The 69,763-nt window shown below is 50.2% G+C and overlaps 3 protein-coding genes and 1 long non-coding RNA gene across 8 annotated transcripts in view; 1 reads left to right on the top strand and 3 right to left on the bottom strand.

Annotated features, from left to right (window-relative positions):
* Nucleotides 1–665: 665 nt before the first annotated feature.
* On the bottom strand, nt 666–18,155 carry RBCK1 (RANBP2-type and C3HC4-type zinc finger containing 1). 2 transcript variants are annotated; one of them, XM_072800431.1, is made up of 13 exons: nt 18,101–18,155; nt 17,428–17,517; nt 16,205–16,349; nt 11,037–11,130; nt 10,741–10,939; nt 9,489–9,610; nt 9,181–9,354; nt 7,829–7,989; nt 6,654–6,765; nt 3,604–3,783; nt 2,776–2,874; nt 2,297–2,440; nt 666–1,354 (listed from the first exon to the last, which is right to left on the bottom strand). In XM_072800431.1, the coding sequence occupies exons 2-13, from the start codon at nt 17,447–17,449 to the stop codon at nt 1,274–1,276; spliced, it is 1,533 nt and encodes a 510-aa protein (XP_072656532.1). In that variant the 5' UTR covers nt 17,450–17,517; nt 18,101–18,155; the 3' UTR covers nt 666–1,273. The 2 variants fall into 2 exon arrangements, with proteins under 2 accessions (XP_072656532.1, XP_072656534.1); XM_072800433.1 differs by lacking the exons at nt 7,829–7,989; nt 18,101–18,155 and having other exon boundaries at nt 17,428–17,890.
* A 9,170-nt stretch (nt 18,156–27,325) lies between these two features.
* On the bottom strand, nt 27,326–38,559 carry TRIB3 (tribbles pseudokinase 3). Of its 2 annotated transcripts, none has more exons than XM_072800438.1 (4): nt 38,500–38,559; nt 34,633–34,923; nt 33,158–33,450; nt 27,326–28,538 (listed from the first exon to the last, which is right to left on the bottom strand). In XM_072800438.1, the coding sequence occupies exons 2-4, from the start codon at nt 34,921–34,923 to the stop codon at nt 28,046–28,048; spliced, it is 1,077 nt and encodes a 358-aa protein (XP_072656539.1). In that variant the 5' UTR covers nt 38,500–38,559; the 3' UTR covers nt 27,326–28,045. The 2 variants fall into 2 exon arrangements, with proteins under 2 accessions (XP_072656539.1, XP_072656538.1); XM_072800437.1 differs by lacking the exon at nt 38,500–38,559 and adding an exon at nt 38,311–38,487.
* A 9,833-nt stretch (nt 38,560–48,392) lies between these two features.
* LOC140617864 (uncharacterized) lies at nt 48,393–63,383 on the top strand. 2 transcript variants are annotated; one of them, XR_012018019.1, is made up of 3 exons: nt 48,393–48,506; nt 56,061–56,251; nt 62,749–63,383. It is a non-coding gene; the product is annotated as an uncharacterized lncRNA (long non-coding RNA). The 2 variants fall into 2 exon arrangements; XR_012018018.1 differs by lacking the exon at nt 48,393–48,506 and adding an exon at nt 53,458–53,592.
* Nucleotides 63,384–69,553: 6,170 nt separating this feature from the next.
* Nucleotides 69,554–69,763, bottom strand: part of NRSN2 (neurensin 2) — an 8,015-nt gene continuing 7,805 nt past the window's right edge. For both annotated transcript variants that reach the window (XM_072800439.1, XM_072800440.1), the window contains exon 3: nt 69,554–69,763. This exon is cut by the window's right edge and continues 1,470 nt beyond it. The gene's annotated coding sequence lies outside the window, so the exon portion shown is untranslated.

Genomic DNA, 69,763 nt, shown 5'->3' on the forward strand with positions numbered 1-69,763 from the left:
CCCCCAGCCAAAGCCACATGCCCCAACTCCTAGAGTCTGGAAACCAGCCAGGCCTTGAAGAACAGACACCCTCCACCTGTTGGGATGATCATCCACATCGCAGCTCAGATGATGTGTTCACCATCAAATACCAGATCTCAACAAGGGGGTGCTGGTCTGAGAAGGCAGCAAAACTTCCAGAATGGACACCCAGAACCACATTTTATTCATCTCTGACCAGCACAGAGTGATGACTAATACGCACCAGTACTGTGCCATCTTGCCTGAGATGTTAAAACGAGGACAGTCAATGCCATTCAGCTGCAGTAGCTTCATGTGTTCCTGAAGGATCTCTGTCCTCCCACCCCCGATGGCCACCGAGGGGCCACAAGTGTGCAGCAAGGCTGGCCTAGTGGTCTGTAGCTGCTGCCTTGGCCCCGCCCTCCCCCTGTGGCCCAGGCCGATCTGCAGACCCTGCTTCCTAGACCCTTGACATACTGCAAACTGCCTGTCCAGGTGACTGCTGCCCCTCAGATGGGCACAGAGGTGTCTAGGCCCAGGCAAGGATCCCAGGGGTCAGGCACACCCTTGCTCCACTGTTCCCAGAGGAGGCTCGCCATCCTGCCTGCATGCATGGTCCTAGCCCACGACGCTTGCACTCCCTCTCATGACATCACACTCATCCCTTCCTGGAAAGCCATTTTAATTAGCTTACACAGGCAGCAAAGAGGGAGACATGGAAGCTGACCTGATGGGCTGTGCTTCAGACACTGCCAGGTCTCCCTCTTCCTGGATCCCAACAGGATTAGCAGCAGCTCTCTAAGAGGCCCCAGGCCTCCGACAGCAAAGACAGAGGACAGTCAGCCCCAGAAAGCTGATGGGGAAGTCGTGGGTTATGGGTGCTCAACGTTAAGCGGACGAGGGTGGTGGAAGGGGTGAGTGTGGACTCACACAGGGCTCTCTGAGGCTCCATCCAGCAGGGCTGTGTTTAAGTCTGGGTCAGGCAGAGGAAAGAGCCACAGAGAAAAGCTGAGAGCCCCAGAGGAGGGGCAAAGGCCCTGGGGCAGACAGAGCCATGGACAACACCCACCGCAAGCTTAGGCAAGGCCCCTGCAACACCCCTTGCAAACAAAGCCATCCACACAGTTCAGGGGCCTTGGTCTCTACAAGGCCTGTATCAGCCAAGCGCAAAGGCATCCCCCCAGGCCAGAAATCCAAGCCAAAGCACCAGCCCTGTCCCACAGCAGCATGGGGATGTGGGGCTGAGTCAGCCTGGGGACTGGGCCATCCTCAGCTAGTGGCAGTTCTGACAGCTAGGGTGACAAGGAATCCCATTCACCCGGCAACGGCAGCCCCCAGTGGTGTCTCCTGGACCCTAGAGGACGGAGAGAAGAGAAGGTCACGGCAGTGAAGACAGTGCCCTCCCCGTGCTGCTCCATCACACCCTCAAAGGGCTGCACGCCCCACTCCGGGCGTGCCTCGGGCAGCTCCTCCTGCTACGAACGGCCTTCGTGGCCTCAGCTACCTGATGGAGGCAGTCAGTAAGACCTTCTGGACTCCCACGGCACCCTCAACTACATGGTCTGCCTACGCCCCCCCTAGACCCAGAGCTGGCAAAGGATGTGCCATCCTGGCACCGAGAGGGCAGCTCCCTCTGCCTCTGTCTGTCCTGGTGTCTACCTGGATGAACGATGAGCCCCCGTCTCCAGGAACACGCTCCTAATAAAGACAGCTACCTCTGTGCAGCGCCCACTGACAGGACCCCGCTGAGCACCGCCCCACGTTTTCACGTGACTCTGGGGAGAAGGCTGCCAGAGGCCGGGCTACCATCTCCACCTTACACATGAAGGCTCCGCGGCTCCCAACAGCCCGAGCACGCGGCCAGGGGGCGCCAGTCCCAGGGGCCCTCTGCCTCTGACCCCAGCGCGAATCCCTGGCTGCCTCTAGGGTGGGGGTCGGCAAGCTTCTCCTGTAAAGGGCCAGTCGCTTCAGGGTTCTGGGCTCATCTGGTCTCGGCCCACACGGCGCAAAAGCGGCCGGAGATGGTACACGACGAGTGTACGGGGTTGTGCTCCCAGAACACGCTACTTATGGACAGGACGCTTGGATTGCATAGAATTTTCACAGGTCACAAAATATTCTTTTCTTGGTACTTTTCAACCATTTATAAAAAATGTAAAAAAGCGTTCTTACTTTACAAGCTGGATGAATACGGGCAGTGGTTGGCCTCGCCCCAGGGGCTGTCCCCCACTCTCGGGCAAGGCCCCCGGGCAGTTCCCCCCAGCTCCCGCAGGCCTCTGCTCTCCAGAGGACTCACCCCGGGTCCCCAGCGCGGCCCCTTGGTCACCCAGCAGATCTCGGTGTGGCAGACGGTGCAGCGGATCCAGTCACAGCCGTCCTTCTTCTGCACCACGATCCGGCACTGCGGGCAGTGCATGGCCTCACCCTGCTGCAGCATGGACTGGGGACAGAGCAGGAGCCAGCCTTCAGCCAAGCTGGGGCAGCTCTACCAGGCAACCTCTCCCTGGTCCCTGCGGAGTTCATGGGGGAGTCCTGGGGGTCACTCCCCTACGCTGCTCCACCCAGGCCAGGCTGTGTCCATCCCCATCTTTGTGGACGCTCTCCCTGCTGCTCGCCACCCAACCACTTGTCCTAGCTAAGTGCTGTTTCTGGATGGCAAGAAGGGGGTGAGAGCCTTCAGGGCTATGTGAATCACAGCCCTTTCCGAGAAGCCCCCACCCGCAGACAGTTCCCAGATCTCCAATCCCCAGGCCCTCAGTCCCCACCCTGCCTCACCCTGAGCATCTCGGTTGTCTGTCGGGCGGCCACATCGTTCTGAGCCCGCAGGGCCAGGTCATCCTGGTACTCCTTGCAGTTCATCTGCTCGTGGATGGCCTGCAGAGGGGCGAGGGGCTCAAGGTGAGTTCCTCAAGGAGTTAAGAAGCATGAGGGACACTTACTGCTTCTAGATGATGGCATGGCTTTATAAACTAAGTACCCACTTTATGGAAGGGGACACTGAGGCCGGGGTGGTCCCATATGATAATAATAGCCATGTATGCTAAGTCCTAAGGGCAGAAAAATCCCTACACCACCTCTTCCCCATGGCTATCCCCGCCCCCCCCCCCCCCCCCATCCCTGGCTAGGCTCTGCCCTGATCACAGCCCCAGTTCTCAGAGACAGCTTGCTTGGGCTGTGACGAGGCTCAGACCTGTCTCCTCGAGACCAATCTCTTCAGTGCTGAGACGATGAGAGGAGGGAGTGGCCTGAGGTCAGGGCCCGGCAAGCCTCCGTCTAGGTTTGGGGTCAGGGACAGGGGTTGAGACTCAGTCTGGGGCCAGCGTTGGGGTCAGTTTGTGACTGGGATCGGGGTTCTGTGAGAGGCCAGGGTCAGGGCTCAGTACTGGGCTGAGGCTCAGTCTAGGTTGAGGTTCCATCGAGGGCCAGGGCTTGGTCCAAGGCTTAGGTTCAGATTGGGGCCTGGGCCAGACACTGTCACTGACATGCAGCTGTCCGGCATGACAGGCTAGTGTCACAGCTCCCATCCCAGGGGAACAAGCACCGGATGGCAGTGAGCTGTTGGCAGGACTAGGGGAACTGGGCAGCATGGGTCCCCATCCCCACCTTACAGAGCAGGCAGTTGACGTGGAAGCACACCGGGCAGGTGAACTCATTGACATCATCCTCAAAGAAACACCATCCCTTGCAGTCTGGGGTCTTGCAGTGGTAGCTGAAGGCACTGCGGTTTTCCGCGATGGAGACGCCCAGGTCCAGAAATCGCTGGTAATCCTCGGGAGGCAGCAGCTGCCAAAAGGCCACAACTCACAATCTGGTTTTCTTGGGGTTCAGAACAGCTGACAAGGGCTCTCCTTGCCACCAAATATCCTCCAGGAAGCCCCCAACCCATGAAGTCCAACCTAGCCCCGGCTCTTTGCTTCACACCATCATCCTCAGTGTTTAAAAACTCCATTCAAGGGGATCTCTGGGTGGCTCGGTGGTTTAGTGCCTGACATTGGCTCAGGGTGTGATCCTTGGGTCCCAGGATCGAGTCCCACATCGGTCTCCCTGCATGGAGCCTGCTTCTCCCTCTGCCTGTGTCTCTGCTTCTCTCTCTCTCTCTCTCTCTGTCTCTCATGAATAAATAAAATCTAAAAAAAAAAAAACCTCCATTCAGAAAGTAGATTAAGGGACACCTGGGTGGCTCAGCAGTTGAGCATCTGCCTTCAGCTCAGGGAGTGATCCCGGAATCCTGGGATTGAGTCCTGCACTGGGTTCCCCACAGGGAACCTGCTTCTCCCTCTGCCTGTGTCTCTGCCTCTCTCTGGGTCTCTCATAAATAAATAAAATCTTAAAAAAAAAAAAAAAGTGTATTAAAACTTCTAGAGATGGGTGGTGGTGCTGCTCGCAAAACAACGTGAGTATACTTAATGCTACAGAGCTGTATACTTAAAAATAGTAAAAAACAAAAAAAAGAAAAATGGTAAAAATTATAAGTTTTGTTATGTATAGTCTACAATTTTTTTTAAAAAAGAGAAAATATGAACAAAAGTAATAACTGGTAATACTGGTGAAGAACTAGTAGCTGGTACTTCACACTCTGAGAAGGCAACGTGACAGTTGTTTCAACAAAACTTCTCTGACCCTTTGGGACTCACTCCACTTCTACAAGGCTACCCTAAACAAATAATATGTAAGAAGAGACACCACGCAAAAAGTTCCTTGAAGCATTTTGTTACAAACTGAGAAACTGGAATTATTATGAGAAGAGGTATAAGCAGCATAGATGCCATCTATGGAGACTTATGATAATTCTTAAAATCAAGGCTAAAATCCTAAAATCTAAACGGTGGTGGTTACAAGAATGAGTTTTATCAAAATTCACCCAACTGCATGCTTACAATGGGTGCATCCTATTGTGTGCCAAGTTTGCCTTAGTAAACTTGATTTAAAAAGGAGTAAAATCATTGCCTTAGTAAACTTGATTTAAAAAGGAGTAAAATCATGTCTGCCCGCAGACCTAAGGGAACAGGAGAAAATGCAGTCAGGGATCCCCTGGGATGGCAGGGTTGTGTGGGTGACTTGTCTTTTTGATTTCTCTTCTAGTTCTATGTGGTTTAGGCGTGTGTTTTGTAAAGATAACCTCCAGTGCACTACTCCACTGATCCCTGCCCCTTTCTCCCTCTGCCACACCCGACTTTCTCAGGGTCTTGGGGCAATTCCTGGGGGCTCTGAGGAAGCATGGGCCCTGCAGCCCCTTAGCAGGAACTCTGGTCCCATCAGTGCCCTTGGCAGGGGTAGGCCTCAAGGGAAAACCTGTGGGGGATGACCATGGGAGCCAGGACATACGGAATGAGTGACTATGTCTGGGGACTTTCCAGGCCACAGCAAGAAGGCCTCTGCAGCTGCCCAGAGCCGCTCCTCCGGTGTAGGAGGGAGTTCCCAAGCTCTACCCTTCCTGCCTCCCCCTTCTCAGCTGAAGTAGACCCCCAGGGCTCTGGAAATCCTAGGTGTAGTCAGGCAGGTTCACAGAAGCAGTATCCTAAGGGAGAGGCAGGGGGAACAGAGGTCTTGGGGGTGTGCCTGTGGGGGTCCTCCCATTTGGACCTCAGCCACCTTTGACACTGCCTCATGTTTTGGCCTGGCAATCCCAAGATGCCCAATTCTGAGAAGGCCCTTCCCCAGCAGTTTAAAAACTATGAATCAAGCCCAACGGTCAATTTTCCAGGTGCGGGAATGGAGATTCAGGGAAGGGGAGAACTTGGTAACGATGTTAATAACAGTAACGGCGAACACGCATGCAGACCCGTACAGCCCTGGAGGACTGCTGGAGCGATGGCCCCGATTTCTTCACATCTCCGTGCTTCCACCTGTGAGTGGTCCCCTCTCCCAGGGACTTGGCTTGGGCAACACAGGCAGGGCAGCAAGTGACAGAAGAGCAGAGACTGAGCAAGCTCTCTTGCACTGGAGCCCCCCGCTGGCTGCTCCTGGAACCTAGGGACCACCGCAGGTGAGCAGGCCTGGCCAGCCTGCCCCGGGGCCGGCGAGCAAAGTGGAAAGAGGCCCAGCTGCCGCAGCTGTAACTAAGGCCGGTGTCATAGTCCGGGCCAGCCGACCCACCAGCTAAACCCACCTGGGAGCAGCCAGGCCTAGCAAGAGCTAGAAGAATCAGGAGCTACGAGAATCGTCTGGCTAAGCTCAACCCCAATGACTAACGTGCAGATTCATGAGCTAAATAAACAGTGGTTGTTTGAAGACACTGTGTCCAGACTACCTTGTTATGCAGCATAAGCAAACTGGCACAAGGGCTTACCCACCATGCATCACACGCTACTCTAAAATCTTTACACATGCCCTCTACGATATTCTTCACAACCTTTCAAAAAACTAACTTCAACCCTAACTGATGTGAGAAAAGCAAGGCACGGGTTGAATATCTGACTTGGGGTCACCGAGGCCAGTGGCCCCAGAGTTGCCCCCACTCTTAAGGGCTCTGCTGTCTTTCCTTCACAACACTGGTTTCTATATCAGCTACTTCCCCCGAGTCCCGTCCTCTTCACTGCTCGGCCCCCAGCATCCCCCGCAGAAGGCTCCAGATAAATGTGTGCTGAGACCCAGTCCCAAGCCCATGCCCACCTGCTGGTGCAGGGGGTGCCCCTCCCTCCCCCAGGCCTTACCGCCCGGATCTCCCTCTCCAGCAGCTTGCCCGAGCACGAGTAGGTGTTGTCAATGAAGGGGCAGGAGACCTCTGCCTCCTGGCTGTTGCGGATGGTGCCCTGCAGGCACTCCCTGGAGGGGGAGAGGGGTGGGGGCTGGAGGTTAGCGCCACCTGAACCCCATCCACCCAGACTGCCCCTTTCACGTGGTGGGGCCTGACCCCAGGTAGGCTTTTCTTCAACACCTCCCTTCCTTCCCTCCTGTCCCTCCCACAAACCCATCACCAAGGCCTCCACTTCTATCCACCCCACTGCCACCTCCACTGCTCTGGTCCAGGCCCCCGTCACCCCTCGCCTGGAGGACCACAGGCACATCTTCACTGGGGTCCCTGCATCCACTTCGCTCCTAGAGTCCACTCTCAACACAGTGGCTGCTCCTCCCCAGCAGCCTCCCCTCGGGACCTGCCCAGAACAAACCTGCAGCCCTCACTACGGCTCCCGAGAACCCCGGTGGCCCATCCTCGCTAACACCTCTGTCCACCCTTCTGCTCTGGCCACACTGACACCTGCACCAGACCTTCTGGTCCATTCCCGTGCTACCTCCCTAGGGGCTTCCCTGACCACCCCCTCCTGAGGCAGGGCTCCTGGTTTGTTGTTTTCCCTCACAATTCACTGGAACTTAGCATTTGACACAATTTACAGTGACGCCAGTAATTATTTGATTAACATCAGCCTCTCCACTGGAATGTAAGGTCCGGGAGGCAGGAACTGAGCTGCTCTGCTCACTCCTGGATCTCCAGGACCAGCACAGCCCCCTGGCACCCAGGGGCCACTCAACCAATGTCTGCCGTGGGAAAGGAGGACACGGTCTCCACAGCCCAGGACTGGCCGTCAGCCCGCCAGCCAGCTAGAGCAGGCTTGGCTCAGTCCGCCAGGGATGGGATCCCCATAGGCTTGGACGCCCCTGCGCAGGTAGCGGCAAGGGGCGCAGGCGCTGCAACCTGAACGCCTGAGCGAGTCGCTGGCCTCTCTGCACCTCACACTCCTGGGCAAAAACGGGGCGACAGCGCCTACCTCGCAGGTTTTTGCGGGCATCCAATGAGATGTAAGAGCACGGGCCCACCCACTCTCAGCCCTCCGGTAATTGGCGGCTGCGAGAATCGGGGCATTGCTGGGGGTGGGGTTGGGGGCCGCACCTGCAGAAGGTGTGCAGACACTCACGCAGCACCACGGCATCGCCGGGCGCCAGCACCAAGTAGCACACGGGGCACTCGGTGGGCTCGGTGTTCAGCACCAGGCTCCTCTGATCCAGCTGGACGTGCTGCAGGTAGTTCCCCTCCTGCTGCTGCTGCTTCCGCTGGGCACACGGGGCGGGGCCGCGGGGCAGGTCAGGGTCTCAGGGGAGGGGCCGGCCGGGAAGGGGGCAGGACCAGGGGACCGGGGCGGACTCCGGAGGCGGGGCAGAGGTGGGGCAGAGGTGGGGGAGAGTCAGGATCCCTGGGTGGGGGTGGGGGTGGGGGTGGCCTGGCGGTGGGCAGGAGACGAGATGGCGGGAAGCGTGGGGGCCAGAGGGGCCGGGGGGGGAGGCGGGGTAGCCCTGGGCAGGAGGCGGGCCAGGCTGGGGCCGGCTGGGGCTGCAACCGGGGGCAAGCCACGCGAGGGAGTGATGGCGACAGGGAAAGGAAGGCGGTGAAGTCTGAGGGGGTGGTCTAGGGTAACAGGGCTCACGTCTCTGTCAAGAAGCAGGGCGGGGTTGGGCAGGGGCTGGGGTCGGAGCCGGTCAAGGTCACAGAGTGGGTCAGGGGTATGGAGATGGTGATAAAGCTAGGGAGCAAAGGGGACGGGAAAGAGGACGGGGTCTGGGCCAAGGCTGGAGGTAAGACCACGAATGAGGTCATGGCTGGGATGGGGCAAGGATAGCACTGGATCCAAGGGGAATGCGGGTGGGGGTGGGGGCATCCGATCAGAATGGGGAACACTCAGGATCTGGTATCTGTGTACTCAGGGCTTGTGTCAGAATCGGGGGCAGAGCTATGGGAGGGGCAGGACAGAGGGCGGGGTCAATTTCGCAGGGAGGGGTGAGGGGCTGGGTCCAGCCTCTTAGGAAGTCCGGGGTGAATCACAACGGGGAGGGAGGTCGGGAATTGTAGGGTCCAGGGTGAGGCGATGTCTAAGTGGAGCAAGAGCTAGGTCATAGGCAGATAAGGAGGAGGTATGAGGAGGTGGCCAAAAGCATGGTCGGAGCTAGGGTAGTGGAGTCATAGCCTGGGGCGGTTGTATGAACAGTGGGTGTGTAAGTCAAAGCGGAGTGGGGAGCCACAGCCCAAGTTGGGGCGGGGCATGTGACCACAGCCAGGGAGCAGAGTCTCAGCACCTGAGGCCTCCAGGGGAGGGCGAGTCACAGTCTAGTGCAGGGTCACCACCAGCAGTGGGGTCAGGAGCCGGCAAAGCAGCAACGGGGGAGGAGCGGCAATGCACAGGCGCCTCCCTTTCCGTCCTACGCCCCCCCCCCGCCCCGAGGGTGTCGCCCCGGCACTTCCGCGCCCACCTGCTGGTACTGGCGCAGCGCCTCCTCCTCGCCCGCCAGGCGCGCTCTCTCCTCCTCGTCCGGCTGGTAGGAGGCGGGGACCTGGTAGGCCTCCGGCCGCGCCCGGCAACACATCTCGCAGCCGGGCCTCGTGGGCTTGTTAATGAAGGTGCAGCCGGGGCACTGCCAGCCCACCTGGGGGCAGAGTCGGGGGGCGGGGCTGGAAACGGCGCGGGGCGGCCGGGGACCCCGCGCGGGGAGTCAGGGGGCGGGGCCCGGGAGCGCGGGGCGGCGTCGGGGGCGGGGCTGCGGACGGGGGAGCGGCTTACCGGCGGGGGTTCGGGCGCGGCGTCGGGCTGGCCCCGCCCGGGCTCCTGGGGGACTCCCGGCCTCGTGAGAGCTGGCTCCAGGGGGCCCCGGGGCTGCAGCGTGAGGTCCTTGAAGCCCAGATCTAGGGAGGAGGGTTTCGGGGTGGCAGAGCCATGCAGCGCACTTCGTGCACGCGCCGCGCCAGCCAGGCGCCCTGCGCCCTGCGCCCCGCACCGGTTCCTCCTCCCTCGGGGAGTCTCCGGCTCGGGTCGCCAGGTGAGCAGAGGCCTGGCCCAGTATCCGGCTCCCACAGGGTCAGAGTTCCTCCTCCACCCGTGAATGCTCCTGCTTCCCGACCTAAAAACCGGCTTCCTATGCTCCCGAAGTCCTGCACCTAGAGGCACAATCACTTCTGAGATGCTCGTGCCAAATACTGAATGTGCATCCATTCATGAGGGCACATGGGGCAGAAAAACAAAAACAAAACTGGCTGGACTCTTCGAATATCAGGAACGTCAAAGGAAGACTGTGGATACCAAATACCAAAGGACCCTGAGAGACATGATGTCACTGCCAGGTCTCTCTTGCTGTAAAGGATATTCATGTGACAACTGGTAAAATTTGGGTAAAATCTGTGGATTAAATAATCATTGTTGATTTCCTAAGTTTGGTAGTTGCATGTGGAAATGTTAAGAAAATGACACCTTTTTAAAGAAAATGGACACTGAAATATTTAGGTGAGAAGGGATGTCATGTCTGCACCTTCACAACGGTTCAGGAAAAAGTATTTAGACAAAAATGAGTAATTTTATATAGAGAATGACAAAGCAAAACAATTGTGATGAAATGTTAGGGAATCCATGTAAAAGGTACTTGGAATTTGTTATACAATTTTTTGTACAATTTTGCAACTTTTCTGTAAGTCTGAAATATTTCCAGATAATAAGCCAAAAATGTAGACACTATTATTATCATCACAGCCAATTTACAGATTTAGAAACAGAGGACCAGAGACGAAGGGACTTGCATGAGGTCATACAGCCGATAAATGCTGGAGCCAGGACTGAACTCAGCCCCCCTCCTCCCCTAGACCACCTGCTCTCAGTGTCTTGGAAATGGCTCTCTAGGGGGTGGGGGGGCTGTCCTCTTTTGCCCACTAGGAAGAATGTCGTCCTCCCTGGCGAGAACTCCTGATGGAAAGCCCAAGGGCTCTGCTCCCTCTTGCCCTGTGACCTCAGGTGAGTCCCAAGTCGCTCAGAGGCAGAGCCTCACCTTCCAGCATCCGCAACTGCCTCTCCCGCTGCAGCTCCTGAGGGTTGAGCGAGGTGTTGCAGGCTGACAGCAAGTAGAGGTAGGCAGTGTCCCCATTCCGCCGCACCCCATGGGAGTGCAGGGTCTCCTGGTCCCGGGCCAGCCGCTGCCCGATCACCCACTGCTGCAGCACAGGCGGAAAGCCGTAGTCTAGGAACACCTGACACAGAGAGAGGCAGAGTGCAAAGGGAACAGCAGAGGAAAGAGAGGCAGAAGCAAAATGGGAAGCGACCACCCCCTTCCCCCGGCCAACTCACCATATCCTTGAGGGAAGCCACTGTCATGTCAGGGCGCACTGTGAGCCAGATGGTGACTGTGTGCATCTGAGCATCCTCCACGCTTACCCATAGCCTGTGGAGAAGGTCACAGGTCCAACCTCAGGACCAGCTCGTATAGGTCTGCACACTGGTGGTTGCACATGCATGTCTACGGACACATGGGCACATGCCCACAGCCCCCAGTCTGGGTTAGGGGCCTTTCCTGGATTCCCACAGGCTCGTGCTTCCTTCTTGATCAGAACCCGATGCTTAAGCCCCTGCAGTGGCCCCACACTGCTCTGAGAATCAAATCCCTGCCCATTCTCTGGCCTCCTCTATCATCCTGTCCTTTGCTCCTTAGCCTCGCCACCAACACTTACTATTTATTATATGCCAAGACACTTCAAAGCACTTCTTATGTTTTAGTTCATTTAATCCTCTCCACAAATGCATGAGGCAGATCGTGTTGTCACCACTATTATACAGATGAAACCACGAGGCACAGCCAGGTCACACAGACTAAACAGACTCTACCCAGCAAGCGCTGAATGTCCATGAGAGGCAGGATTTCAACCCAGTATATCATTTCAGAGAAATGATCAGAGAAAGGGTCCTCCTCAAGGACCCTTCAGCATTTCTGGAAGATCAAAAGCATGAAAAGAAAGGGCTAAGATTAAAAAAAAAAAAAAAAGAACAAAAAAAAAACAGAACTGATCCCAACAGAAACAGAAAAATCGGAGTAGAGAACAAGAATGGAAAGCAGTAATCAGTAAATGAGGATGAGCTCCTGGGAACGTAAAAAGATGCTTCTGACTAATCTAACCTTCATATTCAACTACAAGAAAACCTGGAAGTCCTAAATGACATCCCAAGACAGCAATTAATAAATCCAGAATGTGGGAAAATCCTGGAGGTCGGAGACCAGTTTCCTTAAATTAATAGCAGAAAAAGAGAAAGGATTAAAAAAAAAAACAGTATTAAGAAATGCTATGTGTAGATCGCCTTTGGCTTCGACAGGAACAAACTCACTATAAAAACTGTTAATTAGATAATCGGAAATTTTAACAAACAGTATTAGAGGATTTTAAGGAATTATTAATAATTATTAGGTGTGATAACAGTACTGAGGTTCATAAACAAACCATGGAGAGGTAATGTACAGCATGGTGACTACAGTTAACAATACTATGTTATATATTTGAATGTTGCTGAGAATGAATTTTAAAAGCTCTGATTGCAAGAAAAAATAGGGGTGCCTGGCTGGCTAAGTCAGTAGAGCATGAGACCCTTGATCTCAGGGTGGTGAGTTTGAGTCCCATGTTGAGTGTAGAGATTACTTAAAAATAATAATAATATGTAAATACGTGAGGCAATGGATATTAACTTATTGTGGCCATCGCTGCACAATACACACATCTACTAAATCATTATGTTGTACATTTAAAAGGATTCTGAGACTCCATTTTCAACCTGTGGACAGGAAGAGGGGGGCTCCTCACATATCCCCCAACAATTCTCGGGCACCAGCAGGGCATCCTATATTGCAACCAGAGATAGCAGCAGCGTCTGCAGGTCGAGGGCTCAGACCCAGACTGCCCACCCCCCCAATGCCCATCACAAGCCCGGGCTGTCACCTGTGCTGACTCACTGGCTATAGAACTAGGGGTTCCGGGGACGCCTGGGTGGCTCAGTGGTTGAGTGTCTGCCTTTGGCTCAGGGCATGATCCTAGGGTCCAGGATTGAGTCCCATATTAGGCTCTTTGTGGGGGCCCTGCTTCTCCCTCTGCCTGTGTCTCTGCCTCTCTCTCTCTCTCTCTCTCTCATATGAATAAAATCTTAAAAAATAAAAATAAAAATAAAAAAAGAACTGGGGGAATCCAAGAGCCCATTCCTTGGGTTCAATTAATTTGCTAGAGCAGTTCACAAACATTTTACTAACTAGATCACTGGTTTATTATAAAAGGATATAATTCAGGAAAAGCCAGATGAAAGCAATGCATAGAGCAAGGTATGGGGAAGGGGTGAGGAGCTTCCATGCCCTCTTGGACTCTACCATTCTCCCCAAATCTCCATGTGGTCACCAACCCAGAAGCTCTCTTGAACCCTGTCCTTTTCAGTTGTTGTGAAGATTTCATGATGTAGGCATGGCTGATTAAACCACCAACACTGGGGACTCACTCAACCTGTCCCCTCCCAGGAGGTCAGGTAGATGGCACTGGAAAGCTCCAACCCTCTAATCACAGGGTTGGTTCCTCTGGTGGTGCCCAGCCGCTATCCTTAGGTCATCTAGGGACATTCCAGAAGTCACCTCATTCGCCTAGCAAAAGACACCTTTACCACTCTCGTCACTTATGAAGTTCCAAGGAGCTCTGTGGCAGGGAAGGACAAAGACCAAATATATATTCCTTATTATAAATCACACTATCACATCACCTCAAACTAATACAATGTTATATGTCAATGATCCCTCAGTAAAACTGGGAGCAAAGATATGTCCATATGAAAAGCTGGACACATTAGGGACGCCTGGGTGGCTCAGCGGTTGAGGGTCTGCCTTTGGCTCAGGGCATGATCCCAAATCCTGGGATCGAGTCCCATATCAGGCTCCCTGCATGGAGCCTGCTTCTCCCTCTGCCTGTGTCTCTGTCTCTCTCTCTCTGTGTCTCTCATGAATAAATAAATAAAATCTTTAAAAAAAAAAAAGAAAAGAAAAGCTGGACACAAATATTCATAGCAGCAATATTCACATTAGCCAAAAAGTGGAAAAAAACTCCATGTTCATCAAATGACTAACAGATAGGGAAAATGGTATTTTCATACAATGGATTATTATTCAGCAACAAAAAGGAATAGAGTTCTGGGGTGCCTGGGTGGCTCAGTTCGTTAAGCATCCAACTTTTGATCTCAGCTCAAGTCTTTTTTTTTTTTTTTTTTTAACATTTTATTTATTTACTCATGAGAAACAGAGAGAGGGGCAGAGACATAGGCAGAGGGAGAAGCAGGCTTCCCGCTTTGGGAAGCCTGCTGCGGGACTCGATCCCAGGACCTTGAGATTACAACCTGAGCCAGAGGCAGATGCTCAACCACTGAGTCACCCAGGTGCTCCTCAGCTCAGGTCTTGATCTCAGGGTCATGAGTTCAAGCCCCACACTGCGCTCCACGCTTAGGGAAGCCTACTTAAAAATAATAATAATAAATAAAAATAAAAGGAATACAGTTCTGATACACACTACTTAATGGATGAATCGAGAAAACATGATGCTAAGTGAAAGAAGTCAGATACAAAAAACCGCATATTGTACGAGTCCATTTAAATGGAATGTCCAGACCAGGCACATCCCTGGAGATAACGATTAGTGGCTGCCCAAGGCTGGTGTTAAGCAAAGGCAAGGAGATGAGTAGTGACTACTAGTAAGTGCAGACCAGGGTTTTGTACAAAGCGATAAAAACGTTCCATAATTGATGGTGATGATGGTTGCATAGCCCTGAATATACTAAAAGCCTTGAGCCATACACTTTAAATTGTTGAGTTGTATGGTATGTCAACTATATCTCAATAAAACCATTTAAAAAATCAAATGGGATCCACCAGGATCATTGAAAAATCAGGGCAGCCCCGGTGGCTCAGCGGTTTAGCGCCGCCTTCAGGCCAGGGCGTGATCCTGGAGACCCGGGATTGAGTCCCACGTCAGGCTCCCTGCATGGAGCCTGCTTCTCCCTCTGCCTGTGTCTCTGCCTCTCTCTGTGTCTCTAATAAATAAAATCTTTAAAAAAAAAAAAAAGAAAAGAAAAGAAAGAAAGAAAAGAAAAATCAAACTGAAAGTACAGTTTTACTATGCAGCAGGAAAAAAAAACCAGATCAACACCACCATTTATTGAGTGATTAACATGTGCGAGGCACTGTGCTAAGCATCACAACGTCAAGTTTAAGTCTCCTGGGAAAGACTAACCAGTATCCATTCTCCCTTGCTTTTCTGGCTAACAGAGCCCCTGAATTCTACTTGGATGTCTGGTCACATTCCACAGCCTCCCTTCAAACTGAGCTCTGGTCCACAGGAATTCCGTGGAAGAGGTGTGCAACTTTCTGGGCTGTGTGCTCCTAAGTGTGGGAGGGGGTGTCCCCTTCCTTTTTGTAGAGGCTGCTCCTGGGCAGCAAGCTTGAGCAGAGGAGCTGAAATCAAGGCAAAAGGACCCACAGTGACCATCAAAGCTGAATGCAAACATTAAGTGACCCACCTCAGAATACCCAAAGCCCCAGCTGGCCAATGGGTTACTTACACCAAGCACAGTTACCAAAGAAAGGGAAATTCTATCCATTCCACTGTGCCCTTTAACTACAGCCCCCCACCTCACCGCAGACAGTCTTGCTCCCTTGCCATGTATTCAATAAACTTTTGGGTGAATTCTTTCACCGCCTGGGGCCACCAGCTAGGGTGTCCCCACATTTGCCCCTCACCCCCATTTGATTGGGAGAGACACATCTTTCTCCTTCCAGCTGACAAGAATGCTGATGTGATGGCTGGAGCTGGAACAGCCATTTTTGACCAAGAAGCAAACCTCAGAATGGAGTCCATGAACAGCAGAATAACAAGACAGAAGCAGGAGTCTCTGAGGACTGCAGCAAGCACAGCCTCCACATGTAGACTACTGGCCACCAAACTTGTTTATGCCACAGTTATGTTTTTTTTCCTGTCATGTGAGGACTTTCTCATATGCCTTCTAACAACCCTATGAGATAGCTTACTATTATTGCCCCATTTTTTTTAAATTTTTATTTATTTATGATAGTCACACAGAGAGAGAGAGAGAGAGAGGCAGAGACACAGGCAGAGGGAGAAGCAGGCTCCATGCACTGGGAGCCCGATGTGGGATTCAATCCCGGGTCTCCAGGATCGCGCCCTGGGCCAAAGGCAGGCGCCAAACCGCTGCGCCACCCAGGGATCCCTGCCCCATTTTTTAAATTAAAAAAAAACCAAAAACGTGAAACTGAGAAGTGAAGTGACTTGTCATATATCTCACAGTTGATTAGTGACAGAGCTCAGGTTCGAAACTAGGTCTCCTGACACCAGAACCTGCCATTAAGCGTAACTGTTCTATAGGCAAGATTATATTGTGGTCCACTGGGGTTCAGGAAACACTAAGTCTTTAGCCAACCACGCAATCCTCACCTGATGTCCTGTGTTGGGGAGACCTCAGGCTTTAGTTGCACATTCAGGGGCACCCGTTGCTCTGCCAGCCAGATGGCACACTGCACTGCCACCTGTTCATCCCCGCCTGCCACTGCTCGGGTGAGCCTCAGGGCCATCTCCTCGGCTGAAATCCAGCAAGGTGGAAGCAGGTTAGCACACGGTTTTGTTTTGTTTTGTTTTTTTTTCAGGAGCTAGGGGTAAGGGAGGTGGTGATCCCTTGTACATGCTGTTTCCTCTGTCTTCCTGGTGAACTCCTACATATCCTTCAGTACTCAGCTTAAAAGTCCCTTTCTCTGAAGGGTCTCTGATGCTCCCTATTCCCCCTCCCTGTTCATTTGGTTCTATTTTTCCTTCATACTCCCAGGCCCCCTTACTTCCATTCATTTATCTGACAAGCATTTACTGAGCTCCTACCGTGCACCAAACACTGTTCCAGAAACTGAGATTCAGCAGTGAATAAGATAAACATTGTCCCTCTCCTCATGGACCTCCCAGCCCAGTAAGGAGACAAACAATAGAAAAAAAATTGAGATCGTGATCCATGCTGGCAAGGAAATAACAGGGTAAGGAGATCAGGGAAGACCTCCAGGAGGAGGTGGTGCTGAAGCTGAGACCAGAAGTTACATAAGGCCAGACCCAGTTAGGGAAGAGTATTCCAGGTGGAGAGAAATGTAAGGGGTTGGCCTTGAGCAAGAAATGGTTGGGTGAGAACAGAAAGAAGCCAGTGGAGGTCACTGGAATGAACAAGGGGGTGAATGGGGTTAAGACTATGAGGTCAATGATGCCCGAAGGGCCTTGTGGGCTAAGTAAGGACTCTGGCCTTTAAGAACACAGAGGAGCACAGGAGGGTCTTTAAGCAGAGTGATGACAGGACTTGGCATGCTGTATAATGCTGGGGGAAAGAGGAAGAGGGGAGGCATGGACCCCTGGTATTCAGGTCAAGATCCATGTCCCCCCACCAGCCTGGGAGCTCCCCACGCCCTTGGCAGCAGAGCTGGCTTGCGGTGGCCTCAGAGGTATCCCATAGTTGAATGACAAGCCTCTGGAAGCAACCAGGCCCCAAGGAAGGAAACTGCAGGGCAGGTGGGTAGAGGGAGGACCGGTCAAGCTCCCTCGCCCAGGACCTCGGGTTAGGGGAGGCCGGGTCCTGCCTGGGCCCACCTCCTAACGGAAGTCTCCCGGCGCCTCCAGGGGGTGCCCACCTTTCTTGGTCTTCTCGTCCATCCGGCGGGGTTGCGCCCATCCCCCCAGGCGGGGGCAGCAGCTCCGGAGAAACGCTATCCCTGGGTCACCTGGCAGAGGGCGGACGGCCACGGCAACTCAGCCCCGGCCAGAGGCGGCCTCAGGCGCGGCCCGCGCCCTCTTTGTGCCTTGGTGTCCCCAGCGGCAATCGGGTAACATCGCCAGCCCCGGGCACCGGCTGTAGGAAGGGGCTGGGACCCCGCGGCGGAGGGGGGGGGGAGGGAAGGGCAGGCGGCACCGAGCCAAGCCCTCGATGGGCGACAGAGGAAGCGAGACGGGCCTGGCGCGGGGAGGAGAGTGACGCCGACCGCCGGGCGCTGCTGGTCCCCGGGGAGGACCCTCTTCTCGGTGCAGGGAGCGCCCCCCGGCGTCCGGGACGGCAGCCACACTCGCTCCGGGGCGGCCCCGGACCGAGGTGGGGAGGAGAGCCGCTACAGCGGAACGGAAAGTGAAAGTGGAGGCCCCGGAAGTAGGGCAGCAGAGCGTCGGGACATCCGGACGCCGCCCCCCCACCGCCTGCGCGGTCCCCGGCGGTCCCCGCCCCGCTCCGGATCCCGGCGGCCCGGGTGCGCAATGACCTTGGCCGGAGTGGCCCCTGTGGGGCTGGCCCGGGTCTCCCCGACCCTCACTCACCCGCCCAGCCGCGCCCGCAGCGCCGCGGGAAGGGGTGGGGGCGGGGCCCGGGCGGGGAGGGGCGGGGCCCGGGCGGGCGGGGGCGGGGGCGCGGGAGAGGGGGCGGGGCCAGGGCGGGGAGGGGCGGGGCCCGGGCGGGAGGGGGCGGGGCCCGGGCGGAATTGGAGTGGGGCGCAGTTTCCCCGCTCCGCCTCCGCAGACCCACTCCCACGCCTGAGGGTCAGCCCCATCCTCGGCTCGGTTTGCGGCAGACTAACGGAGGTTCTGTCCTCCCTCGGCTCCTTGCTTCTCCTTTTGGCCCGGACAGTCCCATTTTCCACCTGCTACCAGAGGGTCCCTAGAATGTAAATCAAATCATGTCAATCCTTAAAACACTCCCAGACTTCCCAACACTCTCACGGCAAAGTAAAAGCCTAGGTCCTCCCCACGCCCTGAACACTGCCTCCCCTCCTTCTCGGACTACTGTTAAAACTAAAAAATAAAACGGCCAGTTATTTTTCCAGCAAAATGGGTTCATTCAGAAATAGCCAAGAATTGGAATTTGGGACATTCGAGGTCTGAAAAACCACGGGCAAGACTAACAAACAAAGGAAAGGAACACAATTTTACTAAGGAGGAAATTGGGAGGGGTGTTTTGAGCGAAAGTCCATTGCAGAAAAGCAAGAGTTCAGGGTGATAACAGTTTCTCATTGGCAGATTCACAGAGGTAGTGGATTTCTTGTAGGAGATGCAATGCACATCTTTCCCTGTTGGGGCCCATAGTTGATTCCTTCCCCTGGAGGACTCTTTGTTGGGGTGTGAAATGGACAAGTCTTCCTGTACCTGTCAGAGCTCCAGTGGTACCTGTCGGAGCTCCCCTTCCTGGCCTCCCCATTCAATTTTAGTGAGGCCTCCCTTGGTTACTTGGCTCACCCCCACTCAAGCCCATTGGCGACCTAGGTCCTGGAACAAGGCGGACACACTCCCCCTCAGTGTCTTTGCGATTGCCATAACCCAAATATTTTTATGGCTTGCTCTCTCCCTTTAGTTTGGTCTTTACTCAAAAGTCTTCCCGGTCCACTCTATCTGAAATTTCACACACCCACATACAGCCAACATTTCATGTCCTCCTTCCTGGCTGCTGCTGCTGCTGCTGCTGCTGCTTCTTCTTCTTCTTCTTCTTCTTCTTCTTCTTCTTCTTTTTTAAGATTTTATTTATTCAGGGCAGCCTGGGTGGCTCAGCGGTTTAGTGCTGCCTTCAGCCCAGGGCCTGATCCTGGAGACCCAGGATCGAGTCCCATGTCGGCTCCCTGCATGGAGCCTGCTTCTCCCTCTGCCTGTGTCTCTGCCTCTCTCTCTCTCTCTCATAAATAAATAAATAAAATCTTTAAAAAAAAGATTTTATTTATTCATAAGGGACACAGAGAGAGAGAGAGAGAGAGAGAGTAGCAGAGATACAGGCAGAGGGAGAAGCAGGCTCCATGCAAGAAGCCTGATGTGGAATTCAATCCCGGGACTCCAGGATCACACCCTGGGTTGAAGGCAGGCACTAAACTGCTGAGCCACCCAGGGATCCCATTTTTTTTTTTCCTTCTAAAGCATGTATTACTATCTAATGGCATATTTTAATTATTTATTTTGGTTTTTTGTCTGTTTCCCTTTTCCAGAGGCCAGGACTCTGGTCTATTTTGCCAACTGTATAATAGGTGCTCAAGGATTACATCTTAAAATGGATGAAGGCATTTCTGACTTCATCTAGGATCACTTATATTTGTCCAAAATGCATCCCTTAACACAGAGGTTCTCAATCTGGGCTATGCTTTCAAATCGCCTGCAGAGCTTTTAAAAATAGTGCTGTCCAGGCCACATCTTAGTTCAGCTGATTCAGAATCTTGGGCCAGGCCCAGGCATCAGGAACTTACAACACTCTCTACCCTTCTAAGAAGTCAAGTTTGAGAGCCACTATTTTAACATTCCCTATAGGAGTTTTCTTAGTCTTTGTTTGAAGTCTTTAAAAAAAAAAAAGATTTTATTTATTTATTCATGAGAGACACACAGAGAGAGGTAGAGACACAGGCAGAAGGAGAAGCAGGCTCCCTGTGGGGAGCCTGATGTGGGACTCGATCCCAGGAGCCCCAGATCACACCCTCAGCCTAAGGCAGATGCTCCAGCACTGAGCCACCCAGGCATCCCTGTTTGAAATCTTAATTAGACCTCAGTCTTGATAGATATTTTCTTTTTTAAAAATATTTTATTTATTTATTCATGAGAGACACAGGCAGAGACACAGGCAGTGGGAGAAGCAGGCTCCATGCATGAAGCCCGATGTGGGACTCGATCCTGGGACCCTGGGATCACGCCCTGAGCCAAAGGCGTCCCATTGATAGACATTTTCACTGGGAGTATTCCAGCTGGCATCTCAGCACCTTGACAATAGCCCTCCATTGTCTTCTGGCTTCCATGGCTGCTACTGAGACATCACCACCTGTCAGTCTAACAGCTGTTCTTTCTTTCAACAGCCTTATTGACATACAATTGATATACTATAAGAGCCACCTATTTAAAGTGTACAATTTAATGGTTTTTAGTACATTTACAGACTTCTATATACAACCATGGCCGCAATCTAATTTTAGAACATTTTAATCACCCCTAGAGAAACCTTGTACCCATTAGCAGACACCCTGCCACCTGGTATCCTCCAACCCCTCAGCATTAATCTACTTTTGATCTCTGTAGGTTTTCCTATTCCTATATTAATTAAATCTTACAATATGTGGTCGTTAGTAACTGGCTTCTTTGACGTGGCATTATGTTTTTGAGCTTCATCCATGTACTACTATTCTTTAGAAAGTAAACTGTTTTTTTTTCCTCTGAGTACTTCTAAGATTTTTTTTTTGTCTTTTTGCATTTTCACTACAATATGTTTATGTGTGAAAATTTATAGAGTCTCTCTCTCTCTCTCTCTAAGTAATCTCTATGCCCAATGTGGGGCTCAAACTCATGACTCTGATATCAAGAGTCACATGCTCTATCAACTGAGCCAGCCAGGCACCCCTAGAGAGTCTGTTGGATGTGTGGTTGATGTTAGATTTCTTTTTTTTTTTTTTTAAGATTTTTATTTATTTGGGAATTCCTGGGTGGCTCAGTGGCTTAGTGCGTGCCTTTGACCCAGAGCATGATCCTGGAGTCCCAGGATCGAGTCCCATGTCGGGCTTCTGTGTGGAGCCTGCTTCTCCCTCTGCCTGTGTCTCTGCCTCTCTCTCTCTCTCTCTCTCTCTCTCTCTCTCTCTGTGTGTGTGTGTCTCTCATGAATAAACAAATAAAATCTTTAAAAAAATATTTTTATTTATTTATTCATGAGAGACAGAGAGAGAGAGAGAGGCAGAGGCACAGGCAGAGGGAGAAGCAGACTCCTCGCAGGGAGCCCTATGCGGGACTCAATCCCTGGACCCGGAATCACGCCCTGAGCCCAAGGCAGAGGCTCAACCGCTGAACCACCCAGGCGTCCCTGATGTTAGATTTCTAGCTCACTATTCCCTCTTTTGTCACATCTGGTCTGTAGTTTAAGCCAACTTTTGAATTTGTTTTAATGTTTATTTTTTAAGATATTTTATTTATTTATTTGAGAGAGTGAGAAGAGAGATCACAGAGGGAAAGGGAGAAGAAGACTCCCCAATGAGCAGAGAGCCTGATGCAGGGCTCCATCCCAGGACCCCAAGACCACCATCCAAGCAGAAGGCAGACAACCAACTGAGCCACCCAGGCACCCCTTAGCTTTTGAATTTTTAATTTTTGTTATTGTATTTTTTGTTTTAGAAGTTCTGTTGGGTTTTCAAATCTGTTGTCACTTGTATAAGTTCCTATACTTTGGCCACAGTTTCAAGCTTGTTATTTATTTCAGGGCAGCACACATTTTTCTTTTATAATCTGTGTCTGATAATATTGCCATCCGAACTCTGAGTGTTTCTGCTGGTTTTCTCTTCTGTTGCCTTGTTTTCCTCTGGTGGCCCTGACGGTTTATGATGGTCATGGTCCTGTCAGCCCTGAGGTTACCTGCACAAATGTGTATTGAGGGCAGATTTTTTTTTCAGGTGTTCTGGTTCTGTCCTTAGCCCTTCAAGGGCAGAGCTGGCACTCACTTCGGACATCCTTCATCCCAGTGGGTAGACTCTTCAGGCATCCAAACCCGGGTTCAGTCCCACTGTTCACTATCTGTGTGCCCTGGACAAGATTTCCCCTCTCTGGACCTTAGCTTCCCCTTCTGTATAATGGTAATCATGATGGTCCCTCCCTCCTGGGGCTCTTTTGAGGATCTAGTCAGTTATTGTTTATTGATATCTACTGAGTTACCTTAAAATTTAATGGCTTAGAACAATAAACATGTAGATCTCACACAGTTTCTGGGGGTTAGGAATTTGGGAGCAGCTTCTGAAGTGGTTTTGGCTCAAAGTCTCAGAGGTTGTGGTGAAGATGTTGGCTGAGGCTTCAGTCATCTGAAGGCTTGACTGGGGTGGAGGATCTGCTTTCAAGAAAGCTGCTCATACACCTGGTTGGTGCTGGTTTGCAGGATGTCTAAGTTCCTTGTCACATGTATCTGTCCATAGGTCTACTTGAGTGTCCTTGAAACATGGCAGCTAGCTTTCCCAAGAGCAGATGATCCAGGTGAGCAAGGCAGGAGCCATGATCTATTTTATGGCCAAGCCTTACTCCTTCCAATGGGCAGCAGTTCCCATGACTGGGGAGGGCAAGGTGACCCCTGTATGGGAGGGAGGCACTACCACAACCCTGGGCCGCGAGCTTCAGAATCTAACATGGATGCAACATGGGACCACATACAGCTCTGTGGTCCTTCAAGCATCGCACCTTCCTGCACACTACAGCAAGGGCATCCCCAGTGTACAGTGCCACACTGGGGTGTGCATCTTTGGCATTGTGCCACCAATTGTAGTGTTTTATCTTATCTATACATGGAGGGCCTAGGGGTTCAAGAAATCCAAGAGGAAGAATTCAGCTACTTATGAAAATGACAAATGGGCCACTCATCTGGGTAATGGCTCCCTGGGTCTGAAAGATCCTTCTCTGGGAGAAGAGTCAATATTATTGTGTCTTAAAGACATAATACACTTCTTATGGACTGCAAAAAAAAAAAAGTCATATTCTTTCATTTTCACAATATCCTATTTGTCTTACGCATCAACCCAGCTCAGGATGAGAGGAACTACACAAGGCCATGAATGCCTCATGTTAAGGATGGGTGGGGGGGAGGGGGTCATCTTAGAGGCTGGCTATCACATGTGAAATGAGATAGGGCATATAAAGTATTCAGAGCCATGCCTGGCATGTGATGTATCCTCAGTAAACATTAACCATCCCTAACAAGTGTCCTGCTTTGTTCTAGCCATGTAGGATCTGCATAGCAACCACTTTCATTTAACCATTTGACAGATATTTAATTGAGGAGCTCAGTGTGCCAAACACTGTTCTAGGAGCTGGAGAGACAGTTACGAACAAAGTATAGCCCCTGGCCTTATGTAACTCACACACACAACAGAGATAGAATGTCACTCCTTGGTGACTCAGATGTGACCCCTGATAGAGCCCTCTCATACCTGTGAGCCCATCCTGGCATCATAGGCAGGTGGAACTTAGACCTATTTTATTCCTGGGTTGGGGTCAAACAAGCTGAAATAAGCTCTGAGTCCCCAAGGAGTCAGTATTTCTCCAAATACAGAAGTTCTCCAAATCAGATGCTCAGTAGCATCACCCAGGGAGCTTGTTAAAATACACAACCCAAGGTGGCCTGACTCACAGGTCAGGAGAGTTTAGAGATCTGCCTTGTAAACAAGCACCCCAAGCCTTGCAAACTGGCCAACCCCATCTGAGACTCTGTTCTGCAGGCTTCAGAGGTACAGGGGAGGGCTGGCCCACTCTTACAAAGTCTCCAAGTCCAGTCTCAAAAGCAAGGCAAGGCTTAGTTACATGGAGAGGAGAGGAACAGGCTGGGGCCCAGAGACACCAAGCAATTTGTCCAGGAACACACAACCTACAGGGTCAGTTTTATGTACACAGTGGTCAACTTCTTTAATCAAGTATATCTCGTGTTGTCTATTAAAATAAATAAGTGAATAAAAAGGCATAAATCACTTTCAGCTCCTTCCATCAAGAGGGAGAATCTGTTTTCCCACCCCCTGAATCTGGCTGTGTGACATGCTTTGGCCAATGGGACATTTGGTGGTGTAACACCAGCACAGCTCGCACATTGGCATCTGTCTTCTCTTGTGGCTTTTTTTTTTTTTCTCTTGTGGCTTTTTGAAAAAAAAGACCAAGACCCAAGACCACCCAAGACCACCATGTGAAGGGGCAGGGGTTAAGCCTCTTGGAGGCCGAGACCTTTTGGAACAGAGCTGAGGCCCTGAGCCCATCCTTAGAGCCTGCTGCCTGACAGACAGACGACACACAGCCGGCAGCAAGCCTGGGCACCGACCTGGCTGCGGCTGCCCGTGACCCTGGGAGTGAGCCCGCGGCACCCAGCCCACTCGGCCCACCCCGAGAATCAGGGACCATGAAGTTTTGGTGTTTGTCATGCAGCAAAGACTGCTACAGCCTCGTCACCGGAAGAGAGAAGTTTCCTCCTCTCACTTAGGGCAAATTTTCCTAAGTCGTGGTAATTAACACTACCTGCCCAACAGGACAAACTCCAAATTGCAAAACCTCACCCAGGGAGCTTCACGTCTTGCTCAGTAAAATCCAGTGTGGAGGGATCCCTGGGTGGCGCAGCAGATTAGCGCCTGCCTTTGGCCCAGGGCACGATCCTGGAGACCCGGGATCGAATCCCACGTCGGGCTCCCGGTGCATGGAGCCTGCTTCTCCCTCTGCCTGTGTCTCTCTCTCTCTCTCTCTGTGTGACTGTCATAAATAAATAAATAAACTGCTTTAGTCTACATTAAAATAAAATACCTTTATAAAAAAAAAAAAAAATCCAGTGTGGAGGGCACCTGGGTGGCTCCGTAGTTGATCATCTCCCTTCGGCTCAGGGCGTGATCCCGGGGTCCTGGGATCGAGTCCTGCATCAGGCTCCCCGCAGGAAGCCTGCTTCTCCCTCTGCCTATGTCTCTGCCTCTCTCTGTGTGTCTCTCATGAATAAATAAATAAAATCTTAAAAACAAAACAAAACAAAACAAAACAAAAAAAACCAGTGTGAATCTGTCGGTCCTCTTCTATCTCATAGCTAAGGCTCCTAGCTAAAGGAACCAGGGCCTCAAGGTGCCTGTGTTAGGGCTGAGAGGGGTGGAGGGTCCCCAGGTCTCTGAGGCCCCAGCCCAGAAGGGATCTCCCGCAGAGGCACTCCTGCACACACTCCATTGGTCAGAACTACTCATGTGACTGTACAGGAGGGCCGAGCAGGTAGGGGAGGACCTGGAATATTTGATGACGCCCACTTTAGCCTTGAAGAACTTACCACAGATGTAATTAGTTTCTTCAGTTGTGTGGTTACCTGTTCAACGTCTGGCTCAGCTATTGGACTGAGACCTTGAACAGAGGCATCACGTCTGTGTCCATCTGGCACGACGCCCAGCCCGCAGCCATCATTCATAAAAGGGGTAGAATTGCTAAAATAAGTAAATAATTGGGCAGGCCACAATATTATCTTTTGTGTTTAGGTACCAGTTATACAGAAAACTGCCAATTAAATCTCCTATAGTCCCTCACTTGCAGTAATATGTATTACATTTAATATTGTAAAACTTTTATGATGATCATTATATGAATATAAAGAGAACATGAAAGGTCCCACTAATTGCATCAGGGATGTGGCCACAGGCATTACTTGGTCGAGAATGGATTTTGCATTTTTATGTGCCAGTTTTCATTTTTTAAAGATTTTATTTATTATTTATTGATTTATTTGCAAGCACAAGCAGAGTGAGTGGCAGAGGGAGAGGGAGAAGCAGACTCCTTGCTGGGCAGGGAACCCAATTCGGGGCTCCATCCCAGGACCCTGGGATCATAACCTGAGCCAAAGGCAGCAACTTATCAGACTGAGCCACGCAGGTGCCCCTTATATGCCAGTTTTCATGAGGCAGCCTCTGAGCAGCCCTATCAGAAGTCCCCACTTCAAGGCAAAACCAGGTGAGCCTTTTTCTCTGTTGTGTGGTCTTGGATGAGCCTTCTCTCTAAACCACATTTTTCTTACCTGTAAAATGACAACCGCATTCATAGGGTTAGTGTGAGAATTAAATGCGTTCCTCTGTGTAATGTAGATAAAAGGTTGGCACAGTACCTGCCACTTGGCACCCCCATTTTTTAAAAGATTTTATTTATTCATGAGAGGAACAGAGAGAGAGAGAGAGAGAGAGAGAGGCAGAGACACAGGCAGAGGGAGAAGCAGGTTCCATGCAAGGAGCCCGACATGGGACTCGATCCCGGGTCTCCAGGATCACACCCTGGGCTGAAGGCGGTGCTAAACCGCTGAGCCACCTGGGCTGCCTGGCACCCCCATTTTATATGAGTTTGTCTCCCTTCCCTGTACTCTGCTGGTACTGGGGAGGACACTCAGCTTGTGAGGAATGGCACCTGTTAATTTGTGTGGTTCCAACTGTCTGTTGAAAGCTGAGAGGGAAAAGAAGAAAACTTGAGGCCCTGTCCCCGGCAATCTTGGGTGCATAGAGAGAAGGCTGACTTGTCCCTATCAGTTAGCTTTTGCTGTGTAACAAAACACCCCAAAACTCACTAGCTTAAAACAAGATCACTTTACTTAGCTCATGGTCCTGTGTCAAGTCTTCTGGTTGTGGCCAGCCTGGCTGATCTGTGCATTTGCAGACTGGTGGCTGGATGGTCTAGCATGGTCTCCCTCATGTGTCTGCAGCCAGCAGGTTATTGATCAGGACACTTCAGTTCTTCCTGGGCTTTCTACCACTGCCTCCTCCCAGAATTTGACTTTGCTCAGGTGACTGCCCCTTCTACATGGAGCATGAGCCTCAAGAGGGCCACACCCACCTGCGGCTGGAGGGTTGGCATGGCTAATTAGGGTTTCTGTTACTTGCAGCCAAACCCTAACAGAAACACTACTGCCTCCAGAAGGAACAGAGGGAGCACGCAAGACCCCCCGGGCTGCAGGGAATCTGTTCTCGCGAACTACTCAGCGGAGGTGGAGACATAAGCCTCTGGCCTCACCACGGGGCAGGGAAAACTAAGAAGATATGGGGAGGAGAGACTAGAAGAAATGTCCAAGAGACATTAAAATATCTCATAATTCCTTTATTAGGCACAAGGTAAAAATATATTCTTATGGCAAAAAAACCCTATAGTGTTGATCCAAAACCCAGAATAGAGCTTGGGACTTTCCAGGAGGTCAGGGGGAAGACCCTGCCTCCTCTGTCCCCCAACTATGGTGCTCAGGCTAGAGGTGGAGAGCCATGGAGCCTCCTCCCAAATCACTCCTTGAGTTAGATGAGGACCAGCCTCATAGTTTGAACTGGTGAGCTGCCAGCCTGAATCCTTGGCTTGGGCCTGAACAGAGAAGACAGAGCTGCTGGGAGCACGATTCCTAGACCTGGGCACTGGAGAACTGACCTGAGTTGCAAGGGGGAGGCCTGGAGCCTTTGGCACAGGGATTGTGAGAGGGACCATCCCAGGTCAGAAGTCATGACCTGGGATGCATGGAAAGGTGTTGTGAACTCTGTGAGCAGTTTTCTCTTCCGTTCACTGTGTTCTCAGTACCCAGAACACAGTTTGGCACCCAATGAGCTCCCTAGAAGGGGTTTGTTAAATGCAGAAGCCTGTGTATACAGGTGTGAGGAACCACACAGGTGTGCATGCAGCACACTCCACACATGCTTCTTCCTTTCTCCCTTCTAGAAGGCACTAAGGTTTGGCTCAGTGCAAAAAACAAAAAAAGGCAGGAGAGAGCTTGGAGATACCCCAAACTCGGTCCACTGTTTGCGGCCGAGAGTCTAGGCCTACCTAGCCATATAGACCCGCTTCTCCTTCTCCCTCCTCTTCCTCGGCCTCCTCTAACCCTGGCCCTTCGGGGACCACCTGGTCAGCCTCCCAGAGGTGGGATCGGGGTGGAGCTGAGGGGATCGGGTCCTCTCGCAGCCAAGGGTGCAGCAGGATGCCCGCGGCTGTGAGCCGCTCAGCTGGCTCCCGTCGCAGGAGGCAGCGGACCAGGCAGCGCGCGGGAGCGGAGAGGCCCTCAGGCAGGGCAAAGGCACCGCGGCGGATCTTGCCAAAGAGCAGGACAGGCTCTGAGTCCTGGAAGGGGTAGTGGCCCGCCAGCATGGTGAAGAGCGCCACGCCCAGGCTCCAGACATCGGCGGCCTTGCCCGAGTACGAGGCCCTGGAGCTGAGGATCTCGGGCCCCACGTAGGCTGGGCACGCGTGCTTGTCCCACAGGGAGTCGTCGGGCCCGGTCAGCACACAGGCGTCCTCCAGGTTCTCCAGCACCAGCTTTGTCCTGTGGCAGGTGGAGACAGAGGGGTCAGCTCTCATGGGGACTCCCCTGCCGCCACCCCTCACTATCACCCCCTTTAAAAAATATATTTTAGGGATCCCTGGGTGGCGCAGCGGTTTGGCGCCTGCCTTTGGCCCAGGGCGCGATCCCGGAGACCCGGGATCGAATCCCATGTCGGGCTCCCGGTGCATGGAGCCTGCTTCTCCCTCTGCCTGTGTCTCTGCCTCTCTCTCTCTCTCTGTGACTATCATAAATAAATAAAAATTAAAAAAAAAATTAAAAAAAATAAATAAAAAATATATTTTATTTATTTATTCATGAGGGACACAGAGAGAGGCGGAGACACAGGCAGAGGGAGAAGCAGGCTCCCCGCAGGGAACCCGATGCAGGACTCGATCCCGGGACCCTGAGATCACGGCCTGAGCCGAAGGCAGGTGCTCAACCAGAGACACCCGGGTGTCCCCACACTATCACCCTTAATGGCACCCAGTTTCTGAGCGCTGGCTGGCATTTGGCAGAATTGAGTGGTTGATTAATCACATTTTACCCATTTTACCAGGCTCAGAGGTATTAAGTCATTTCTCAAGGCCACAGAGCAATTCAGTTTGAACTAGGACTCTGAGAGGAGCCCATTTCCAATAGTCCCTTGGGGAGGGGACGAGCGGGCCAAGAACACTAAGCCTCTCCTTAACCAGAGGCAAACAGGATCCAAGCAGGTAATAAAGTGAGAGAAATAGAAGTGGAGACCATGCCAAACACCTCAACACAAACCCTGCCTGAAAGGGCACGGCTCACAACATTACAGTGGATATTATGGGGTGTCCCCTGGGCACCTGACCCAGAGCCAAACTCATTACCTGGTGTGTCTAATTTCGTCCTCACAGTCCGTCTCACAGCCCCAGCTCTCACCTACTAAGCGCCATGGCTGTGAACCTCTCACCGTTCCCAAAGTGGCCCCACGTTCCCATTTTTCCCCAAGAGAAGCCAGAAATCAGATTTTTCTGATTGAAAATCCCACTTTTCAAACGTTGGCAGCCAATTTCAATCAAAAACAAATGAACAGGGCAGCCAAGGCGGCTCAGCGGTTTAGCGCCACCTACAGCCCAAGGCGTGATCCTGGGGACCTGGGATCGGGTCCTGGGTCGGGCTCCCTGCATGGAGCCTGCTTCAACCTCGGCCTGTATTTCTGCCTCTCTCGCTTTCTCTCATGAATAAATGAATAAAATCTTTAAAAAAAACCCACCAACAACAAATGAACATGTAAATGAGGCAAGAAAAAAAAAAGTGTGTGTAACCCACTTGCAACTTCCACTTTAAACAATTTCCACAGAGCACTCTGAGTTACTTTATTTATTTATTTATTTATTTATTTTTAAATTTTTATTTATTTACGATAGTCACAGAGAGAGAGAGAGAGAGAGAGGCAGAGACACAGGCAGAGGGAGAAGCAGGCTCCATGCACCGGGAGCCCAACATGGGACTCGATCCCGGTTCTCCAGGATCGCGCCCTGGGCCAAAGGCAGGCGCCAAACCACTGCGCCACCCAGGGATCCCCTCTGGGTTACTTTAATAATAAACATTGTTACCAATGCCACTTTTTAAAAAATTACCACTGCTATTAAGATTATTCTATGACACCATTTCCTGGGTGTCCGCTGGCATTTCACAAACATTGACCAGTCCTGTGAATCATAGCTCTGGGTGGTGCTTGGCCCATTTTACAGATGAAAAAAATCAAGGCTCAGGCAGGTGAAGCCATTGTTCAAGACCAAAGAGCAGATAAAAATGTAGAACCAAGATTCAAAGCCAGGTCTGACTCCACCAGCCCTCTTCTATAAACAGTGCTTCGCAAACTATTGCCTTAAAAAGACAAAGAAGCACTTTTTCACCTTGGCAGGCCTGTGGGTGATGAAACTTGCCCTAAGTTCAAAATTATTTGAAGCTGTGTATTAGCTTAAAAATCATTACAAAATTTACATTCTACTTCTTACTAAAGGATGTTCCTTATAGAATAAAATGTAGAAGGAAATAGAAAATCACCCTTAGGTAAGCATTACAGTAGTAACTGCTACAGGCAAGGTGGATGCCCTGTGAAATCCGTGGGTAAGTTTGAGGAGAAACAGTATTTATACTCATGGCCTTGAAGTACCTGCCCAAGGTATGTATGTGTGTATGTATGTATTTTTAAAAATTTTAAAAAAGATTTTATTTAGTTTGACAGAGAGAGAGAGAGACCACAAGCAGGGGGAGTAGCAGGCAGAGGGAGAGGGAGAAGCAGTCTCCCTGCTGAACAGGGAGCCAGATGTGGGGCTTAATCCTAGGACCCTGTGATCATGACCAGAGCCTAAGGCAGATGCTTAACTGACTGAGCCACTCAGGCGCCCCAAAAGGTAAATACTTTTTATTTATTTATTAAAGATTTTACTTACTTATTCATGAAAGACACAGAGAGAGAGGCAGAGACATAGGCAGAGGGAGAAGCAAGCCCCATTGCAGGGAGCCCAATGTGGGACTCGATCCCGGGATGGGGTGATCACGTTCTGAGCCAAAGGCAGATGCTCAACCACTGAGCCACCCAAACGTCCCAATACCTTTTAATTACAAAGGGTAGGGACACCTGGGTGGCTCGGCGGTTGAGTGCCTGCCTGCCTGGGATGGCTCAGGGCGTGGTCCTGGGATCAGGGATCAAGTCCCACATCAGGTTCCTGCGTGGAGCCTGCTTCTTCCTCTGCCTGTGTCTCTGCCTCTCTCTCTCTCTCTGTGTGTCTCTCATTGAATAAATAAATAAAATCTTTTAAAAATTTAAATATTAAATATTTAATTGATTAATTAATTAATTTTTATTCATTAAAATTAATTGAAGTTAATTAATTTAATTAATATTAAAATATTAAATGATCAATGACTCGATCCAGGGTCTCCAAGATCATGCCCTGGGCTGAAGGAGGCACTAAACCACTGAGCCACCCAGGCTGCCCAAATAAAATCTTTTTAAAAAAATTACAAAGGGTAGGGATCCCTGGGTGGCGCAGCGGTTTGGCGCCTGCCTTTGGCCCAGGGCGGGATCCTGGAGACCCGGGATCGAGTCCCATGTCAGGCTCCCGGTGCATGGAGCCTGCTTCTCCCTCTGCCTGTGTCTCTGCCTCTCTCTCTCTCTCTCTCTCTGTGACTATCATAAGTAAATAAATAAAAAAAATTAAAAAAAAAAAATTACAAAGGGTAAATTAGGAATGTTACAGTAGAGAAACATGGCAGAAACCACCTTAACCAAATGACTGAGGTTAACATCACAGTACTATGTATCACCACGTGTCTCCCGACAAGGCGTGCTGAGAGGGGCCTATCACTCTTGTAGTACTCTTCTTTTTTTTTTTTTTTTTTAAGATTTTATTTATTTGAGAGAGAGAGCGCATGTGTGAGTGGGGGCAGGGAGAGGGACAGAATCTCAAGCAGACTCAGCCCTGAGCACAGAGCCCCACATAGGGCTCCATGCAGGACTCGATCTCATGACCCTGAGATCATAACCTGAGCTGAAACCAAGAGTCGGATGCTTAACCAACTGAGCCACCCAGGTGCCCCAATTTCTTAGTTTTGATAGTTGTTCTGTGGCTATGTGAGAAGGTAACATTAAGGGAAGCAGGTGAAGGAGATATGGAAACTCTTTGCACTATTTTTGAAACTTTTCTGAAAGTCTAAAAGTATTTCAAAAAGTTTAAAATGTGCAATGGGGGGTGGTGCCTGGCTGGCTCAGTTGGAAGAGCATGCGACTCTTGATCCCGAGGTCATAAGTTTGAGCCTGATTATTGGGGGTAGAGATTACTTAAAAAAAAAAAAATCCATTAAAAAATGTGCAATGGGGTTGCCCTCCTTCCCCCACACAAAAAATCTTGAAATGCAACCCATGCTCCTGATGGACATTCATGTGGACCTGATAGGCTAGCTGTGCTCCCTGATGCCCCCTGCACACCCCCAGGGTGTGGGGGAGGGGAAAGAACACCAGCTCTCCTTCTGCTCTCTCCCTCCAAAAATCACTGATTGTTTCACAGAAAAAGTTCCCAGGTGAGGAACCTTAAGGCCTGTGGTGGCTTGTTGTCTGTGACCATGACATCCTGAAAACATCTTGACAATGCAGCCCTTGGCCTTACCAATGGGGAAACAGGTCCAGAGACCCTAGGTCACCCAGAGTCAGCAGGTAAGTCCAGCCAGGCCTCCCACTTCTTAGGGTGGATCAGGACCTCTCTGGAGTCACATCTGGGCTCTGCTATTTATTTAGCTGTGGAATCTTGGGTGTTGCTTGATGCTCTGGGCCTGTTTCCTCACCTGGCCTATGGGAACAATAATAGTGCCTCCCTTATATTTGTAAGGATCTTGGCAGAGTCAGACACTGTAGCCAAGCTCTTCATCACTGTCAGCTACTATGACTGTCACAAAGGCCATGCTCCAGCCCGGGGGCTTTCATTAGGCGGGAGCCAACCTGTCCCTGGGTACCAGGCAGAGGTGCTAGTCCCGGCTTCTCCGTTCTGTGTGTATGTAAGTCACTTTGCCTTCGTGGGCCTCAGTTTCCCCATCATGGCCCATCTCCTCAGGATGTCTGTGATGAGGGTCTCTGGGACCACACTCACCTCTGGTGGTCGGTGAAGACGAAGCGCCGCAGCTTGAGATCGCGCAGGACCAGCCCGTGCTGGTGGCAGTGCGCCAGGGCCGCGGCCATCTGGCGGAAGAGCGCGGCGGCTTCGGGCTCCGGGAGGCGGCGGCGGCGGCGCACCAGGCTGTGCATGTCCCCGTGGGGCCGCGGGAAAAAGGTGTAGAGGTGGCGGGGACCCGCCACGACGTCGGCGGGCCGGGCCACGTGTCCTTGCGGGGGCAGTCGGGAGTAGGGCTCCAGCACGGCCAGGGCCTCGCCGACCGGGTACACCTGTGGGCGGGGCACGGCGTGAGCGCAGGTGCTGACAGGTGACAGGTGGCAGGTGGAGGCCGGGCTGGCCTGGGAACCAGTGGCAGCCAAGGGCTTAGGCCCTACTGCTGCGGGGCCCTCCAGCAGCCAGCCACTCCACCCCAGCGGGGCTGAGAGGCCAGGCAGCCAGGCAGTGGCAGGCTCACGCCCGACTCCATGCTCCATTGTCTGCGCTCTCCCCTGCAACCTCACATGGCCTTAACCTTCAGATAACTGGGAAATAGTAGGCAACGCAAACGAAAATAACCCCCAAGGCCGGGGCAATCCAGGAGAGCAGAGAGCGCACAAGTCACTTTATCACGGTCCTCACAGCTCCCATTCTCTGGGATTCACTGCCTGCCCGCCCTCTCATTCACTGTACACGCAGGCACTGCACGGCGGCCTGGGCCAGCGCCAGGGATCCAACCGGACTGCCAGCCATGGTCCCTGCCCTCCTGATGTCCAGAGTCCCATACAGTCTTGCAAAGGAAGCAAGACTTCCCCTTGCTCTCCCCTCTTGGCTCTCCCCTCTTGACCTCAGTCTTTCCATCTGCCAGATGGTCACAGGGTAGGCCCAATGACCTCCAGGGTCCCAGGCATTCTGATGTCTACTCCACCTCACCCTTACCTAGTGTGAATATCTTCAGGGGCTCCCCGCAGTCCAGTGTGAGCTCCTCTCTCATGCTTTCACAACCAGTGGCTGCCAGCCCTCATCTCCTGCCCCTCTCTGCTCTGGCCATGGTGAAGTCCTTTGAATCCTCTGATGCCCCATACTCTTGCTCCTCCAGGCTGCCTCCCCTGCCCGGACCTCCATTCCCCTACTTCTCCCTGGCTAACTCCTGCTCATCCTTTTCTAACATCCCCCTTGAATACATTGGAGGCTCCTGCTCTGTGCTCCCCTGGCCCCTAAGCACCACCCCTGGGGCATGTGTCATACTCTAGGGCCTAAGCTGTGAACTCCTCCAGGGCTGGTAATGTTGGGTTTACCTCTCTGGTCTCAGCCTAGCCCAGGGCCTGGCAGAGAGCTGGGGGCTCACTGGCTGCTTCCTCAATAAACACAGGAACAAAGTAACTTACGGACCCCTCGGCCCTGACAATCTTCTGGAGCCATGGCCCATTCCAGGCCACTGGGATACTAGGGGAGAGCGACCGCAGGGGACTTACCTTGCAGGTGTACTCAGTGCCTGTGGGGCAGTGCAAGGCCCGGTAGGCACGGCCACCTTCCTCGGGCTCCAGGAGGATGTAGGGCCCAAGCCGGGAGGCAGTGGTCACGGGGAGGGCCCGGGCCGGAGCAGGTGGAGGGCTCAGGGGTGGCGGGCAGGGGGGCAGCTTGGACTGGGGCCCACTTCCAGCTGGTTTCCGGGTGGGACACTCAGTGTCTAGCTCATTGTCCAACTTGAACCGCTTTCTCCTGGAGGGGGCACCCGCAGCAGCAGCCAGGGGGGTGGCTCGCATCTACAAAAAAGGGGAAAAAGCACTGAAGGGAAGCTGTTTGGTGGCCCTACTCTTCCCTCGCTGTCATGGGGGGTGACTTGGCAGTGTGCATTAAACCAACAAATGCACTCCTTGACTGAGTTTCCCAGGTCTGGGAATTTATCCTCCAATTAAAATGCTCACCAAAAAAATTAAACACCCAAAAGGCTGTTCAGGAGAGTCTTATATCTTATAGCAAAAGGCGGGAAACACCCCCAAGTGGCCAGCAGTAGGGGGCTGGTAAAATATGGTATAGCCACACGACAGACTACTATACAGCTCTGGAAGGGGACAGGAAGCTCTGTACACACCCATATAATGATGCAGGCCTAGTCACCCCGGGCCCACATGATACAATCAACTGAACATCCATCATTAGGGAACTGGTTAAATAAATTACATGTTTCATCCGTTATATGAAACAATTGTACCATTTAAGATTGAGAAGACTTTTATTTATTTATTTATTTAATAATCTTTATACTCAACATGGGGCTCGAACTCACGACCCCAAGATCAAGTCATGTGCTCCTCCAACTGAGCCAGCTAGGCACTCCAAAATTGAGACAACTCTTCGGGAGCACCTCTCTGGCTCGAGCATAGGATTCTTGATCCCAGGGCTGGGAGTTCAAGCCCCATGCTGGGTATACTTAAAAAAAGAGAGAAAAAGAAAAACTCTTTATGTGCTAACTGGAAAGATCTCCTAAGTGAACTGTTAAATGAAAACAAAAACAACAAAAAAGAAGAAACAAAGTGGAGAGATGGACTTAGTGGTGGTGAGAGGGAAGAAGAGGGACTTTGCACTCCAGCAAAGCGTCACACAAAGGCAGGCCCGGTGGCTTGGCAGCTTAGCGGTTTGGCGCCACCTTCAGTCCAGGGTGTGATCCTAGAGGCCCGGGATCAAGTCCCTATATGGAGCCTGTGTCTCTCTGTCTCTCTCTTTTCCTCTCTCTGTTTCTAATGAATAAATAAAATCTTAAAAAAAAAAAAAAAAAGTGTCACAAGGACACTTGCTCCTAGTGCAAGGAGCTAGGACCTGTGACTGGGAGGGAGGGAGAGAGGGATGATGAATGAATGACATATGTACTGAATGTATATATAAATGTAAGCTCTAGAATGAATATATTGTCCAAAGAACAAAGCAAACTGCTAAACAATATACCTGGAGATGATCTTATTCTTGTAAAAAAAAAAACCCACCAGCATTAAAAAAAAAAATCTTCATATTTGCATGTATGTAGATATGTAAATGTACAGGACAAATTCTGGAATGACCCAGACTAAACTGGCCACAGTAGCTCCTGGCCTTCTGGGAGGACTCCAACAGAGGAAAGGATTTGGTAGGGAGGCAAGGGAATTTTCAGTTTCAGTAGTTTCAAATAAAGATTCTGCATTAATTTATTGCTGAGTATTTCAAAAAAGAGTGTATTTTTTTTTTTCAAATGTGAATTTTACTATTGCCTGATGGCCCAAGAGTGATCAGAATCACAGGTCAATGTGCAGAGTTAGTCCATAGACAGCTAGGTTTCACCATCAGGTAAGAAGTAAGGCAAGCAGGGGGAGGCCTCTCAAAGGCCCCAATTCATTCAACTACGGCGGAAGCCATCAGCAGGGCAGCTGTGTAACTGTGTATGCGGTGGATGGAGGAGACTGCAATGGCAGTCAGGGCAGAGAAGTTCTCTCTAGGACCCATCTGCCTACCCATTCAGGATCCAGATGAGGGACAAGGAGCCCAGGTATAAGACATTAGCAGGATATAGACTTCAGCCCAGTTAAAGACTTTCCCAAAGGTCGGGGGCAGAAAACATCTCTCAGAGACCATTCTCAAACTGAGGGCCACGTACTCCCAAAATCCCAAAAGCATGGGATGCCTTGGGAAGGATACTCCACATTGAGTGAAAGGCCATAATCCCAATGTGGTAAGAATGAAACAGCAGGTGGCTGTAGTCAGATATTCTTGTAGTCAGATATTCCTAATCCTGGCTCAGACTTTTCCCAGCTGGGTAGCTCTGGGCAAGTCCTGCAGTCTTCCCCAGCCTCAGTGCCCTCATCTGTAAAGAGGGAGCAGGATGCAAAGTCCATATGATTTTTTGCGATGATGAAATAAAAGCACAAATAATTTAGTGACCCTGTTGCAGGGTGGGTGTCAGTAAATGATCACCACTGTCAGCCCATTGCTACTACTATTCATAGCCGGAGGTCCTTCAGTGCTCTCCTTCGGACTGTGGCTGGGGCGGCTCTCCTGTGGCCACATCAGCACACCAGGCTGCTTGGCCATATCCATGCCTCAGAGGTGGGTGGGGCTTGGGATAAGCTCCATGGGGCAGGTGGAGTTACTGTAACTGAGCAAGGGACTTTGCAGACCACACTGCAGGACTAGAATCTCCACTGTAGGATGGAGCAGCCCCCAATATCTACCTCTTGCTGTTTCCTGACACCTCTAGGGGAACCAGGGCAGGTCATACCAAGCACACACTCACAGAACCCAGAGCAGACAGGTGTACACACACCTCTCAAACGCACAGGTTGTCCAAGCCAGCCAGCTGAGACACCACATTAAGGGCAGAGGGGAGCATGCACATCGTTAAGGACACGCATCTCGTCCTCTGTGGACAAGCGTGCAGGCATACACACACACTCGCCGCGCACGGCGGACAGCAGTAAGGTCACAGGCAAGGTCTGACACGCGCCCCATCCCCCCACGGGCCCTCGCCCCGCCCTCCCCAGCCCGGCTCCTCCCGTGGGAGCGGAAGCGGCGGGCAGCGGGTGTCCTGAGGCCGAGGATTCAGCGGAAACGGAGCGGCGAGAGGCGAGAGGCGGAGAGGCTACGGAGGGAGGCCGGCCCCGGGGCTGCGAGAAGGGGCGGACCTGGGCCCCAGCCCCGCACACCCGGGGTCCGCAGGCGCGAACCGCACACGCGCGCAGCACAACCCGCAACCCGCGGCCGCAGCGCCAGGTGCGCACCTGCGGCCGACGCTCCGTGCGCTCCGGGGTCCCGCACCCGCGCGCGGCGGCCTCGCTCCACTCGCCCTGCACCCACCCCAGGACACCCCAGCGCGGCCCCAGCGTGTCCCCCGCTCAGCGGACACCTGCCACCAGGTGCGCAGCCCTCCCCACCGCCCGCACCGTCCGCCGGGACACATCCCCCCAACCCCGCAGGCTCACTCTACAGTGACACAGACCCTGCAGAGTCCCCAGCGACGCCCACGGGCCCCTCACACACGCCTTCCCCCGCCCCACACTCGCCTTTCGGGGCGACACTCCCACGTCTCCGCCCCGCCACCCTCAGCCCCCGGGAGACCGCCGCCGCCACCCTTGCGGGTGCGCCCCTCCCGCCCGCTCCCGGCCCCTCTCGGGCCCCCTGGGTACCTCTACCGGGCGTGCGGCGGGGTCCGGGGCCGCCCGGGCTCTCCCACGTGGCGGGGGGCCCGCTGCGACGCGACTGAGCTCGGGCCCCCGGCCCCCGGCAGCCGGACACGTGCGGAGCCGCCCGCGCTTCCGCTGCCAGTGTCTCCCGGCGCCCGCGACGGCCCCGGCCCCGGCCCGGGTGATGCAAACCTGGGCTAATCGGCCGCCGCCTGATGCGCTCAGGCCCGGGATTGCACCATCCCCGGGAGCCCCGCCCCCGCGCGCCCCGCCCCGCCCCGCCCCTCTCGCCTCACCCGGCCTCCAGGGGTGCCTGGGCTCCGCCTCCTCCCCCACCGGCCCCGCGCAGACCACCCCCGCTGCCTCTCCCTATCGCTTTGGAAAGAGCTTTTCTGAGCCTCAGTTTACCCGTACGTGAAATGAGGGAGAACATCCTTCCATCTCAGGATGCAGAGGAGAAAAAGAGCAAACTGTGACAGTTCCCGGGTGCTTTCCTGTTTATAAAGAACCTTCCCACCATTGCTTGATTAACCTTTAGGAGGACCCTGGGCAGGCAGAAAGCTCTGCTCCCCCCATCCTACAGTGAGGCCCAGCGCTGGGAAAGCAGCCCTGGAGCTTTGCAAAGACTGCAGACTTAGGAGCTGACTCAGGACTCAGAAGAACTAGTGTGGTCCCTTGGGGAGAAGACCTGAGCTGGGGCAGGCCTCACAAGGTTCTTTGGAGAGAGGCGGTGCAGCCTCATGGTAAAGAGCCAGTGCCCTAGAACCAGCCTGCCTAAGAGTGCACCCCTAGCTTTCCACAGATGCACTGTGCAACCAACCTCAGGAAAGCTACTTCAAACCCTGTTGGAGCTGAAGTTCCTCCTCTGTAAAATGGGTTTATAGGAGTATTCACTTCATAAGGTTTTCACTGGGAGAAAATGCTTAGAACTATGTGGTAGGCACGTCCTAAGTGCTCAATGAATAGAATGAGGCTCAGAGGGGAAGGCACCCATAACAGGATTTGCACCCTAAGCCAAGGAGGCGCTGGGGCCACTTACTGTTTGGCAAGCCAAATCCTTGTGCAGCCCCAGAGTCCAGCACCTTTCTTGGAAATCCCTTTTAGGTCTTGATGTCTGAATGTACCAGTGTAAAAAAATACTCCTCCAGGCAGAGACTGGATGAATGGTGGGTGGAGTTACCTTTGTTTCTCAGGTTCCAGAACCCCAGGGATCAGCTCACCTGTGTCTAAGGACCTTCAGGGTGCACCAGGGTGTTCTGGGATCTCATTTAACCCTGGAGACTCCCCTGCCAGGGAGGGACTAATGAAATCATTTTCTATGCCAGGACACCTAGAGTCAAGTGGAAAATCCCACAGCAGTAAGGGACAAAGAAAGGTGGAGTTGGTTATTTTTTGAGCTTCTCTATGAAGCCAGCACTGTACCGGGTTTGCTCATACATTCATAACTTTGTTCATGCTGTGTCAGACCCTGTTCTAAATGCTGGGGACTCTAAATGCAGTGACAAGATTGGCCAATCTCTGCCCTCACAGATTTTTTTTTTAAGATTTTATTTATTTATTCATGAGAGACACTTACACAGAGAGAGAGAGAGAGGCAGAGACATAGGCAGAGGGAGAGGCAGACTCCTCACAGGGAGTCTGATGCAGGACCAGATTCGGGACCCCGGGATCAAGCTCTGAGCTGAAGGCAGACCCTCAACCACTGAACCACCCAGGCATCCCTTAGCCCTCACAGATCTTATAAATCAGTGGGAAGACAGACCATTATGAAGAAAACAAAATAAATAACCCAGATCACTTAAAATTGATGTCATGTAGTTTCTTGAATAAAGAAATAGGACAGGTTTGAATAGGATAGATTTGCCCTCTCTCAGATATGACTGAGGAGTGTCTGTTTTCATGAGGGTTCATCAGAAAGGTGATGTTTAAACTTAAATCTTAAGGAAGAGATGGGTGAAAAGTGCAAAGATCTGAGGGGACAGAGAAAAAGTAAGTGCAAAGGCCCGAGGCACTTAAGGAACAATGAGATAGGCACTATGACCTCTGTTCTACAGATGAGTGAATGGAAGGGGCTTACCCAAAAGCACCCAGCTTGTAGTATGAAGCAGATCTGAGATTTGTTGGGGCAGCTAACTCCAGCAGCTGCGCTGTCCAGGGACATTTTACAATCTTTGCAACCCAGCAGCCTTCACCCAGACGAGTGGATATGACCTCTGGAAGGAACTGCACCCAGGGCAGGGCCCTCCAGGTTTGGGAGGGACATTGTTGCAGCTGAGGATGTCAAATCCCAGTTCTCTAGACCAACAGAATATAAAATATAAGCTGCACATGTAGCTTCAAATTTTCTAGTCATGCATTAAAGAAAAACAAAAAAATTAATTTTTTTAAAGATTTCTTTATTTGAAAGAGAGAATGCATCCATGCATGAGGCGGGAGGGGGAGAGGGAGAGGGAGAGAGAAAAATCTCAAGCAGACTTCCCCACTGAGCCTGGAGCCCAACAGGGGGCTCCTATCTCATGACCCTGAGATCATGACCTGATCCGAAATCAAGAGTCGGACACTCAACTGACTGAGCTACCAGGCACCAGCAGGTTAAATTAATTTTAATAATATATTCTATCTAATCCAATATATCTAACATATTATCACTTCAACAAATAACAAAAAATTGTTAATGAGAGGATTTAATTTTTTTCAAACTAATGTATTCAAAATCTGGTATTTTATACTTAGTTTGTAAAGAAATCAGCATGGGAGCTACATTGTCTACGCTTAAAGTGAAATGTTGTTCTATCAAAACAATTAAATTGTGTTTAATGGATAAAATATTTTACCTGCTTAAAAATTCAAGTTCAATCGCATGAAAAAATTCAGTTTCCAGTCATACTAGCCATATTTTAAATGCTCCATAGCTTCATGTATTAAATGGTTACTAAATCGAGTAGCACAACCCCAGACCAAGAATTCCTGGCATGTGATCCAGGATGTATAGCACAGAAGTGAAAAGCCTGTTGGGTTTACAGCATAGATGCTAAATAGCCTTGAGCCTCGGTTTATGCATCCATAAAATGGGATTAATTATACCCTTCCTTGCACTTTAGTCCTAAGGATTAAATGCATTAAGGCATCCTTGAGGGCAGCCCCGGTGGCGCAGCGGTTTAGCGCCGCCTGCAGCCCAGGGCCTGATCCTGGAGACCCTGGATCAAGTCCTATGTCGGGCTCCCTGCATGGAGCCTGCTTCTCCCTGTGTCTCTGCCTCTCTGTCTCTATAAATAAATAAATAAAATCTTAAAAAAAAAAAAAAAGGCATCCTTGAGTCAGATCACTTTTCTTGGGTTCAAATCTTACCGCTTCCAAGTGATGAGATTTTAGGAATATCCCTTAAGCTCTCTGTGCCTCAGTTTCCTCACTGTACAATGGAGATAATCATAGTGCCTACTCCATTGGTTTGTCCTGAGGATCCAATGGCTTAATATTTGTGAAGTACCTGGAATATAAATGCTATATAAATATTTGTTAAGAAGTAAAAAAATAAATGATGACCAACTCCCCTCTCCAATTAAACATAAAAATGTGCACTTTTCTTAGAGAGAGAATTTGGTTTTCATGAATTTCCTTCTCTCCAGGCTTAGAACATTCCACTAACTTGGTTTCTGAGCCAAGCAGTCTATGTTTCTATTTGCTGTGGTTCTGCTGGCCCTCAGCACTAGGGGAGGAACTCAGGCTGTGCTCCCAGGAAGGAGAGGCACGAGGGTCCGAGGACCAATGACAGCAGCTGCTTGTCTCCTTCCTTTCTCCCTGGCCTCACTGGTCCTGCCACACGCCTGAGTTTCCACTACTGGTGTCCTTCATCTTTCTACGTACTCCCCCACAGAAGTCGAACCATGCCTTGGAAAGAATTCTGGTTGGATTCCAGGTCTGGTTAAAGCCATCAGTTCTGGGATTCCTGGGTGGCGCAGCAGTTTGGCGCCTGCCTTTGGCCCAGGGCGCGATCCTGGAGACCCGGGATCAAGTCCCATGTCGGGCTCCCGGTGTATGGAGCCTGATTCTCCCTCTGCCTGTGTCTCTGCCTCTCTCCCTCTCTCTCTCTCTCTCTCTCTCTCTCTCTCTCTCTCTCTGTGACTATCGTAAATAAATAAATAAATAACTTAAAAAAAAAAAAGCCATCAGTCCTGTGAGATGGTCGGCAAGTCACCTCCCCTTTGGGAGCCCTACTGTTCTTCCCTGTAAAATAGGAAGAGAGAGTTGGATTAGGTCGGCGTTTTCCTAAATATAAAATGTACACCCATGGTAGGATGCCAGGTGGTTTGAAGGTCTCAAGACTATTAAATAATATTGAATCAGATCCTATTCCTCCAATTACTAGTAAGAAAATCTCATTTAATAGCTTCTATGTCTTTTTTTAAAAAGATTATTTATTATTTGAGAGAGAGGTGGGCCAGGAGGAGGGAGGAAAGGCAGACGGAGAGGGAGAGAGCTCTAAGAAAACTCTTCAGCGAACCCAGAGCCTGACACAGGACTAGACCTCACAACCCTGAGGTCAGAACCCAGAGATCACCACCCGAGCTGAAACCAAGGGGTGCTTAACGATTGTGCCACTCAGGTGCCCTAGCTTCTATGTCTTTAACACCTCACTTGATAAGGAGGAGAGAGCAGACTCAGCCCAGTGCCTTCAGCAAGAGATAGGATTTAGCTAGAATCTAAGAATCTTGTTTGGTCTCATTGTATTCAATGACTTGACTCCCCACTGAACAGCTGGGCTTGATCCCAAGACAAGGGGATCATGACCTGAGCTGAAGGCAGATGCTTAAACACTAAACCACCTAGGTGCCCCATATTTCCCTAATTTTTTTTAAAAAGATTTTATTTATTTATTCATGAGAGACACAGAGAGAGAGACAGAGACACAGGCAGAGGGAGAATCAGGCTCCATGCAGGGACCCCAATGTGGGACTCGATCCCGAGACTCCAGGATCAGGCCCTGAGCCAAAGGCAGGCGCCAAACCGCTGAGCCACCCAGCGATCCCCAAATTTCCCTGATTTTAAAAAAATGAACTGATTGAGGGATCCCTGTGTGGCTCAGTGGTTTAACGCCTGCCTTCAGCCCAGGGTGTGATCCTGGAGACCCCGGATCGAGTCCTACGTCAGGCTGCCTGCATGGAGCCTGCTTCTCCCTCTGCCTGTGTCTCTGCCTCTCTATCTCTGTCTCTCTGTGTCTCTCATAAATACATAAATAAAATCTTTTTTTAAAAAATGAGCTGATTGAAGGAAAAATACTACAGAACTAATAGGACAATTGGGTAAACAGATTTGGGCCAATGGATCTGGGAATGATAGTGGGTGATTCAAGAGTTACAGCCCTCGGCTCCAGCTCCTCTTGGGGAGCCCTTATGAGGCAACTGGGCACCTCCTTCTTCTCTGGGGCCTTCCAAGAGCTTTGCAGAAATCCTTCATCATCTGAATCTGGCTCAGGCTGGGCCCCAGGAGAGGCAGGAAGGACAGTGTCCGGGGACAACATAGCCCAGGGGTGGCCCAGTGGCAGTCGCAGCCTTGCTGGGTGATCCAGCTCTGTCCTCTGAGTGTGGGAATGTGATTCTTTGCCCATGGATGGAGCATGGCCCTGTGTGGGTGCTTCCCTTACTTCATCATACTGTATCCTCAAACTTCCCCAAGTCCCTGTTCTCATGCTTGGAGGCAGATGAGGGAACAGGCTCGGACAATGACATCACTGGCTTAAGGAGTAAATGGGGACAGTGAGATTAGGAACCAGGCAGTCTGGCTCAAAGTCCAGGTGGTCTTTGTCTACTGCTCTGTGCCACCTCCTTGGCCTGTACCAGTTGTCTGACCCCGGGGTGGGGTGTGTGTGTGTCACTTAGTTAGTCTGAGACCCAGAACCCTCATGTATAAAATGGAATTGACATAGTATCCTCCAGACAGGATAGAGTATTGAATATGGCACATCCCTACTGGGAACTGTTACTGGAGCAAATGGAGGGTTAACTGAGTTAATACAAAGTGCTCAGAGGAGTTCCTGGCATAGGATAAGCACTTGATGGTAAGTGGCTGACAGTTTCCACAAAGCTGAGGGTGTCACTGTTCCACCCCTTCCCACTGCAACATGCACCCTTGCTTGCTGAGAGGGTTGGAGAGGTAGGGGCACATTTCCTGGGCATCCCCCATGTGGCAGGCTGGGCCGTGTCCCTTTCAGTTGCTTTCATCTGCAACCCTGACCAGTGAATTAAAGAGTGAATTTAGGCTCTTTCTCAACAAGTAAAAAAACCAGATGTCAAAGAGGAGAAGTAACCTGCCCAGAATCACACAGCAAGCCAGAGGGCTTTGAACCCAGGTCTGTGTGGTTCCAAAGCCCATGTCATTGGCTGTTTCAGAATCCTCCACTAGATGGATTGGAAGTTCCTGGGGAAGTCCCACGCCCTCCTCAAGGATGAGGGGTCCTCTCCCCAGCCTGTGGCGGGAGGACCCAGGGACCATTGGAGGAGAGCTGATTTCAGTTCTCACCTTGCTTTGCTGGCTCACAACTGGGTGACCTTGGGCAGCCACCAGTCCTCATAATTACTGGTTTGTGTGTGTTGAAGGTGGGGCTCTGCAAGCTTCCAGGGATTCTGATTCTCTCCCTTGCCTTCCCTCTGGGAGGAGGAGGAAGCCCTAGATCGGCCTGCTCCAATAATGGAGCTGTTGCTGAGTCATTGGATCCCTGCTCTGCCTGCCTGTCTGTCAGCCTGGCTCCTGCTGCTCCCAAAGCCATCAGGGCCCTGGAAGGAGAGGGATTATGTGTGTTTGATTCAGGCCACTGCCCAGCCCTTCTGTTTCTGGGAAAAGCTTGAGGAGTGGGGTGAAGAGTAGGAGGGGGTACTGAGGTGTTCAGCCAGCAGCCAGTTGCATCAGAAAGCCTTACGCAAGGTGCCCTCTTGAGTCAGGCACAGAGTCCTGCCCCAGAGCCCCTACCCCCACTCTGGTCCCCTGGGTGCCAGAACAAGGACTGCTAGGCTTTGTGGGGGACACTGAGCCAGGCCTGGGCCTCAGGGTCTGACCCAGGGAGGGTGAGGGGAAGGAGGAGAGGGTTTGGCACAGGTGCTACTTGTCTGTGTGGATGATGGAACTTTAGGCTAAAAGGGGTCCAGAGACAACCCACCCACCCTGTCCATCCCTGGAGAAAAAGAAGACTAGACCAGTGCCCTGGACATTGACTGAGCCCTGATCCTTGACTCTGGTCATACACTGAGCCTTATTCCAGACTTTGGGCTCTTAAGCTGAAAACTTGGACATAACCTGAGCCCCCATCACTGCTCATAGCTGGAGCTAAATCCTGACTCCAGCCCAAACCAAGCACTGCCTTGGTCACTGACTAGGCACCCACCTTTTCCCATTCTGACCCTTGACCTAAATTCCAATTCCAGCTCATGATTAAGTTACAATCCTGCAGACAGATTTGGCTCTAATCCTTTATTCCTGACCCCAGGCCCCAGAGCGACTCCAACTGGAGCCCTAGGCCTGGTCTCTCAAGGATGGAGAGAGTCGTCCTGAGGCATAGATATCATTGCTTGGCACTTGCTGGCCTCCCTCCTGGCAATCTTACCCTGTCCCGGGTTGCAGATGGCCAAAGGGCTGGATGGAGCTGGAAACCCCATGGAGCTATCCTCAGAGTGGCCCAAGACTATGACTCAGCAGGGTGGGGCAGGACATGGAGTCAGGCAGGGCCACTGGGGATGGGCTGGGGCAGGTGCGGTGTCAGTACAGGAAGAGAGGACAGTCTCCCTGAGGTTAGAGCTACAGGTGGGGTGTGGGGAGAATCCTGGGTCTGGAAATGGATGGTGCATGGGGCCAGCCAGGACCACTGAAGTAAAGCAGCCCAGCCCAAGTCTTGTCTACCTCCATCTACTCATTTATTGTCTTTTTCCATCCCTCATCCATTTCATTCTCTCAGAGCATCCTTTTTTCCCTTCATAACACACATTATAATTTGGAATTATGTATGTATTTAATTATATGTAATCATATATTAATATTAAATATATTAATTCTATATAATTGCATATATATTACATATCTACATCTGTCTCTCCCATGAAACCATAAGCTCCTTTAGGACAGGCACTTGCTGGTTTGGCTCACCAGTGTATGGTAAGTGCTCGGTAAATAGCAGCTGAATGGGTTAAATCCCTCCATCAATATAGTCATCCCTCATCCATCCATCTACACTTCACTTATAACCCATTCCCCACCACCTACCCCTTCGAAGATGTAGATCTGGTGCCATGGGCATGAGACTGGCTGAGATGTGGGGGACTGGGTCCTGGGCCACTTGAGCAGGAAGGAGCAAGGACAGCCTGCAGAGTATGGAGTTCCAGATGCCAGATGAAGAGAGAAGGTGTAACAGGGAGCAGAGAGAGGCCAACTTTGGCAAAATCTACTGATCAGTTGATAGATGAAGACCGAGAATTGAGTGTTGAATTTTGAGACAAGATGACCTTGACAACGGCAGTTTCAGTGGGTGTGGGATGGGGGGGGGGGTGCAGGTAGAAGTGTGATTGGAGTAGATTTAAGAGAGAAGAGGAATTAGAGACAGTGAGTATAGACACTCTTTCAAAGACCTTTGCTGCAAAAAAAGGGAGTACAAAAACAATCAAAAAAATAGGCGGTAGCCATGAGGAGGGCTGTAGGATTGAGCAAAGTCCATGGTCTTAAAGATCCATCCACCCATGAATCTGTTTAGCTGCCTTCTTCTGTCTACCTGTCCATCCATATTCACCTTGCATCCGCCTGAATAGCCATTCCTCATTTGTAAGCTAAGAAGTCTATCCTAAATTCCTGTGGTGTACTAACTCCCATGCCAGGCACCAGGGTTGGGGGCTTGTAGGGCAAGAAATGGAGACGAACCTGGCACATGGGAGGTACTCAGTTTAGGTAAATCGGATGAATCAAGAAGCAAGGAGCAAAAAAAAAAAAAAAAAAAAAAGAAGCAAGGAGCCATTGTGCCTACCCTCTGGCTCTAGCCATTGTGCTTGGTCTACCAGGAGGACATAGAATGCCAGAGCTGGGGGCATTGTTTGGGTGTCGTATAATACGAACCGGAGAGGGAAAGCATTTTGCCCAAGGTCGCATTGTGGGTCAGTGATGGAAGTAGAATTTACACTCAGGCCTCTTGTCTTTTTTTTCTCTTCCAGAATGTTTTGTCCAAGGAGACAAGGAGCTTGCTGAGGGCAAGGAGTGTGTAGGAATGTGGCACTTTCAGGAGGATAGATTTTTTAATATTTGTATTTATTCAAATTTTGACTCAAAGTTCAAAAGGTACAATGGGTAATACTTGAAGTCTCCCTTTCTTTCCTGTTTCCAGCCCCCTAGTTCCTCTTTCTGGGGGCAACCAATTTTCTTATGTTTCCTTAAAGACATAGTGATGACTATCATTCACTTTACACACAGGTGGGAGCATATACACGGTCCTTCAGATTGCTTTTTTTCTTCCTACTTAGCGATTTGTCTTGGGGATCATTCTACATCCCTTCAAAAAGAACTTTCTGATTTTTTACAGCTTTGTAGTATTCCATTGTAGGGATGTACTGGTGTATTGAAATCATCCCTTGTCAATGAACACTTCGTTATTTCCAGTCTGACTAGTACAAACAATGCTGCAGTATTTGTAAGTGGAGGAGTAGAGAGCAACTCTGAGCTAATTTCCTAGAAATAGAATGGCTAAGTCAAAAGTTTGGGCATTTGCACTTTTTTTTTTTTTTTTAAGCAGGTTCCATGCCCAGCATGGAGCCCAGTGTGGAGCTTGAACTCACAACCCTGAGATCAAGCAGGACCTGAGCTGAGATCAAGTCAGATGCATAGCCGACTGAGCCACTCAGGAGCCCCTGGGCACCTGCACTTATAAGGGAAATTTCTGGATGGACCATCCATTGAGATTGTGCCAATTCCTCCTAGCAGAGCCTATGACTGCTTATTTCCCCACAACTTCGAGGGAACAGTGCCTTATCAAAGTTTTCCATCTCTACCAATCCGATTCAGAAAAACGGAAGTGCCTTCATGCGGCTTCCGTATGTTTCTCATTCTAACAGATGAGTCTTTTCACATTTTACAGCCACAAAGCAGATGGTGAAGAGGAAGTTATCAAAGTCAGCCCCTCCCAGGCTACCTCGGTGAGCAGTGAGCACCCTATCTGGGGAGGTGACCCAGCAAAGGTAAGAGGAAGCCAGGTGTTGGCCTGGCAGGGACTATGCTTCCAAGAACGTTTCAACTCCCTCTGCTGCCTCCGTTCTCGCCTCCATTCTCACCTCCTTCCCCTGCCCAGAAGAGCCCATAGTCTGGGCTGTCACTTCTCTATCATCTCCCCCCATGTCTGCATCCCGCCCCAAAGTTCCCACTCACTCTGTCTTCCTGTCATTTGATCCTCTTTTGGCCCAGAACTTCTGGAATGCTGGCCAAAGGTGACATCTAGCCCTCCTACTTGGCCCCACAAGCCAGGGAAAAATATCAGAAATATTTGGCTCCTAGGCTCTCTGCTCCTCTGACACTTAGTGACAGTTGAGCCTGCAGCCCCTCACTGTGGGCCAGCGTGCAGAGTGTGTGTAGTGTGCACGTGTGTGCCAACATGCGTATATTACTGGGTAGTGCACAGATGTGTGTCTCTGCAGCAGTCCACAGTGAAGGAAAAACATGCTTGGATCTAGAGCCAGGTTGGACCTAGGTTTGTATCTTTGCTTAGGCTCTAACCAGTACTGGAACGTCAGGCCAGTCGCTTGCCCTCTACCAGCAGTAGCTCCCTGTCTGTAAAGTTGGAATGACCATTGAGGAGCTGGCCCAGGCCAGCCTGGCCTGCCTCCTCCACCCCCACCTTGTTCAGTCAGCTCCAAACGTGCTCCTTTTTTTCTAGTCCTTGTACAAACCAAATTCGTCCTGCCTTGGGCCCCTGGTCCTAGCCCTGTCTTAATTTACTCACAGTACTTGCCAAAGTTTGAAATGATCTCACTTGTGTATTAAATTATTTATCATCTGTCCCTCCCAAACCCACCAGAAAGAACCTACAGGGCAGCAATGCCACATTCTTACGTCTAGCACAGAGCCAGCTCCTTCTGGGTGGTCAATGAATTGTCAAAAGAATGAATGTAAAGTGCTCAGCGCAATGCCCCACATATAATAAAAGCTCAGAATTGCTGAGTATTATTTTTTAAGATTTTATTTATTTATTCATGAGAGACACAGAGAGAGAGAGAGGCAGAGACACAGGCAGAGGGAGAAGCAGGCTCTACGCAGGGAGCCTGACATGGGACTTGATTCCTGGTCCCCAGGCTCAGGCCCTGGGTTGAAGGCGGCGCTAAGCCGCTGAGCCACCCGGGCTGCCCAGCTGGGTATTTTTATTAAGTAGGTGCAAATGGCTGTCATTACCTGTAGGGAATGAACAGCTCTGCTCAACAGTTCTTTTCTTTTTTTTAAGACTTTATTTATTTATTTATTTATTCATGAGAGAAACACAAAGAGAGGCAGAGACACAGGCAGTGGGAGACGCAAGCCCTCTGTGGGGAGCCCGATGTGGGACTCGATCCCAGGACCCTGGGATCATGACTTGAACAGAAGGCAGATGCTCAACCACTGAGCCACCCAGGCACCTCTGCTCAACAATTCTTATAGCAAGTATTTATTTGATCCTATGTGATGATGAGTCATGAGAGAAACAGGAATATGAAGCCCAGGGCCTGCTGTTAAGGAGCACATGGGATCCCTGGGAAGACAAAGACTTGGGGAAAATAATAAGACTGTTGGGATCATGGCTCACTGCATTACTCTAACAAGACTGGAAGTGAGTATCGCTACTCCATTTTTTAGATTAGAAGCCAGGGCTCTGACAGGCCGACATGCCTAAGGTCACTCACCCTGTCTGAAGCACTGAGCACAGTGCCTATGCCCACAGTGGGGACTCAGTGGCCAAGGACATCACACCTCTGTGGGACTCCCCAGAAGCACTTCCAGTACCTTCAACGCAGGACACGTACCTGGGCACATCCCACATGCCTGGGCACCCAGGCAGTGGCCCGGGGCTGCTCATGTGCCTCACTACTCAGGGCTCCTGGTAGAGAGGTCTATGTGAGGGACACCAGGGGTCTATTTTCTGGGAGGCCTTTACCCCTGAGCTCCAGAGTCTGGGCTGAGGGGGAACTTTTGTCCTATGATTGGAAGGGACTGGATGGGGTCAGGGGGAGACCTAGGAGGGGGAGGAATGAGGCCATGCTTGTGCTCACAGGACATACGTGGACAGCAGGCTGTACGGGTGCTTGTGTGTGTATACATACACTATTGCACACTCTTGCATACTCTTCTCCCTACGGACACATTGATGACTCCTCCCACTGGCTGGGTCCTCCCAGTTCCCCGGTCCGATGGGTGCCATTTGAGCTCTCTGAGCTCTGCAACAGCAGGACTCAGTGCCCCCTGCCCACCCCACACCCACAGTGCCCAGCCCAGGACAGGCACTCAAGATCTGTAGAGAAGATGAATTCACCTCTTTCCTCTTTCCGTGTTCTATTACTTACCCCCTCCCTCCTGTTTCTCTCCTCCCTCCCCCAGGGCCTCCGGGATCTGGCAACAGTGTGGCCCTGACCCCTCCCAGTGCACCCTCCGCATCCCTCACACAGCAAGCATCCTGCTGAGTGTGCATTAGATGCCACAGCCTGGCAGCCAACCCCCCCCACCGCCCCCGCCAGCCAAACCCGGCCAGCGGGCCTACCCGGAGCCACACACACCCGGTGGACATCCTGTTTTCCTCCCTCCCTCTCCCTGCCTTGACCGCAGGTCTGGAGCCAGATGCTTATGAAATCCTATGAGGATTTCCTATGAAATCCATCACCAGGCTCCTGATGGCCTGGTGCCCAGGGCCTGGCTTTGAGTTGTGTGCTTTAGGGCTTGGCAAGGCTGGGACAGGAAGCTCGCAGTCCTTGGTGATGCCAGCCCAGCCTGAGACTGGGAGGGGGGCCAGAGTCACCAGCCCCACCACCACTCTGAGCAAGGGAGCACACCTGTGAACAAGCACGCGGGGATGTGGCCTGTAACAGGACACAATGGTCCAAGTTTACATGGAATGTCAATGGGAACATCCAACTATGGCGCTGTTCGCTTTTGAACATGCCCGGTAGTGGAGACAGACACCACTGCCCAATATTGCAGGACCAGGGTTTGAATCCCAGCCATTTCCTAGCTGTTTGAGCTTGGGCAAGCCACTTCACTTCTCCGAGCCTTAGCTTTACTTACACATAGTAGATGCTCAATAAATGTAACTGCAAACAAACAAAAAAAAATCAGTGTAAGTGCAAATACATACTGAGTGCATCGGCATGCCCACACACATACCATTCTAATAATTCACACACCAAACGTGTAGCAGGTTTATTCAAGGGGCCCACCGATTCATAGATGGAAGTGTGTGTCTGTGAGTTCATTTGCACTGATTACATTTTTCCCAACAATGTACACCATTGTCAGAGTGGTTTTCCAGAGGATTTTCTGAGCACTTGTCATAGGCAGGATAAACCAGTGTGTTTGTCTGTGGAAACATGATGCCTGGGTACCTACCGTATACTTTGGTGCTTGCGTGTGTCTGTGTAGACCCTCATGGGCGGCTACGAGTATGACCTCATTCCCTCTAAGGTTGATCAATTGGCAGAATCTGGTCATTTCTGCTGCATCTGTCGGTGCCAGAGTTATGGGGCACTCTGGACCTGGTCCATTTGGGCTCAGATGTCACCTCTGTAGCCTTGGGCAAGAGGCTTACACATTGTGTTCAGGTTCCTTTATTGTGATTTGAAGAAATGATTACCACATTACGGTGGGATGAGGACAAAAAGTGCGTTTATGCAAAGTACTGAGTACACAGCATGGCACAGACAAGCACTGTGTGTGTTGCCCTCTGAATGTCCTGGCACTTGTCCTCTGTGATAGGACATTACCTCGTCCTTCAGCTGCAGCCCTGACTCTGTTATATTGCCACTGTTGGCCCGCAGGGTCCAAGGGCAGGACCACGTCTGAGTCATCCATAATTATAACTTGTGTGAAGCCTGCTAATTTGAACCCCAGATGTCTCCTCTGGCACGAGGACGAGCTGGCATTTATGGAGCACTCCTACATGCCAAACACTGTGTGTAGCCCACAGGTCTTCAAACTGTCTCAAGAGACTGGCATTCTCATTGGCCCTATTTTTGTTATTTTTTAAAAAGATTTTATTTATTATTCATGAGAGACACACAGAGAGACAGAGACATAGGCAGAGGGAGAAGCAGGCTCCCTGTGGGGAGCCCCATGCCAAGTCAATTCCCCGGGACCTGGGATCACGCCCTGAGCCAAAGGCAGATGCTCAACCCAGGTGCCCTCGTTGGCCCTATTTTATTTTATTTATTTATTTATTATTATTTTTTTTTATGATAGGCACATAGTGAGAGAGAGAGAGAGAGAGAGGCAGAGACACAGGCAGAGGGAGAAGCAGGCTCCATGCACCGGGAGCCTGACGTGGGATTCAATCCTGGGTCTCCAGGATCGCGCCCTGGGCCAAAGGCAGGCGCCAAACCGCTGCGCCACCCAGGGATCCCCGTTGGCCCTATTTTAGACGGAAAAAAAAAAACAAGCCACAGAGAGGTTAGGGATCACCAGACTCACACAGTGACTTGCACCCTGGATTGCTCCCCTCTCAGCCTGCTCTCTACACAAGATTTGGGACGAAGAGTTGGGGCATGAATGTTGCTGGTCGTCTCCCCAGGGCGGGCGCTCTCACCCCATACCTCCCACTGATGCCTTCCCCATCCCTACCGATATTGCTCTGCTCCTCGGTCTCACCCTGGGGGCATCTCCGCTCCCCGCCCCGGCACAGCCTCCGAGAGCCCAGGCAGTGGCCTCGGGTCTCGTCTTCCTTGACCCAGTTGGGGGTGAGGCGAAGGAGCTCCTCCGAAGCTGGCTTGAGAAATCACCTGGCCCCTTGGGTCAGCAGGGATGGGGAGGGCACGCAAGGCTCCGCAGCCGGGAGGGGCAGCCCCTGGGGGGAGGGGCCTGGGTTGGGTGCTCAGGCTCGGGGAAAGGAAGGGGTGGAGCCGAAGGGGAACCTGGCCCCCCCCCGCCCAAGCCCGTCAGCCCTTCCCACTCTCCCCGACCTCCCCCCACCTCTGAGAGGTGGGATCGCCGGCTAAAGGAAACAGCTGCCCCCGGCGGTGAAGAGGGCAGCCGGCTGAGCTGCCACCACCTTGCAGGAACACCAGAGGGCGCCCGAGGCCGCTACGGGCTCGCTGTCCAGTGAGTTCAGAGCCTCCAGGTGCCCCTCGGGTCTCCGGGAGCCACCTGGGCCCAAGGCCTTGTGCATTCTGCTGTTGCGGGATGCAGCCCCCTGTACATGTCAGTTAGGTTGGATGATGGTGTCGGCTAAACCTCCCCGTACTGATACCTTAACTGATTTTCTGTCTACTTGTTTCCTCGTTTATTGAGAGTATTAAAATCTCCACAACAGCCTGGAAGCTCCCAGAGAAGTCAGTTGGGGCCACTGTGGGGCTCCTCTCACTCACCAGGTTCCTGGTTGATCCTTTTTTTTTTTTTTTCAGTTGGGAGGGCGAACCTGATTCCTGTTACTCCATCTTGACCAAAACAGTTGTATTATTATCTTTTTTTTAAAAAAAGATTTTATTTATTTATTTATTTATTTATTTATTTATTTATTTATTTATTTATTTATTTATTTATGAGAGAGGCAGAGACACAGGCAGAGGGAGAAGCAGGCTCCCTGTAGGAGCCCCGGGACCCTGGAATCACGACCTGAGCCAAAGGCAGACGCTCAACCTCTGAGCCACCCAGGCGCCCCTTATTTTATTTTAAACCAGAACATTTATTGTGTGACTAATCATTGAAATCCTTCAGATGGACTGGGTGCCCTCCTGGGCTGAGGTGTCGTTCCTTCACAGAACCCAGGCCTGAATCTGTGGTGGACAATTTTTAGGTGCCTTATTCAACCGGTCTCAGTGGTGGTTCACCTTTTAGCCTTGGCACTCCAGTTATACTTTGTCTTCCGCTTGGCAGGGTAGCCACGTTTGCCACGGGTAGACTTCTGAAGGTGGTAGGCCTGAGAGCCGCAGCGGCAGCATGATTTGTGCATCTTACTGCGACGCCTTCCAAATGATGACATCCCCTTTGTCATCTCGCTTCTGTGCTCCAGACCAAAGAGCGCAAAAGTAATGAGAGATTTGTAGAAGAGTTGCAAAGATAATAGAGGGGGTTTCTATATACCATGTCTGCTCACTGTCCTCCACTCAGTGACAGTTTCCTGGTCTTTCCTTGTCTTTTGTGACCTTGGCACTTTTGAAGAGTGCTGGTCAGATATTTTGCAGCACGTCCTTCAGCTAGCTTTCCCAAGGTCAGGCTGCAGTTATGGAAGTTGGGAAGAAGAATGCCACAGGATGAAGTACGCTTCTCATCACATCATTTTAGGGTGCCATGCTATCTCAAGACTTGTTACTGGGGATGCTAATCTGACTGTTTGGTTCAGGCGGCACCTGACAGATTTCTCCACTGTCAAGTCTTTATTTTTCCCCTTTCCACATTCTATCTGTTGGAAGCTAAGTCTAACTCACACTCCAGGGGAGGGGAACCAAGCTTCACAGCCTGGGGAGGAGGGCATCAGAGAACGTGTGGACACATGTTAAAGCCACCACAGAAATGATACCTATTTGAAGGGGAGGTAGTTGCAAATATCCTTTTTCACCTTAAAGTTTCACCCACTAATTTGAATGTTTATAGGTGGATTTGGCCTACAGCAATTACTACTGTGGTGTGCAAGGGGGGATTGTTCTAATCCTGTCAATACTGTATCTATTAACTGGAATTCTCCTGTAAGGAGGATTTGTCCCTTCTCCCTCATACCAGATTTTGAATACATTAGTTTGAAAAAAATTAAATCCTCTCATTAACAATTTTTTGGTTAGTTGTTGAAGTGATAATATGTTAGATATATTGGATTAGATACAATACATTATTAAAATTAATTTCACCTGCCGGTGCCTGGGTAGCTCAGTCAGTTGAGTGTCCAATTCTTGATTTTAGATCAGGTCATGATCTCAGGGTCATGAGATAGGAGCCTCCTGTTGGGCTCCAGGCTCAGTGGGGAAGTCTGCTTGAGATTTTTCTCTCTCCCTCTCCCTCTCCCCCCCCCACTTCATGCGTGCATGCATCCTCTCTCTCAAATAAAGTGAATTATTGTTAAAAACGTAATACATTTTACATGGTTCAAAATTCAAAAAGGGTGAAAGACTATGTGGTGTTGAGTTAGGGACAGATGGGGCTAGGCAGGGAAAGATAAGGGAAAGGCCCAGAGTCAGGCTTCCATAAATCTCTGGGCTCCCATAAATCCCAAGGACACTGAAAGGCCCAGAGGCAGGCTCCTACTCTCCCAAGTAAACAGAGATAAGGCAGCAGAAACAGAGACAAAAATGTAAATCTGGCCCCTCACTCCAAAGTGTTAAGGAGTGAGTATCTTCCTTTGATGGTTACCAAGCAACCACAGAAACTGCTCAGACCCCAAAACAGCCATATGTCATTCTCTCCAGACAGCACAAAGAGACCTCATGGCTGTGGGCTCCCTGGTTAGGTTCTCAATAAAAGGCCAGCCAAAAAGCCTTCAGCAGCAACCTTGTCAGGACCCCTCTCACTTCTGAGAGCTTTCTCTATACCTTTGCTTAATAAACTTCCTTTGCTATCCTCTCTCCTTGGTCCTCGAGGTTCATTCTTCGACGCCGTGAGATGAGAACAAGCTCTCCGGCTTCATTTTGGTGCTGACACCCGGGATCGGTCACACGGAAGGCTGAGTAAATGCGGACTCTTTCCTTTTCTTTCCTGGGAGATGTCTCTCCCTTGGATAACCTCTTCTCATAACAAACAGCAAAACCGGACACGTGTCAGCCAGTTAAAGGTGAGTAACATGACTGCCAGTCTGAAGACTCAGGTGACAAGCTTCTGGGGAAAGGTTTGGTCGATCTTCCTTCCCCAAAGGAAGGGCATGTTGGCCTACCCCTAACTAGTTCTGCTTTCAGTCTTCTGGCTTGCTTTTATTTATTTATTTATTTATTTATTTATTTATTTATTTATTTATTTATTTATGATAGTCACAGACAGAGAGAGAGAGAGAGAGAGAGAGAGAGGCAGAGAGAGAGGCAGGCTCCATGCACCGGGAGCCCGACGTGGGACTCGATCCCGGGTGTCCAGGATCGCGCCCTGGGCCAAAGGCAGGCGCTAAACCACTGCGCCACCCAGGGATCCCTCTTCTGGCTTTCTTAATTGGTTTTTCCCCACCTCAGAGACTTTGCTTACTGTGGGGTCATGCTTGCAAATGGGACCTCATGTATATGAACAGAAAAGCACCAAGTGTGAGGTAAGGAAACTTATTTGGAATTGGCTTATAAGTGGTCTGACTGATCATGGGGCTAAGAATGCAAGCAAATTTACATGACCAGACAATGAGGGCTCATGCAAGAGAGCTCTGAAGAATAAGTCATTTGTAGGATTCCAGGCTAGTCTAAGGTTCATTGCAGGGTGCACTGGCAATTCAGCGCTCTGAGCCTGCCCTCGATTACCTTTGGTGGCCTTGGGGTCTCCAAGACACATAAAAGAATGGAGACTGGCCCTGGGGGGTCACACCTCCAGGGAAGCCTTATCCACAAGTAGCATACGCCTCCCCCTGAGAGACCCTATATGTTTCGCTTGCTTCCTCAACCTTCTAAAAGGAATATCATAGTTTAAACTATTAACCTAAAACAAACAAACAAACAAACAAAAAAAAAACTATTAACCTCGCTAAACTCTATGATTAGGCCAAACTTTTTCGGGGAGATCCACAGGAGACCAGGAAGATTAGGTGAAGGATCGGTAAGAGTGGCTACTCCCACCAGCCTGATCCCACCTCATCCCAAGATGTTAGGCTACTCTTTCACCTTGGGTAGGTGAACCAAGGGACGCCTTGGTTTAGTTGAGAGCTGATTTGTAGGGAGGCCTTCATAGTCACCTCTCTATAACAGGTACGCAGTAAGAGACTCCTACCAAGATCACGAGATGGGAAACAAACCATCCTTGGTGGAGACACCTCTGGATTGCATTCTGAAAAATTGTGGAAAATTTGACCCACTGACGCTTAAAAGAAAGTGTATGAAGTTTTTTTGTTCCCAGGCTTGGCCTCAATATCGCCTGGAGGATGGAGAGACCTGGCCTCCTGAGGGAAGTATTGAATACAATACTATCTTACAGTTAGATCTATATTGTAAAAGGGAGGGTAAATGGTCAGAAGTTCCTTTTGTGCAAGCTTTCTTTGCCTTAGGAGAGCAGATAGACTTATGTAAATCTAGTAAGGCAAACACCTCCCCCCTGGCCTCTGTAAAATATCAGGAGAAGGGAATGTATAATAATCTGCCCCCTGAGGCTCCTTCCCAGGAAAAGCCTGCCCCTTAAACCCTCCTGCCCGCCTAATCTGGAGTTGCCTCAAACTGAGAACCCTCCCAGTAAGAAAAAGGCGCACTGGCTATATCCGATACCTGAAATGCCTAGTGAATTTGGTCCCAGGAAAGTAAATGTGCCATTCTCTCTCCAAGACTTTAAACAGATCAAGAGTGACTTGGGCAAGTTCACAGATAACCCTGACCAATATATTGAAGTCTTGCAAAATATAACCCAAATTTGAATTGTTTGAATTAGATTGGAGAAATGTAATGTTGATTCTTCTCAGACTTTGACCGCTGTAGAAAGGCAGGCTGCCTTGCAGGCTGCTGAAACCTTTGGGGACGAATATATGTGGCCTTTGGGGAAGAAGTACAGATTGGGGAAGAGGCTTTCCCCACGGGTAAACAGGCGGTTCCTCTAGGTGACCCCTAATGGGACTATGATAGTTCTGTGGGAGTTTGGAAACAGAAACATTTTCAGGCATGTATTCTGAAAGGATTGAGGAGAACTAGGAAAAAGGCTTTAAACTATTCCACGCTGGCCCCAGTAATTCAGGGACGCTTTAGAGCCCCCTTCTACCTTCTTAGAGAGACTAAGAGAGACTTTATATAGCATACCTCTCTGACCCCGGATACTCCAGAAGGGGAAATAATACTAAAAAATAAGTTTATAACTCAATCAGCTCCTGATATTCAGAGAAAGTTACAAAAGATGGCTATAGGTTGGGACAACTCCCTAAACACCCTCCTGAAGATGGCTAATTCCATCTTTTTCAATAGAGATCAGCAGGAGGCCCGAGAAAAAGAAAGGAAAGATCAAAAGAAAGCTGTTTTTCTAGTGGCAGCCCTAAAAGGACAAGACTTTCAGTCCACCTGAGAAGCTCCTGGTGCCTGTTATAAATGTGGACAGATTGGGCACTTCAAAAAGGAATGCCCCGGAAAGCCACCACGGCCCTCTCCTAGATGCAAAGGAGACCACTGGAAGGTTGACCACCCTCACGGAGTCTGGAGGCCCACCCGTCCCTTTCTCGAGGGATCTAGCAGGATTGATGGGGCCCGGGGGGCTCTATGTCTCTGCCCCTGTCACTTGACACAGGAGCCTCGGGTTATCCTGGACATAGAGGGAAATAAAATCAATTTCCTTCTGGATAAGGGGTCGCTTATTCTGTCCTCCTTTCCAATCCTGGCAGCCTCACTACTCATAAGGTTACTGTAAGGGGTGTCTCGGGAGAAACCTGACCAAGTACTTTTCAGAGCCCCTCTGCTGTGTCTGGGGAGAAATAATGTTCACTCGTTCATTTCTAGTCATGCCTGAAAGCCCAACTCCTTTGTTAGGAAGAGACATCTTAGCTCAAATGACAACCATAGTATTAGTGGGGCCAGGACAACTTTTATGTCTCCCTCTAACAGACATGAAGGTCAACCCTCTGGAGGAAAAACAGGACAGGCTAAAACTGCCTCCCTAGTTGTGATCCGCCTAAAGGATCCTTCCTCCGTTCTCCACCAAAAGCAATTTCCCCTAAAATCTGGGACTAAAAGGGGATTAGAAAGCATCATAAATAACTTAAAGGCACAGGGACTTTTAAAGCCCTACAACACCCCTGTAACTCTCCCATTTGGGGAATATACAAGCCTAATGGTGAATGGAGGTTAGTTCAAGACCTCCGCCTGATTAACAAAGCAGTCATCCCACTCCACCCTGTTGTCCCCACCCTTATACTCTGCTGGCACAGATACCCAGTGACACTACATGGGTTTCAATACTAGATCTTTTTTTTTTTAAGATTTTATTTATTTATTCATAGACACAGAGAGAGAGGCAGAGACACAGGCAGAGGGAGAGGGAGAGGGAGAGGGAGAAGCAGGCTCCATGCAGGGAGCCCAATGTGGGACTCGATCCCGGGTCTCCAGGATCATACCCCAGGCTGCAGGCGGTGCCAAACCGCTGTGCCACCGGGCGCTGCCCTCAATACTAGATATTAAGGATACCTTTTTCTGTATCCCTGTCCACCCTGACTCTCAATATCTCTTTTCTTTCGAAGATCCGACAGGACAAAATACACAGCTTACTTGGACTGTTTTGCCCCTGGGATTTCGGGACAGTCCACATTTATTTGGTCAGGCCCTAGCAAAAGATCTTTTGGAGTTTAATTATTCTCAGGTTAAGGTTTTTGCATTATGTGGATGACATTCTTATTTGTGCTCCCACCAACCTGATTTCTCAAGAAGGAACAACTGCTTTACTTAACTTTTTAGCCTCTTGAGGATATAAGATGTCAAGGAAAAAGGCCCGACTATCCCAGACCTCTATAAAATACTTAGGCCTAATACCATCAGAAAGCATGAGGGCTCTAGGAGAAGAAAGGACTAAGCCTATCTTTAAAAAAAAAATTATTTATTCGTGAGAGACCCACATAGAGAGAGAGAGGCAGAGACACAGGCAGAGGGAGAAAGAGGCCCCACGCAGGGAGCCCCACTATCCCAGGTCTCCAAGATCACGCCCTGGGCCGAAGGTGGTGCTAAACCGCTGAGCCAACCCAGGCTGCCCAGATTAAGCCTCTCTTGTCTCTCCCTCTCGCTTGCACCCTTAAACAGCTGCAAGGTTTTTGGAAATTATAGGATACTGCAGGTTATGAATACCAGGGTTTGGAGAAATAGCCCACCCACTATATCACTAAATAAAGGAAACTTAATCTAATGGAACCTATATCCTACCATGGGAGCTAAAGACCTGACAGGCCTTTTGCAACTTAAATAAGCTTTATTAAAAGTTCCAGCTCTAAGTCTTTCTGTGGGAAAGGATTTCAACTTGTGTATCACGGAAAGGAACGGAATAGCTCTTGGAGTTGTGACCCAGACTAGAGGATCAACTCAACAACTGATAGGATACTTAAACAAGGAATTAGACATAATGGCAAGTGAGTGGCTGGCATGTTTATGGGCTGTAGCAGCTGTTGCCCTCCTGATACCTGAAGTCGTTAAGATAACCTTGGAGGCAGATATAACTGTTTATGCCCCTCATAATATAACAGGACTATTGGAATCAAAAGGAGGCTTCTGGCTGATAGTCACCTCTTAAGATATCAAGCCTTACTCCTAGAAGGACCTGCTATTTGCATTAAGACTTGTACATCTTGGGACCTCTGGGTGGCTCAGTGGTTGAGCGCCTGCCTTCAGCCCAGGGCGTGATCCTGGAGACCCGGGATTCCAGTCCTGTATCAGCCTCCCTGCATGGAGCCTGCTTCTCCCTCTGCCTGTGTTTCTGCCTCTCTCTCTCTCTGTGCCTTTCATAAATAAATAAATAAATAAATAAATAAATAAATAAATAAATCTTTAAAAACAAAAAACTTATACATCTTTAAATCCTGCAACTTTCCTACCGGAGGAGGAGGATAAACTCGAACATGATTGTGAACAAATTATTATGCAGTTTTCTTTTTTTTTTTAAGATTTTATTTTCTCATGAGAGACACAGAGAGAGAGAGAGACATAGGCAGAGAGAGAATCAGGGACCCTGATGTGGGATTCGATCTCAGGACTCCAGGACCACACTCTGGGCTGAAGGCAGATGCTCAACCTCAACTGCTGAGCCACCCAAGAATCCCCAAATTGTAATGTAAAATTATTCTGCCAGACAGGATCTGCAAGAAACTCCACTAGACAATCCAGATTGGATCCTATATACTGATGGCAGCTCCTTTACAGAACAGGGAATAAGGAAGGCCAGATATGCTGTAGATAATTGAAAAGTAAAAAAAAAAAAGAAAAGTAATTACCTTCCGAGGTAATTGAAAGCAAGCCCCTTTCTCCTGGCTCTAGAGCTCTGCTAGCTGAATTAATAGCCTTGATCTGAATGTTAGAACTAAGCAAAAATAAGCAGGATAATATCTATACAGGCCTTCTTAGTCTTACATGCCCATGCAGGAAAGAGTGACATTTCCTGACAGTAAATGGGTTCCCTATAAAATATCACCAGGAAATATATAACCTTTTAAAATCTGGGCTTTTTTTTAAAGATTTTATTTATTCATTCATGAGAGACAGAGAGAGAGAGAGAGAGAGAGGCAGAGATACAGGCAGAGGGAGAAGCAGGCCCCTGCAAGAAGTCCTTGTGGGACTCGAGTCCGGTCCTGGATCCTGGGATCACGCCCTGAGCCAAAGGCAGATGCTCAACCACTGAGCCACCCAGGTGTCCCTTAAAATCTGTTTTTCTGCTCCTAGAGGTAGCAATTATACATTGCAGGGGACATGCAAAAGGGACTGACCAAGCAACTATGGGCAATGCTTTTGCTTTACCCATATGCCAAAGTCAAAAAGTTTCCAGTATTTGTTAGTATGGGTTGATACTTTTATCAACTGGGTAGAGGCCTTTCCATGTGACTGAAAAGGCACAGGAAGTTATCAGGGTTTTGCTTTATGAAATAATACCTAGATCTGGCTTGCCTAAAAGTTTGTAAAATGACAATGATCCCTCTTTTAAGGCCACTATCACCCAGGGAAGATCAAAGGCCCTGGGCATAGACTATCACTTACATTGTGCTTGGAAACCTCAGTCCTCAGGAAAGGTGGGAAAAATAAATGAGATCCTAAAAAGGCACCTAAGGAAATTATTTCAGAATAATTTTGGAGCCCCAGCTCTCCTGGACGTCAGCCCTTCCCATAGTGTTAATTAGAATAAGGAATACTCCAAAAATCCAAGGACTTAGTCCATATGAACGGTTATATGGACTTGCTTTCCTAACCAATGATTTTCTATTTGATCCAGAGACAGATGCCCAGATTAAACACAGAACATCTTTAGCTCAATTCCAATACCAACTACAACAACTATCCAAAGAGCAGCCACAGGAAAAGGGACCCTCTATATATCAACCGGGGGATCTGGTGTTGGTTAAAACTTTACCCACTAAATCCCCGTCAGTGAATAAAATATGGGAAGGACCATATCCTGTCATTCTCTCTACTGCAACTGCTGTTAAAGTTTCAGGTCTTGAATCCTGGATTCATCATTCATATTAAGAAGTGGACATCAGGCCTTGATAATCCTGCAAGTGATCCTCCAACCTATTCCTATGGGCCTATAGAAGACCTTCATTTACTGTTCAAAAGACAAGGCAAGTAAACCTAAGAGCCATGATTTGAGGGTTACTTTTACTATGGAATAATATGTATTTGGGGGCCATGACAGAATGTTCTATTTTAACATCCCAGGCCATTAATATAACTGTGGGGGAATCCTTAACACTCTAGTACTGGTCCAACTGTTCTTTGCCTGCCAGCCCCATAGTATGGGGGTAGGGGGGGAAGAAGACACTGCTATTTATGAACAGAAAATGGCCAGTAGCTCTCGTTTTACCAACTTAACAAATCAATCCTATAAACAAAACAAGAATTATACCACACGATTGGCCGCTAGCGGCACGTTAATGGACGCTAGAAAATACACCTGTGTAAAATGAAAACAGGCTCTTCCGGTATTGACTACAGAAGTTCTTTTCCCACTAAGGTCACTATAAACCCTAACCCCATGAAACTATTGGCTACATCTAATTTTGGGGTACATATGGCTCTCAATGTCATGAATCAACCTCAGTTTTGTATTGCCAACAACTACTCATAACGCTTGCTTTTTTTTATTTTTATTTTTTATTTTAATTTATTTATGATAGTCACACAGAGAGAGAGAGAGAGGCAGAGACATAGGCAGAGGGAGAAGCAGGCTCCATGCACTGGGAGCCCGACGTGGGATTCGATCCCGGGTCTTCAGGATCGCGCCCTGGGCCAAAGGCAGGCGCCAAACCGCTGCGCCACCCAGGGATCCCAACGCTTGCTTTTTTTAAAAAAAATATTTTATTTATTTCTCCATGAGAGACACAGAGAGAGAGAGAGAGAGAGAGAGAGAGAGAAAGAGGCAGAGACACAGGCAGAGGGAGAATCAGGCTCCATGCCGGGACCCTGACATGGGACTCCATCCCGGGTCTCCAGGATCAGGCCCTGGGCTGAAGGCAGGCTCAACACCGCTGAGCCACCCAGGGATCCCCAAAGCTTGCTTTTCAATAGTCTAGTGGATGTGGGGGGCCACCCAGGCCAAAATTTTATGACTCAACAAGAGTCTTATTACTCAACAAGAGTCTTACTACTCACCTTCAAGCTCTCTGTAAGACAGGCCTCCAATACATCTAAAAACATATAGTTCAAGCCAATTGTATATGCATAGCCTGCTATAAACCTATACTAATCAATGCAACTTTACACTTCCCATCCCCAACTAGTGACTTACATCTACCAAGAGGATGGGCCTTATTTTGTGCCAATATGGCCTATTACACCATTCCTAAACAATTCTTGGGGTTATGTACTGTAGGCAAACTAGGATTGTTACTCTTCCCACTCCCAGCAGCCTGTTCCAGCAAGAACTGCCTCATCTATCTCCTGATTGCGATGACAATGTGGTTCTCATATCAGACCATACCATATTATATGATATGATATCTTATATCATATCAGTTCTGTGGAAGCAGAAGCCTTAACCCTCTCCTTGGTGGGTCTCCCAGCGCTAGGAAAAGTCTTACATCGTGAGATAAAACAAACTGTTTGCTCAGCAGAACCAGAAACCACACATCCCAAGCATTAGATGCTCTAAAACAAGAACTAAGTAAAGTTAGGGCAGGATTTCTAAAAAATCTGGCAACTATTGACTACTTCTTCTTTTTTTAGATTTTATTTATTTATTCATGAGAGACACACAGAGAGAGGCAGAGAGAGAAGCAGGCTCCATGCAGGGAGCCTGATGTGGGATTCGATCCCGGAACTCCGGGACCACGCCCTGAGCCAAAGACAAGCTCTCCGGCAGCCCGGGTGGCTCAGTGGTTTAGCGCCGACTTCAGCCCAGGGCATGATCCTGGAGACCCACCATCCAGTTTCATGTTGGGCTCCCTGTGTGGAGCCTGCTTCACCCTCTGCCTGTGTCTCTGTCTCTGTCTCTGTCTCTCTCTGTGTGTGTCTCTCATGAATAAATAAATAAAATCTTAAAAAAAAAAACAAAAACAAAGGCAAGCGCTTAACCGCTGAGCCACCCAGGCATCCCAATTGCTTGCTTCTTCAACATCGCTTAGGTGGTAAAGAGTTTCCACACATGTGCTGTTTTAATATAATTGACAATTCTTATAAGGGCTCACAATTAATAAATGACATTCAAACTCAACTGGACAAAAATCAGAGTCTTTCCAGGATTGTTTGATTGGCTTGGAAACTGGTGTCAATATTTCAGAGATGCTATTTTACTCTTGGAAATAATTTTTGGATTTTGTATTTCTGTGTTTGTCAGTGCCTGTGGCACTTCATGCCTTCCAACATCTCTTGGGAGCCATACTGTGGACCTCTTGACCAACCCCTGGGAATGCTCTGACTGCTGACCCCTTATGCCGTCCCTTTTCAGCCTGAAGCAGCCAGAGAGGTTATTGTCCCAATCCCTAACTGCAGTTAAGGTTATTATTCCAGAGGGAGGAATGAGTTAGGGACAGATGGGGCTAGGCAGGGAAAGATAAGGGAAAGGCCCAGAGTCAGGCTCCCATAAATCTCTAGGCTCCCATAAATCCCAAGGACACTGAAAGGCTCAGAGGCAGGCTCCTACTCTCCCAAGAAAACAGAGATAAGGCAGCAGAAACAGAGACAAAAATGTAAATCTGGCCCCTCACTCCAAAGTGTTAAGGAGTGAGTGTCTTCCTTTGATGGTTACCAAGCAACCACAGAAACTGCTCAGACCCCAAAACAGCCATATGTCATTCTCTCCAGACAGCACAAAGAGACCTCATGGCTGTGGGCTCCCTGGTTAGGTTCTCAATAAAAGGCCAGCCAAAAAGCCTTCAGCAGCAACCTTGTCAGGACCCCTCTCACTTCTGAGAGCTTTCTCTGTATCCTTACTTAATAAACTATTACTGTCCTCACTCTCCTTGGTCCATAAGATTCATTCTTCAAATCTGTGAGACAAGAACCAAGCTCTCCCGCTTCAGTGCTAGTCTCTCTTCCCGTCCTCTCCCCACCACCCTTTCTGCAGGCTCCTCCCCAGAGGTGACCAAAGTCAGTAGAGATTTTAGGCATCTACAAGCAATGTCCATAAATATTCTTCTTTTTCCACAAATGGTTTAAAAGTATTCATACTGTTTAGCACCCTACACGTTTTTAAAAAGGATTTTATTTATTGGGGGGGGGGCACTAGCAGGGGGAGGGACAGAGGGAGAGAGAGAAGCAGGCTCCCTGCTGAGCAGGGATGGTTCCAGGACCCTGAGATCATGACCTGACCCAAGACAGATGCTTAATTGACTGAGCCACCCAGGTGCCCCTACCCTACACCTTTTCATCTAACAATATAACTTGAAGGTCAGTCCAGATCAGTACGTAAAGATATTCTCATTTTGACATTCTGTTCCACTGTATAAATGTGCCATACTTTATTAGCTAGTCCTCTGCCAATGAACATTTAGGTTGTTTCCAAATGTTTTCTCTTACAAACAATTCTGCGGTGCTCCTACATGTGGAATTTAACCTACCAATATACCTGCACAAGAGGGAGGGATCAAAGGGCATGTGTATTTTCCATTTTGATATTGCCAAACTGCCTTTCTTGGAATCTGCACCAATTTACGCCCTGTGCTAGGTTCCTGGGGCTTCTCTACAAGGTACTGCAAACCACATGGCTTCAAACAACAGAAATGTACTGTGTCCCAGTATAAGAGGCTGGAAGTCTGAAATCAAGTTGTTGGCAAGGCCACCCTCCCTCTGAAGTCTTTAGGGAAGATGGCTTTTTTTTTTTTTTTAAGATTTTTAAATTTGTGTATTTGACACAGAGAGAGAGAGATGGAACACAGGGGGAGCGGCAGAGGGAGAGAGAGAAGCAGGCTCCTTACTGAGTAGGGAGCCCAATAGGGAGTAAGATCCCAGGACTGTGAGATCATGACTTGAGTCAAAGGCAGACACTTCACTCACTGAGCCACCCACGTGCCCCGGGAGGAAGACTTTTATGCTTCTTCTAGCTTCTGGTGGATACAGGCAACCGTTGGCATTCTTGGGCTTATAGACACGTCACTCCAGACTCTGTCTCCATCTTCACGTGGCCATCTGCCCTCTGTGTGTGTGTGTGTCATGGCCAAATCTCCCTTTCTTATTAGGGCACCGGTTATTGGATTAGGGCCCATCTTAATCCAGTAGCAACTCATTTTAACTTTATTATATCAGCAAAGACCCTATTTCCAAATAAAGTCACACTCATAGACTCCAAGTGGACATGAAATTTGGGGAAACAGTATTCAACCCAGTGCACATCTCTACTAGCAAAGTGTGACAGTTAAACAGCCCCCTTTACCATTCTTCAAGGGTTCATGTGACAGTTGGCGTTGGTGGGAATTAACTTTGGTTATTGGATTCTGCTTCTTCGAAAAGAGATATTCTGTGGGGATGGGGCTTTGTGGGGCCTGGGATTTATTGGGGTTATACATCAGGGCTGGTTACCTACTAGGCAGCTGGAAGGAGAGCTAATGCAACATAGATACTCTGAGGTGGAGGTCTACCTCACTTTTGGAGCCATTTTGTCAGTGTGAAATTCTGTCCCTGGTCCTGCTCAGCCGTGGGCACTAACTCAGAGTGTCCAGGTCAGAGGTCGTGCACCACAGCTCATGAGTTGAAGCTGCCCCTGGAACTGTTTCATCTTGCTCAGTGCTTAGTCAAGTTTTGAAACAGATACTAATGTTTAAAAATGGATACATCTCATATACAGATTTAGATTCTAACTTCTCCCGGAAAAAAAAATATCTGTTAACACTGTGCTTGCATTTCCACAGGGCAACAAACACTCCTAAGTACCACTACTGACATTTGATATTGTCTCCCCAGCTCTGGGCCTTCGAAACAAGATGCAATGCATAGGCGCAGGCTGTTTGACTGCCTGCATTTGAATCCCAGCTCCGCCCCTTGCTACCTGTGCATCCTTGGGCAAGCTACTCAGTGTTCCTGAGCCTCACTGGCCTTATCTGTAAAACTACCGGTTGATTTATTTAACCCATTTTTCTTGAGCATCTACTCTGTGCCAGGCATTTTTTAGGCACTTGGGATATAAACAAAGTGAACAAAGATCCTCGTTCTTGTGGAGATCATACTGTGGCAGGGGTAGACAAGTAACAATAATATAACAAATAGGTAAGTTATAGAGTGTACTGAAAGGTTGATAAATGCTGTAGGAAAGCAAAAACCAGACTCCAAAGTGCACAGGGAATGGGATATTGGGGCAGGGTCCCATTTTAAAACAGGCTGCTAGGGAAGGACTTGCTGAGAAGCAGGGCATTTGTGCAGACTTGAAGGGGGTGAGGGGGGCCGCCAGGTGATGAGCTGGGGAAAGTGTACCAGCAGAGGGAACAGCTAGGCAGAGGCCTGAGGCAGGAGCTGGCCTTGATGTGGGAGAAACAGCAAGGAGGCTGGTCCCGTGGGAAAGGAGACAGGAAGGGAGTCAAGGTCACAGGCGAAGAAAAGGAGAAAGTAGTGTCAGCAAATCAGGTAAGGCCTTACAGCCACAGAGCATTTTGGTTTTACTGTGTGAGGTGAGAGCCATGGGAGGTGCCGAGCAGAGAAGGGCATGACCTAACTTTGGTTATACATGGATCTGCCTAATTAGAGCACTGCAAAGATTAGACTCGGGGGTGGGGGGAGCACGAAGGGGAAAGCTGGGAGACCAGGGAGAAGCTGGTGTAATAATCTCAGTGAGAGGCGATGGTGGCTCAGGCCAAGAAGAAGCTGTGATGATGGAGAGAAGTGGCCAGGTCAGGCCGCATTTGCAAGGTTGGCTAGGCGCTGGGTTGGATTCGGAAGGTGAGGAAAGACAGGAGCTAAGGATGGCTCTGAGGGTTTGGCTTAGAGAGCCAGCAGGGAGTTGGAGCTACCACCTTCTCAGGGGTGAGTGACATAGCAGGGGTGGGGCGGGAGGGGAGGGTTGACGGGAGCATTTTGGGATAGTTGAGCTGGGATTCAACATGCAGGTGAACACGGCTGGAAATACAAACCTGCCATCTGGGAGCCAGGTTTGGGAATGATAGTCCTCACCTCATAAGTTGTTAGGAGGGTAAATGAATGAATTTGTGTCTGTAAGGCACTGAGAAGAGGGCCTGGCCTCTGGTAAGTGCTCATGGGGGTTAGGTGTTCTTGTTGCTCTGGAAGAAATCCCAGCTTTGGCTCTGACTCCCTCTTCCAGAACTCCAGGCTTCACATCCCCCTGGGGATGGGACAGTAGGTTGTCAAGATGGTGGAGAAATTTCCTTTCCAATAAGTTAGTGTTTAAATCCATCCTTGAGGGGCACCTGGGTGGGTCAGTCGATTTAGGGTCTGCCTTCTGCTCAGGTCAGGATCCTAGGATTCTGGGATGGAGTCCTGCATCAGCCCCACAGCATCAGCCCCACAGCATGGAGCCCCCACATTGAGCCCCCAGATCAGGCTCCCTGCTGGGTGGTGAGCCTGCTTCTGCCTCTCCCTCTGCGGCTTCCCCTGCTTGTGTGCTCTCTCTCTCTCTCTCAGATAAATAAATAAAATCTTTTAAAAAAATAATAAATCCATCCTTGGGTCATTTCTCTGACCACTAGTTAACTCATCTGTAAAATGAAGATAATAGTCCCCTTTCTCAAAGAGTGATCATGAGGAGCTAATGAGAAATAGTGGATTTAAGTACCCAGCACACGGTGGGAGCTCCCAATAGTCTTTTTCCTCTCTACTCGTGGCACGTAGGGAGAAAAGAAGCAAAGTCAGTATCCATCCCAGCTGTTTATTGAAAGGGAAGGTAAGACTGAAGGTGTGCAGGATGGGGAAGGGGCATGGGGCACAGGGGCAGTAGTGCCTGCCTGGTAGGGGAACGGAGACCCCTCCAGGCCGGAGGTGGGACCTGGGCCGGGTGCAGCGGCGCCTCTCTCCAGCTATCTTGGAGCTCCCCCTCGTGGGATGAATGGAGATGATGTGTCTGG

The sequence above is a fragment of the Canis lupus genome, chromosome 26 (genome assembly GCF_048164855.1).
Source record: "Canis lupus baileyi chromosome 26, mCanLup2.hap1, whole genome shotgun sequence".
Taxonomy (NCBI): domain Eukaryota; kingdom Metazoa; phylum Chordata; class Mammalia; order Carnivora; family Canidae; genus Canis; species Canis lupus.

Coding starts and splice junctions, on each gene's coding strand:
- TRIB3 (XM_072800438.1), bottom strand. CDS start 34,923: ATGCGAGCCACCCCCCTGGCTGCTGCTGCGGGTGCCCCCTCCAGGAGA. Junction 33,451..34,632: donor GCACTGAGTACACCTGCAAG/GTAAGTCCCCTG, acceptor CCCCGCCCACAG/GTGTACCCGGTCGGCGAGGC. Junction 28,539..33,157: donor GTCTTCACCGACCACCAGAG/GTGAGTGTGGTC, acceptor CACCTGCCACAG/GACAAAGCTGGTGCTGGAGA.
- RBCK1 (XM_072800431.1), bottom strand. CDS start 17,449: ATGGACGAGAAGACCAAGAAAG. Junction 3,784..6,653: donor TGGAGAGGGAGATCCGGGCG/GTAAGGCCTGGG, acceptor GCCTTTTGGCAG/CTGCTGCCTCCCGAGGATTA. Junction 1,355..2,296: donor GGCCGCGCTGGGGACCCGGG/GTGAGTCCTCTG, acceptor TCCGTCCTCTAG/GGTCCAGGAGACACCACTGG.